A 70,266-nucleotide genomic window follows, 5' to 3' on the forward strand; every position below is an offset into this window, starting at 1 on the left:
ACTAAATTACAAAGTACCTGATGAACTCAAAATGGCGCTACCTTGTTTACATAAGAAAAGCTAATGTATTTCCTGCCGGGGAAAAGGATGTCAGACCTACATGAAATAAAAAACAACAACACCCAAATCGATTGTTACGGGGCTCGTAAAACACCAGTCACGTGCCAGTAACTTCCTATATTTCGGAATGAGGTTCACGTGAAGCATCGCATGTAGTTCACGTGTATATTGTTTTACTATCGAAACATAGTATTGTTTACTAAGACTGAAATAATCTATTTTCGTCAATATTAAGTTCCAAGCAGTATCGTTCTATCATATAGTCGACAAGACACGAATAGAAGATTATTGGCAGCGGGATATGTTTGCTATATTCGCGATCAGTTAAAGATATCGCGAAATAAAATATCCAGCGAATATAAATCCCTTGGATTATAATCTAACTGAAAACAAATATAAAGACACAAAGAACAAATATGTTTTCAGTCTGATGATGAAGATAAAACAACGATTGGCATAAAGTTTTACTTGGTTTAATTGGAATAACTGTCGAAATCGTTGACACTATTATCTAAGTTTGGACAAATGATGTTAGACTCAAAACGAAACAGTATTGTATTACAAATATAACAATAAAAATAATAGTAAATTAATTGACTTATTCAAGAGTACAATTGCTGTTTGGAAGTCTATTTCGTGTTATTCTGATATGTCGATTTGCTTACGTTGCCTATTTAAACTCTAAATATATATTGAAAATATACTACAAATTCGATTGAAGTATATAACGAAATAGCGACGTAGGGGAGCAAATCAAGGTACTTATTCCTGACAGTAAAAATGTATCAAAATCATGGCTGTTATGATCACGGCTGCAGTTCATTTACACATGCGTCCCCAGTCATATTATAGCGTGGAAGCGTGAAGTGATGTACGATTCGACTGTTCCCCCTAATGACCACCCGCGCCACAAAGGTATAGCTTATATGGATTTACTTCAATTTTTAAACAAATGCCGTTTCCTTTGACCCCAGTCGATGTGCCGTGATGGTAGCCATATTATGCCGCTTTAATGACGGGACGAGAAAGTCACCTTTTGAACATCCCGGCTTAACAGGCCGAACAGAGTCTTGGTCAATCAACCGGACACTAGCCATGTTCCTAGACTTCCAGTGAAATCGATCACTGTCTCGGATACACATTGAAACACAACATGGGAAAATGTTAAACCGAACTCCCACGTTCCAAACGGTATTTACAATAAAATCTCGATATACAAAATGTACAAAAAAAAATGTAATGCCCATTAATTAATTTGTCACATTGCTTACGGCCATTGCAATCCGTGGTCCATTTTACACGATTCTTAAGAATTCCTTTGAACGTTTTCCTCAATTGATCGCCAAACCCCTTTATAATGGCAAAATTTCTCTGGACAATTGGTGGCAGTATAACGAGGTTTTGTTGCACTGGTTTGTATACTTATTGAACTAGATTAAAAAAGTACATCATCTGTACGAAAATATTCCATAAAATCTTTTTTATCCAGACGGTGTTTGGTGATACAAACGAACTAGTCTACATTAAAATGGCAAACTGTACTGAAGAATTACAAAAGCCGTGTTCTTTGAACGGGAATAGTTTTTTTGCCCACATTGCGTACGTGATTTTTCTTGCAGACCCTTAGCAGGCCATCACGATGTTCTACAAACACTTACACGTCGCTATAAATATGCTGCAAAATGGTGTGCAGCATGATACCGACACTGTTCATATCATCAAGTGCATGATATTCTTGTGTTGTTAAGCTTGACGTCGAAGAAAAATTGTCGCTGTGGTTTCGAAACAGATCGGAAATATTCTGTATTTCAAACGCAAATTAATTAATAAACGCTATCAATTATAACTAGAAATTATTGATAACAATTTGACGGGCTTTTCACAGAAGTCTAAATATAGAATACAAAGGGAGATAACTCATATTAAGATTTCTTTCAGTTAGCTCATTTTGTACAGGTGTCTGCACATTGCACTATCGTTTCATATTAAACTTTGACCCATTTATCATATTGCATTATATATGATTACCTAATCTGAGCCCGTGCTGGCCATAAGGAACCGCAGAGGATAGTTGTACCATTTTGGTTAATATTGGCTTGATAGAATTGGAGAAGATCAATAAAAACTATACTCATAATGTAACATATCCAAACTCTCACCCCTATACTAAAACCGAAAGTTGACATTTTTGGTAAAACAACATTTAAGAAAACATTTCCTCTTGTATATTTCTTCATCATATCCGAAGATAAACTTTGTGCTTGGAAATTGTTATGTTGGTATTGGTATGGGCTGTTAACCAATAAGAGTTGGTGGCGGCCATCTTGGAATTACACAAGGAGTCACAAGCTGTAGCAGTTCTCGAGTTCAATTATTTACATTTAAAGGAAGTTGATAGTCATGTCTTTGAACAACTTTGATAGATATCTATCCTAGCTACCAACTGATCAAATATTAATATCCATGGCCATTTGGTTCTTGACAAGAAGTCATTTAAAATTGTTCACATACTGGACAGCTGTGACCTTGAATAAGGGCTATTCCAGTAAAACAACTACACCACTTCTGGTTTTATTTAAATATATTGGTACAGGCTGTTAACCAATCAGAGCTCGTGGCGGTCATGTTGGAATTTTAATTGCTCCAAAAATTAACATAAGTTCGTTAGGACCCCCAGAGGAATCCATGGACCAATTTTGGTTAATATTGCACTGGCAGAATTGGAGAAGAAGATCCTAGAATGTTTTATACAAAACAGCACATTTGAACTTTGACCCAATATTTTGAAATCAAAGGAAATATTGAAAATAGCAAATTTAACCTTGTTTCTAATAACTCTTTACGAGAAAAAAACTAGCCCCAAGTAATATCTTCAAATGATATTAGGCATAAATGCTGTATAATACAAGGTTGATCATTTATGGCGGTTTTAAGATTTTGACCTATGACGTCATGGCAGCCATATTGGATTTTTGTCGTAATTGAAAATGTTGCAATAACATCTTTAAATCATGGCATACAATATAAATGAAAGGCTTTGAACATGTCTGCTACCAATCATACCAACCAAGATTAGGACGCCAAAATTTCACGAATCTGGTGGTGAAAAGCCCTCATAATAAGAACAACACTTTCGACCCCGATGACCTACCAACTAACTTTCCACTGTGATTCTGCCTCGAAAATATTACTATTTACTTCTTGGTAACATAGAAAAAGATATTTCAATATAACCTGCATGGTTGTGTCTGAATATATCACTGAAATACTGAAATCACACTAAAGTACTGAGAGTACTGAGAAAACGTCAAAATCGCACAAAAATGAACACGGTTTTTGACTTTCATTTTTGAAATTATATTTAGAGTAGGTCAAGGTCATTCGTTTGCACAAGTTTTAAAGCCCTTTATTCAAGCATGCTTCTTGCCAAATATCGTTACCCTGAGATTCTTTATTATACAGAAAAAAAGTGGTTTGTGTATTTTTACATCACCTCTGTGACCTTGAAAATCAATCAAGGTCAATCATTTTGTCAAACTTGATAGCCAATTACCTGACCATGTTATGTATCAAATATCAAGACTCTAGACTTCGTGGAACTTTAGTAGAATTTGTTTGAAGTCGTTACCTTGAAATAGTGCATATGATATTTGACCCCTAAATAACTCAAAACTTGACATAATCAACTCAAAATGTTTTCCGTCAAAAATATGCGCATTGCTGTTGTTAACGTCATGCCTGAATATAAAGTGAATCTAGCGAACAATTTTCGAAATATTCTTGATTAGTTTATTTTTTTAAACATTTGACGTTTGTGACCTTGATAGTTGATCGAGGTCAACCATTTGTTCAAACCTAATAGCTGAACATATCAGCATCTTACATATTAAATATGAAGACCCTAGACCTCGTTGAACTTAAGAAGAAGATTTTTAAAGTTTGTTACCCAATGTAGTGCATTTGAACTTTGACCCCTATTGAAAACCGGAAGTTGACATTTTTTGTTAAAACAGTATGAACAAAAAGTTTGCTCTGGCTTATCTCTATATGATATCCAAGGATCAACCTCGTGTTTGATATCGTTAACGAAATATATTGGTATAGGCTGTTAACCAATCAGAGTTCGTGGCACCCATCTTAGAATATTAATTACTCCAAAAAGTAACAATAGTTCGTAAGGGCCCCAAGAGGAATGCATGTACCAATTGTGGTTAATATTGCGCTGGCAGAACTGGAGAAGAATATCTCCAAACCATTACATACAACCTGGAAAAAGATCTTGAGGAGAATAATGATAATAAACAAAACAAAAACAATAGGTGTTTTCACCTCTTGGAGAAAAGCCCTAACTATGACATTAAAATTTCCCCGAGGTTCGACGTCTGTAGTACCTGGAAATTATTCTGACACAGTTTGAATGATAAACTAATTTAAAGATAATTACATTTTGTAGCCAAAAGGTGTGAGTTCGTTATTTTATAAAGGTCAAATGTAAACGGAACACACACACAGGTGAATGTACCTGGTACCTTTCCCCTTTGTATGTATTATATATATATGGTTCGAAACACTTTAGACAAAATTCTTTTTACCTTCAGTACTATTGATAAGCTCTAAATGGACAAAATTAACTTATGGTCAGTAAACATGTTTGTTTATTTTGTTTTTCTGCATCGATATCAATGATACAAAAGATACATGCTATCTTTTTGCGGAGAGGCATTAACATGTTCGTTAATAATATCACATCATAACCTACTGCTGTTATGAACTATACAACAATGAAGGATCCTCGCACCACTGATTAAAGGTTATGTTTTGGAAGCAGTATAATGGCATCGGGTGGACTGCTGTGCTGGGTGCCTTCGGCATGGTATTTCAGTGAGATAGCACTATAAAGTCGGCATCACAACGAGGCAAATACATCAACATAACCTGCCTCCGACACACATACACACATGCACGCTTACACTACACACATGGAGGCACGTCCTTAAATGATATTAGCTCCTGATATGACGTTAAACAAAACACAACCAAACCAAACTGACATGACCTGAGCTTCGGTAAATCATCAAGATGAAATAAATCAACAACCGTGTTCTGAGTGTAAAATACAACTTGCTCAGACCAGGATTTGAACTTAAACGTTGAAGAACGCTGGTCTCCATTTGAACTTTTGTGCATGTTCAAAACTTTATTTTCGGACCAGCGTTCTCCACCGATCACCGACGATCACCGACGATTACCAGCAGCGTTCACCAGCGTTCACCAGCGTTCACACAACGCTTTTCTGGCGCTATACCAGCGACCGTGGACGATATCCAACGTTTCCTCAAACGTCATAGAACGCTGACCAGAGCCTTATGGTGTGACGGCCCCATAACCAACTAAACTACCAGGAAAACGGTCGCACTCTGGTTGATCTGCACTATACATGTAGTTATCCAAAAACAAAATGAAGGTGATGTTACTGTAAGTACGAAAAAACTCCACTGGAATTCTCCAGTGTTTTGCCTCTAGTGGAACAGATAAGCTTAAACACTAATTATAAGATTAAGTACAAGTTTTGCTGGAGAGTGTTCTCTCTTGAATAATTATGTGCTCCATTTGCACACATCTTGCTTCTTGACTTTCAACAAATATTGCATTTTCTATGCCGCTGATATGTCCCCCTCAGATGTCATAAGACTTTACTTGATACAAATTAGACACAAGCTTCAAAATCCTGTGTACGCTCGAGGAATACACAATGGACATTTCGCTTTTCGATGTCACAATATAAGCTGACAGACAATACATGGATGTGATTTACTGGAGAGGTGACTTTACTTTGATTTAACCTAGATTTAAAGTGTATAAATTAAAGGTCGATATTTTTTTAACTTTTTTTTCCTGTAGTGAAAATCGTGTAATCTGATTGGTCGAGACAAATTGTTCATTTTTAAACTGTCACATTCGCTTTAACATTGAGTGAATAGAAGGGTGTGTCCCTACGCTCAATCAACGTGTGACAGTGTGTCTGACAGTGCAAAATAGTGACCGCGATTAAGTGCCTACGGTTTGTTTCAGCCGCCATGTTTACTTTAGGTATAATACAAGAAATACTAGATTCATTAGAGAGTGACAGTGCCTAGGGCCAACCCTCTGGTATCACTGTCATCCCAGGCAACCTTGTGCACTGCCACACTCTAATGGATGTAGTATTTATATTTGTTACATACTTACTAATAAATATGTTGTTGTTTTTTGTATATGCGATATGACACAATTGCTCTAACCATTATCAGCCCTCGCCGTATCAAACCCCTTTTGGAAATTTTTCGTTTTTCAATATTTCAAAAGAAAAATATATCATAAGATAGTAGATCATTCCGTATTTTATTAGTAAGTATGGACCTAACAGAATAAAACATGCCTTTTTCCATATCACACCCAGACAGCGGGTGTCGTCGATGAAGTAGAAAAGTTTACCTTTCCGGAACACTTGTTCTTATTATCCTTATAGCTTTCTTAAGACTGCGTGTAAACCTTTACAATATTCATAATTTGTCCTTGTTGCTACCGTCCCAGGATGGTCGCTTTAGAATAAGTCGCTGTACCAGCCATATTGAGGGATTTCCACATGGATATAAATAATCTACTTTGATTGGCTCGCTAACATACTTTACGCGCAGTGATTGGTTACCTGCTGTCTGTGATGTCACCATTCGTAGAGGTACAAATGGGGAAATTAATTACAAATAAAATGTGATGGATAAAGTCAGAGAGATCCGCATGTTCATACAGGGTTGTTGAACACTGTTCTGCTATTCCACGCACAGCGGCGCTGTTGTTTGGTTATGGTCGGAATTTGATAAAATCAGAGAGCTCCGAATTGGCATATGTGGGGTCATACAAATACCAGAACCTGACGGAAAACCAGGACCAAGTGTGTTTCTTTCATGTTTTTAAATGCAACTACCTTAATTAATTGATACATACAATCAATTGATACATTGAATTATAAATGAATAAAAATGTATTTTAGCACAAGTTTATATAAAAAAAAAATACACATTGCATTATGATTTAAAACAAAAATCCAAAACATACCAAACATAACCGTCCTGACAATACCAGTCCTGGTTTTAGTAAAAAAGCAAAATCACAAAAGCCGTAATTTTGTCAATTTCAACAGATTTGTTTGACTTTATATATGTCAATTGGATTGGACATCAGGCTAAGCCTTAATAACAAGTAAAAACAATATTTAAAACCTACCTTTTTTTTCATTTATACATTTAGTATGGTGTTCTTGTATTTCCTACGTGAAAAAACAACATAAAATAAGCTTTAAAAGTGAGTTAATGATACTTAAAATAAATATTTGGTCCCGGTTTTCCCTACCTTGTTTAAGTAATGATTGTTTTGGACCTGGCAGGATTTGAGTCACTAAATAAAAAAATAAAAAATAAAAATTCCTATTTATGTGTAAGTATTATTATGTTCTTTTAAAGTATATAATAGAAAAGTTTCTAACTTGCACAATTACTTTAAAATTAAAAACAAATAAACATGCTGGTCCTGACAATCCGGTTCTGGTATTAGTTTGACTTGCTATCTTACGTTGTAATTGTTATTGATTCTTATATTTTAAGTAGTACTACATGTAGTCATTGGTTCATGCTATTCATGTTTCTCACTGGATAGTGATGTCCCTGCTAGGGAATTTACACTAAATCACACGTATATATTATGTAACAGGGTTTGTACAGGCATTGAAAAGACCTGTCCCTCAACTGAGGAATAATCCTGCAGTTATGCGACGCAACCTTGTTCACAACATGTGTATGAGAGAAACACCACAGTACCACCTGACCAACAGGTTAACAGTTGTTCGCTCGTGGACGCACTGACCACCAACTAATATATATTTTAAATAAATTCTCAGCATAACTACGCGAGCTTCTACATACCAATCTTTCTCAAACTTTACTATAACTGCTTACTAATGAATAATGCTGTTGGTATCCCTCTTAGCTTTATGGAAAGCTAATACTTGTTCCGTTGATTTAAATTTCTAATCACGGTTTTGGTCTCTCTTTGGGATTGGGATTTCAGAAAGAAAACTTCGAAAATTTTGTTGAATTAATCCTCTATAAATTGAAGCGGGTCAATATTTGAATCAAACGTAATGTACGGTTCTGTAGCAGCTCATTGAGAGTATAGGTGTCATTGACGGACGTACTACGCAAGTACATAGACACACGACGTAACACCATTGACCGAGCATCTCAAAATTGTTTGGTCGTGGTTGCCTTTATTATGTACGTTTTGAGTTGGTTACAGAATGACGACATAGAATGCCCTGAATAGTTATACACACAGTTAAGTCACGATTATCTGAAAAAATGACTTCGACAGTGAGTTACGTACAGGCTGTAAGCGTTACGTAATAATCGTTGTGTTTTTAGTTCCTGGTATCTTTCTATTGATTTCATGGTGCACGGCGGTTAGAGTCAAGTAAGAATCGCTTCTAGTTATACGATACTAGTAGTCTGATACATTCACCAAATTCTAACTCATTATTTTTTTCGGTAAGTGGAACTTTATTCAAAAAATTATGATTATGAAATACACATAATTAGGTTCGTTTAACCAGTATAAAGAAAACCGATGAATAGAATAAACGTCTTTTGACGCGTTAACTGATAATCAGTAAGGCACTGCATGTGAGAAATATTTATTTATTATTATTTACTTTTGTTAAGGTTAATATGTTGTTAAATGGACTTGAGAAAGTGACATTAACTGAGACGAAGTCGCGGTCAATATCACTTTTTTTATGTTCATAAAACCACATATTCACCGTTTCAGAAGTCCTTAGTTGAGACTATAGATGCTAAATGAAGTTTTAATCAATAAAGAAGATGGACAAAATTTTGCAACTGTATCTTGCTCTCTGTCCACAGTATATGTTCACAGCTACGTATGTATTGCCAGCAGCATGCGCTTGCTGTCATAGTGTTACGCCGCCAAGCGACTTAGTGACTTTTCCGGAAAATTCATTTCCATCATTACATTCCAGTTTTTAGTCGCGCCAAAAACGTGTGCAAAACGTAACAGAAACGTTCGACGGACGGCAGAGTCTGCGAGGAAATGAGTTGTTTTCCTCCTCGTCTTTTAAGTGATCATTTATGTCTGGGACGTATAAAGACAACAAGGGCGGATCCAGCATTTTATAAAAGGGGGGGGGGGTCCAATTTCATGCCAAAGGTCATGTAAGGGCCGAAGGCCGGATCCACGGGGAGAGCACGAGAGGGGGGCGNGGGGGGGCAATCCTAGATGACCGGAGATGGCTTTTAAGCACTTTTGAGAACAAAATGCAAAATGAGGATACTTGTTCATTACATACAAACATCAATATCTTGCCAATTATTTTCCATTCAACATTAAAGTTGGGTCATTATTTGGCAAAACACCCGATGTCACCCATTGGACTTTTGTATATTAAAGGAATTTAAATAGTTATACAATACTCAAGTAAATACGACAGGTCAGCAATATAATTATTATCAAAGAAAAAAGATACAAGTGTGGACGCAATTTATCTTCAAAAAACAGTTACATGTAAACGTACATGTATATAAGCCGTTGCATGCGAGGATGTATGTCAATATATATGTATTGGAGAGGAAAGTAAAGTGTCAGATCAAGTAACTACAAACATCGCAATAGGACTTCACCACAACAATTTACTCGTCTCCAATTGTTATGTACCAGTCGCTGGTAGAGTATGCAGCCAGCAAACATTTTTCTGCTGTGTCTCTGAATGAAGGCCTGACACACTTTGTCTAAGTCAATGTCGATGTCATGGTTCATGTTCATGAGTACCAGTCCTGTCAGTCTATTTTCTCCCATCCTGTTCTTCAAGTAAGTCTTTAGCCGTCGCAGACATGAAATTATCTCTCTGCCTCGCAACTGCCCACAGGTAGGATACACCCAATTCTTAGCAGCGTGTTGAGATTGGGGAACACATCTTCGTCAGCATTGTCCAGGCAATCCACAAGGTTGAGCGATGAGGCAGACTCCATTGGCATTTTGGTATTCCAAAACCGCTGCCATTCCTTTATCTCCGCTCTGAGAGTTGGTGGATTTGGCAAGTCTTCTTCACAGAATTTGAGGTTTTCAACAACCTTCTGGACATCCTCCGTCTTTGTGATGTTCGGTGGTAGAAGAGCGAGGATCTCTACACCCTTTCTGGTTTTCGGGGTGAATCGGTTTGCGAATTCCGAAGATAGATGGTCGCAGAATGGAATTGCCACGTTGCGCAAAAAATACTCACTTGGAGTCGTGCTAGGGGCGTTGAGTCGATGAAGTTGTCGTGCTGATTTTGGTGCTCTTGGAGCGGAGATGGGAATGCCGACAAGTGTTGCCAATCGGGTGGCATCCTCAAACCAGACACTGAATTTTGAAGCTTAGATTCAATTGGTCTTACATACTCTAGTGCATTCTTTGTCACGAGAAATGCGATTATTGTCTGTGAAGAGCACATACTGGCCAATAACCCCTACGCCTTCGTCCTTGTTTCTTGATCCCAGCTGCCGGTCCAGGTGTCCATGTAAACGTCTGGATATCCAGATGGGTCCAGTATTGCTTCTAGACATTCACATAAGTATCCATACATGTCGTAAATGTGTCGAAGCATGTATGTCTCTCCACCAACCGGGTCTTGCACAGCCCAACAAGCTTCTTCTTGCGGGTGATTGGCGCCATGTTGTCAAGAATTCTCTCGAGGAACCTCTGTCATTTCGGAGACAAATCACAGAACAGAAACACGGCGTTCAGAGTGTCTATCATATTCCAGATGGCGGGTCGTTTACATGCACTAGCAATGCTGAGAATGAGGACGTGGCTGTTACAGTGAACATATAACGCGCGCGGGGAAAGTTGTCAGATCCGTGCCTGGACACCCATCTTCGCCGAGGACATGCAAGCTTCGCCATCGTAGCTCTGGCCCCTAGCCTGGGATATGTCAATGTGATTTTTTTCTGAGACACTCGATGATAGCATGTGCTATTGATTCCCAAGTCGCCCTCTCTAGATAAACGAAAACGCCCTACCCGAGTTTAACTGTAATGTTAATTTTATTCGCAGCCGTCTGAAGTTATTTAACAATTTCTAGCTATTGTATAGCTTTAAAACAGTAATGATTCAAGAAATAGTAAGAATTGTCATGAAATACATTTTAAAAGTGAAGTAAATACCTGATAATCCAGACAACACTCGTGACGTCACAGATAAGTCTCGTGATTATGACATCACAGAGGTCATTCAGTTCAAACACCCCCTCCCCCGCCATAGAACCACCCCAAACGGCTTCCCCCCCCCCCCCCCCAAACGTGCCCCCATCATAGAACAGCATATACTACTAAGAGTGATTTATAAAAGTTGTGGAAAAAACGTTTCAAATAGAAAATAATACTTATTTTTTTAATGTCGGAACTTTTGGTTCAGTAATCAAGATTATACTGCAATTATACACAAAAAATATGTGAAGAACTGTAAATTTGAACATAAACCCATTTGTATAGGATATCATTAAGCTTTCTCTGATTGCACCGGTACCGTACACTCAGAGAACATGTCGGGTATTACGATTTCTGCCTTTCATCACCTAGTAATTCGTACATAGATAGATCTTGACGCACGGATCACAAGGTCTGTACAGGAATAAAGAGTGATTAATTCTCAAAGAAGAAAAATGAAACAAGCAAACAAAATCATGACAAAATTCAATATGGCACTAACGAGGGGTTAATAGGAAGTATTGTGATGATTCTCTGGCTATTTCTAGCAGTGGCGTCACTAAGATTGTAAGACAGACTGAGGCAGGTACAAAAACACATTACTGTGGCTTTACAACACGCGGATGTTCACCTGCATTGGGTCTAAAATCATAATTGCTGTGTCTAAATTGCAAAGACTGCAGAAACACCGCTGAAGGTCAAGGTCGAAAGGAATCGCCATTTTTCTTGCCTCGGGGTTATTCATTAATGACGAACAAAAATTGTGAGCAGACGAATATAAAAGTGAAAAGATCAATGTCATTCATGACAAGCTCGTCATTGATAGCCTACGCTCGCAATGCAAAAGGCGACCCAAATCACGCATAATTCCTATGAAACGCATTTACAAATATCAATATTAATTATTGGTAAAACCGTAGTTTTAGATATTAGATATAAGAAAATGAGAAAAAGAAGCATAATTGTAGATTTTAAAAATATTTTGAATAAAATTGATTGAATGAACGACGCATTTAATACTGACCAAGCTTTGAGAAAATGGGTTTTATATTTGCTATGGTGGTATTCCATACCCAGGGGCACCACACATGGAGCGAAGTCTTGCTGACTGATTGGCAGCCACATTGTATGGCCATGTGTGCACGAATAATCTCGTGTAAATTTGAAGAAAAAAATACTACATCGTCAACAAAATAGAGAAATAGGAATTCAAATCAAAACGAAGAGATAGCAAAGTAGAAGGAAAGAACCCACTAAAAGCCTTTTGCGGAACTGATTTGAAATTACTAATACCGTTCCCAAATTTTGAATGCGTCCTTTCGTTCTGTATACCCTTCGCGTGACAAAGCATTCACTACTTGTCGGCTAGTAAAATAAATAAGGGTAAAAAGGTGGAAATCAAGATAAAATTCGATTGTTTCTGTGTATTTAATTGACCCGTCTTAAGCATTTCTTTTTAGTACAACCGGAATTCAATGTCTGGTATATTGACGTCATAATGAAAGTCAAAATAGTCAAAATGTTTTGTAACAATTTGCATTGAAAATTACCGGATATTCATTTCTGATATATTGTCGTTATATAAAGAGGTCAATACAAGCTAGGCTGGACTGTCTGTCGTTGTTTTTTTCTACTCTTCAACAAGCTTCCCTTCGAATGATTGACTGACATGTATGACTCTAGGGAGTATCAGTACAAGATGGCGCCTGGCAATTTTCGCGCAAAACTCTAATATCTCTTTCTAACGAACGCCCCTACCTAATTCAAAGCAAATTCGTTATTTCTGCAAAACCATTGTTTTTGTGATCATGCTTGTTATGTATTTACTGTTTCATTCATGAATGCTTGTTTCAAACGGCTCACCCGTTACCTTAGCATCATATCAACAATGAGAACATGGTCCCGTTAATTGACAAAGCAATGTAAGAAACCATTAACTTTTAAATAAAACGTTTTCAAACTGATTCACATATGTTTACCATGCTAAATACCTCTTATTAGTGTCCAATAAGTCATCTTCTTCATGTTGCCAATTTAAACAAGACGCGATTTAATGGGGTTTTACGTAGAAGCCCAAATACATTGACGTGCCATAAGACTCTCACGTTGCGTCATTTTCACATTAGATTCTCTGTTTAACTGAACGCCGCATGTACAGTTTAATCGTTTTCTGCTATTATTAAGATAAGAAAATTGCCTACATTAATGGTATTAATCGTGTTCCTCAATATATGTAGCAAAGGCCCATACCTAAACAACCACTGCCGTCGCTTCTTCTATATCTGAACAGAACATCTCCTACTTTAACTGAAGTGAATAGAAAGTATTGTACTGATTGGTCAGTTACAAAAGTGAAATTTTCACACTATGAAAATATCACTTTTGATCTTTATCATCTATATACAAAAATGTACAAAACTATACTACTTTATACCACCTGCTGGTATCATGATAAACTCATTATCATTGGTTGTCAGTATGAGAAAAAAATAATTTCTACGTAGTTTTAAGGTTCATTGTATTCCTACGCACAAAACTTCGATATGTTTACGTTTGTCATTGGCGATCGTTGACCATTGAGCTTAGAAGTCATTTGGAAAACATGGTGTTTAGTTCAGTTTAGATGATACATAGTTTACCATACAGTATTTTCAACACTGCAAATACAGTGTGATAATCTATAATTATGAAAGATATAATTTTTATCAAGTTGATAGCAAATTTAAAAAAAAAAAGGTCATTGTGTTCAAAGAGATATCAATATAATTTCACCCGATGAATAACATGTTTCAAACATGTGTGTATCACACACATGCCACCTCTCCTTTCAACGAATTAGATATGGTTTTCAGTGAGAAATTTGTACTTTTATATTCCACCTCAATAATTGACTAGCCTTTATTGATGTCCACTCAAAGACGTGATTCCCTTGGTGGGAAGTACCGATTTTCTAGACACACGCGGTGATGTACCTTTCGATTCATACCATTATGCTCCACCCACTCCCCGGTGATAACCGCTTAAAGAGAATGTCATACGCATAGTCTGTAGCGATCCGATGATTTTATCTGATTGCCTATGAAATCAAGGCTATCATATTAATTGTTTTCATGTCATTCACAGTGGATTGTTTAGGTAATCATCACTATTATATAACACAGAAACGAACCCAAAGTCGATGACATCATATATGTTGGCAACAATAGACAGGAAGATGGCAAAGCATTTTCGGATTTATTTCAGTCAAACGATGGAAATTCAGGGTTCGCTCTGTCGGGAGCCAAAGTAGCCATTGGCTACTTTTATTTTGTATTGGCTACTAAAAATACGATTATACTACTAAGTTGACTTCTAAGTTTTTTTTTTAAATGGGGAAATCTGTATCTTTGTCCTAGAAAACGATCTGTCTACTCCCATGTGTATTGTGGCTGACACTGATTGCGTATTGTATTGTATTGTATTGTTTATTCAACTTGAAGCCTTACGGCTCATAAGCATATATAGCAACGTATAATTGATACATCAATGATATGAAATACCAAATAATTATAACATCATGAATGAGGCATAATCTTGTACATCGCATGTATAAATGGACAGTATAATTTTTTAATTATTATAAAGTACAAGATAAATAAATTATCGAAAGATGGACAGCTCTTATAAAATTACCTCACCTAATTATAAGTGTACTGTGGCTATCGGAAAACAGATGAAGTGACAACATTTCTTAATAACCGGGGCTCAACAAAGAGTATGTTAATTATAAAAACAAAAAAAAGGCATACAATTTGTATACAGTGATGTAGTGATCAGGGGATGGACAAAACAATATGTGTTAACCTGGAAATAAACAAGTACTCAAATGTTAGTGTGATAAAAAACACAATAACCTGAGGTGGGAATCTAGACCGTTCTAACCAACTTGATTGTGTAAACATAATCAGGGCCGTCACAGATCAGCGCGCACTGTACGACTGCGAGCCAACTATGCTTTTGTGTAAATTGTAAAGTCAATTATCAAGCTTCAGATGACAACAGGTGTTATAATCCGTGTACATGTAAAGGTTATTGTATAGTTTTCGAGTAACAAGGGATTTATTACGTCCCGAGTGATGAGAAATCATGCAATAACTGGCTTATAATTATAATCTTGTGTCAGTATCAACCCCCGGTACAAGTCGAAAACAACGTAACAGTTAGATCCATGTGGTCCAGTCTTATATGAAATACAGTCGAACAGCCGACTGCCATATCAAATTGTTTCGTCCTTTCATGTCACTTCTGGTTTCCTGTCTAATTCGACATTCAGTTACTGCAGCTTCAAATTCCAGAAAATGTGGAACCTTGAAATTTAGCGGCTCTCCACTTCGAGCTAGGCCTAGTTAAAAGATGGCTGCCGTAGACTCGCAGCTGAGCCAGCGCACAACGCCTAGACATTATTCTTCCGCGATGACGCATCAGAAAATTTGATATCTTATGAATTCATCAAGAAAAAATAAAAATGACATATAAAACATGTTTTGTGTGTTGTTTCGATATCAATTGGCTATATTTAACTATCAACGTACATCATCATTCTATATAAGGTTCCTTCAATAACGAACTATATCTTTTACATTACGTCAATACTTAGACTTGCACAAGCTCCAGAACCTGGGACAAACTATCAGAATGGACATCACAAGTTCCAATTATTGAGAAAAAAACACGTTGATTGAAATATAAAGTTTGAATCTTGCTTTGGTCGATTTCATGGGGTGATGAAATTTGTTTCATGACCAACTCAATTCATCCCCCCATGAAATCGACCAAAGCAAGATTCAATCTTTAAGTAAAATAGTAGTTTTGCTGTTGAACAATTAATATTTCACGAGGATGGCAAAAATCTATATTTATCACAAGTGCGATGCATGAGTAAAAACATTGGTTTATTCTGCTTCTTAAGCAATCATGTTTTAGCAAATGTTGTCGTAGTCCTATAACACACATTGCTATTGATGACAAACTTAAACTAATCATTCTTTATAACGACATTTTGATAGAGTATTTACGCTTAATTTTGTTATTTCGAACAGTTCTTTGAACAGCAAATCAAGTCTTGACAACAATGAAATTGAAGACGTCACGATAGAGACTGATGACGTTAAAATAGCAAATGTTGTTATAGTCTCGCAACAACATTTGCCTTCTCAATGCGGAGATAGAGATAGACCGGGATTGGAACACTGGACTTCAGATTGTAATATAACAACGCTCTAACCGATTGAGCTACCTGGTCAAGGAAAGTGCCCTTGCCAAATAGATCAAAACGGGCGGTAAGGGAAGGTTACTGTATTCATGGAAAAACACTGTACAATGGGAAAGTGATTCTTAGCTGACTCAATGTTTAAATTCACTCCCTGATGGGGTTTTTAAACATTGCTGTTTAATCTTTTTCAAATATTGAGAAAGTATTAGGAAAGAACAGACCTGCTGTGTCCTACTGCAACCATGGAAACGCTAACGAACTTTGTATATTCTTATAACTTCCCCTTTCTTATCGGCGATTTCTTCATACGTACTAGTCTCCAAAGGATATGAGCTTTAACAAGAAGGTGAAGCCCCGGACAAAACTCAATGGAAATGAATGGTTACACAGGCTGGCGCCATCAGTATGGCAAATACAGACGGTAATGACAACAAGCGTACACGGTTAATTAAACACACGGAGAGAGAGTACTAGCCAGCACACACGAATCAGCGCTAGTGAATTTTGGTGTTACATTGTAGGTCAATTAAAATCTGCAAGATAAAAACTTGTTTCAAAACACGAATAACTGGGGAAAATATAACATTTAGGTACGATGCCCTCTAATTTTCGTTTCTTTTTTAATTCACAAAAAAACCCTCAAATGTTTGGCATTTGTAAAGGACATTTTTAGTCAGCTGTACATAGTCCAGTGATATTATATATTTATTTCTAACTCGTAAATATTTTATACCTTAGCGTTAAAACGCTGTATCGGTCATTTGTCTGAAAAAGGGTACAGAGTGCATTATTGTCGATGACGCAAAAGACGTTTTTCTCTTGTTATTTATTGTTTGACCATCCAAACGTGAAACATAACCTTTTCACTCGCTGTATTGTATGAGGATGTACATACATTATTATACTCATTACAATTCAAATATGTTTATTGGAAAAAAAAGTTTAAAATAAACTTTTTGCAAAAAGACTCTTGAAAGAATACGGAATACAAATAGAATGGTTGTAAAATAGCATGTCTCTCCATGAGAACAATAGCTATATGACCCATACCGGTCGTGTCAGTTTCGTTGAAAGATTGGCATCATACTCACTCTCCTTTATCCCTATCTACTTAGGAATAAATAGCGTTAAGTACTCTCCCCTAGGATACGGGGTCAACCTATCCCGTCAAAGATACAGCTCTGTTTCCTCTCACAGACAAATTGATTTTATTATTGTAATCTCCGAGACCACCAACTGCAAAACGTCACTGCCTTTACCGACAGCAAATGTAAAGCAATATAATGCTGGCTAAAGTGTACAGTGTCATGGTAAAGTAATGAATATACAAAAAAAAAATGTTCACAGGTTACTTTGACTTATCCTCAGGCTTCCTTATTATGACGTCATTTCCGAGTGTCAGCAAATCGGATCTGACCTCTGCATAGAGCTGACAAGTTATTGGCCTGGATCTCTGACAATTAGAATGAGGTGTAATTCACAACGGGGTCGTATCGGGATTTAATTTGATTCCTGAATCCTGGATAGAAACCGAATATCTTCTGTTGGCTGATTGGTGACGATGGCAGTGTGCTGTTTTCTATTTCATTTAACCTCGCAATGTGATTCAATTACCGAATTCTCGTTTGATCCTGAAACTGAAGATAAAGACATCCAATCTCTGGTGTATGATAAGTAGACATACAACAGACCTCTCAAGTTTTAACATTTTTAGATTTCGTGTTTTCATTATCAATATTCATGTATCTTCATTTTGTATATCGCGGTTTCTAGCTCTCCAAATGCATTCCGCGGACAACACTAAAATAAATATGCAAAAGGTACGAAATGGCAATGTACAATTACAAGTAACAAAGTGGTGACATCTTAATGTGTAAAGATAAATGTGTGAGGACAAAACCAGCGTAAGCAGAAAGTTGGCAACAAATGTACCGAAACTAATTTCAGCCTAAATAGAGTATTTAACTGTATAAAAAAAACTAGTGGAAAAGAGAAAACTGGTAATTAAATATATAAAGACATAACCAATCGGAAACAAAGAAACTGCCAACTATATTAATAGCTGGAATAAAATCAAAGGGTATCACTGCGACCATATTTATTCTAAATGAAAAAATAGTGAAATAATATTATCTCGAAAAATAAGCAGAACGCTAGATAATATGGAAGTGAGTATCACAGACAGGAACGTGTGACCACATCCATTAAGAGACCATCTTAGTTAAGAAACCACTTTTCATAGTCTCCATTGTTGTGATTTCATTGCATATTAAACCTGTGTTAAAATACCACCTGCATTAAGAGACCATCATTAAAGTAATATTCCCACTTGTAGTGATTTCATTGCTTCACGTAGCTGAAAGAGACCACTTTCAATGTCCCCAATTGTAGTTGAGTGAGATATTGAAGATAGTTTAGCCTTTTCACTTTGTCGCGGAGACGAAGCGAAAAAAACCGCTCTGTATTGTCTAAAATGGCTCTTTGTCCTTTTCGCATTTCAAGTAAAAGCGAAAATGGTCAATTAATTTTACAAAACGGCGCTCTGTCACCGCGACAAAGCCAAAGGGCAAGAAAGAAAAAGTAGCCCTAACAAACCGCCATAAGATATAATGAACGGATCCCAAGCCTGTATAAGAAGAATAATAGTTTTACAAGATTGCATGTTCATATGTAATGCTAAATGTGGAAGTCTCTGTACAGCTTTCATAGATGAACATTAATAAAACAAAATGGTCTGCTACACCCATTGTTATTAACAGGATCAGTATAGTTTCTATTTCCATGCTTTTACTACAATATTTCAATTGTAAGCGCCATTTTCTACCATGTGTCTTCGCTTGACTTTGACGTATGTGTTAGCTGTTACATGTAACACTCATCAACTAAACCGTCAACGCCTACACACGTCGGGTTAGTCCTATTTATAAATCAGTATAGTAGTTTCGTATTTTAGAAATCAGCTAATAAATAACAAAGGCTTGATCAACTATGCTTGGATCAGTATAATTTACAGCCAAGTAATTACTTTTGGTGAACATATCTTACATTGTCGTAAGAGTAATTACTTCGTGACGAAATACCATCTGCATCTGTCGTCATCCACCGGTACCCCCAACACCTATTTGTCGACACGTAGGCACGGCTGTCAAACTTTAAGCAATGAAGACTGATCACAATCAGAGGCAATTTTAACGCTCCTGGCTTATCGTGTGTAACGCATGGAAAAATAATTTCGATACAACAAAGACTTTCAATACATTGTTCTCAAAATCAATTGATATCATTCATCTGTATTTAACAACAGCAATGTATATAGATAATACATGCTGTATAACCGTTCATATAAACCTCAGTAATTTCATTTATTACATACTTACTAATAAATACGTTTTTTTTGTATATGCGATACGACACAATTGATCTTACCCATATCAGCCCTCGCCGCATCACACCCCAAAAGCCGTATCAGCCCCCGCCGTATCAAACCCCAAAACCCTTATCAGCCCGCAAAACTCGTATCACACCCATTTTTGAAATTTTTCGTTTTTCAATATTTAAAAAGAAAAATAGATCATAAGATAGTAGCTTTTATAAGTAAGTATGTACTAAACAGAATAAAAACATGCCTTTTTCCATATCACACCAAACACAACCCTCAACCAATATATATATTCTCTATGTCTACCGTTTATGTATATTATCACGCCTTATAATGTGCAACTATCTTCCAAAGGTTTGACTTTTTGGGGGTCGGGGTAGGGGGATGGGGTAGGGTAGGGGTAGTAGAGGGGTACGTATCCTAGCAACTGATAAGGTCAAATGAAAACTATTTTAAGGGATTATGGGCAAATACATGGCCCTATGAAAGTATCATCTTACTGAATTGTCATACTTATAAACAGCCCTGGTTTGTCTCGGTCAATGCCAAGATTAACCTTGGCCGTCTCGGCTACTTAAGATCGGAGTTCTATCAATATGATCGGACTATAGCGCCTTCAGTCAAGATATAACCTGTAAATGTCTGTCGAGAGCGAAGCAGGATATGTGTAGGCTACATGTATGTCCAGACTGTAGACACAATGGTCCGACCATATGGACAGAACTTCGATCTCCGGTGATAGGGCGTAAGCTCAACACCCACCGAGGCCTTAAATGAAATAGTGCAAAGCAAGGCAAAAGCCAGAAAAATCGCAAAATTTTCAAATTGATGAAGTAGATTGATTCTTGTTGCATTTGGGTCCCCAAGTATAGAGCATGGATGAATACAATCAATTCACCATTGGGTGCCTCATAGGTCGCCTCCTTAGTGATCATGCATTGGGTAACAGCAAGTATGTTCTTTTCTAAATCCCTGATCTGCAGGGGGATTCAGTCCACGGACGTTAATATCTGTATAGAATAATAGTTGAACTGGTTTCACCGTCATTGTGGTTATTACATTTCAAAATCAGAGTTTAGTGTAATAATGATATAAGTTTACATTTGTAAAATATATATGGCTTCAGTACGTTCCTTCATACATTTATTTATTATTTAAGACTTAGCCAGCTTAATAATTAGCTAAAACATTTTTTTATTTTATTTTTTATTATTTTTTGTTATTTCTTTCACAAAAATAATTGTTGTCTTTAGCAAGAGACATGGGATACTAAAGTGTCAAGTAGTAAAGCTACTTTTCTACTTGTATTTATCCCTTGAATTTTCTTTCACGTCGTTGCACACGTGAATCTATATGTTTACTTTCCTTCCCAAAAACCGATGAGGTCAGCAAACCCGGGGTATGCTTTTAGCTATGTGCAAATTATCGGAGCTCAGAACCATGTCATCAGACGATAAAAAGACGGTATCAGCTATGGTGTCATACTTTAACTGTAATCTTTTAGAAATAAAATCGACATATATATATGTATATGTTACCATGACATACTTCCCCAACGAACTTATCTAATTCCGTGGTTCGCCTTTGTAGAATACTTCGCCTTGGTGCCACCATCTATCAAGGAGCTGAACAGTGATTATCTAAAACCTGGAACACTTAACAAAGCATTGTAAAAAAAAGCAAGAGAATATCGACAAATAGAACTAGCTGTTATATAGATATGGTTTATCCGCAATGACTAGTAAATTGCATTAAGTAATTATAATTCTGGTACATGTTTGTTTATGTCCACGTGTCTTTGGATTGCATTCAGGCCCCACATTGTGGGGTAGTTAACAACCTCAGTCTGAGTAGTATATTGGTATATTAGCACCTATAACTGTTCGACAATTATCATTAAATGTGTAATAATTAAGGCCAAATGCCAGGTATTGCCAAATTACCCGTTATGAAACCAAAGCATAGTTATAATGAAGGGGGAATAAAGTGGTCCTTTATGCTGCAACGAAGCGGCTATACTTTGATCGCTTTCCTCACTAAAGTTATGGCATAAAGGTAAACCCGAAATATTGCAGGGGCTATTATATTAGTTACAGCATCATGTGAAAAGAATTTGCCGTTTCCCAAAATGTATTGGTATTTTTATCTGGGGCTAGTTACCGAAATTTTACGGAAATGTATGAAAATGTTGTCAGATAAAACATCAATTAATTTTTCTTTTATGGTGTCAAATTTCATGTTAGTGGCGCTATATTTAGATGCAGGAAAATGCAATGAAGCAACAGAAATGGATGTGGTCACCCTAGCAAATCGGGATACTGTTGGCAGGATAAAGTACCCCATACAAAGTATGCAGCGGTTACATTATAATCCTGATTACATCATGATTTACATGGGCGATTATCATCGAACAAAACTGCCATGGACAACGCGTAATGGAAAAATGGTTTCCATATTGTGAAACCTAGTAAAAATCTTTACACCAAGTTTCCGCTTTCGGTTAAGTTCCACAGTTGTGGAAACCTGACCATTGGATAGAACAAAATAAAAGATATGAAATCAATACAATCTAGAGAATCTGTGTTTTGAGCATTCATTTTGCTTTAAAAGCCTTCGTTTATTATTTGTCACAATTCATTTACCACTGGTTAAAGTTAAACAACTTTTGTGAAACCTGGGCCGATTTCCATCTACGTAATGCTTTGGTTGGTTGGTTGTCAATGTTTTAACGTCCTATCAACAGCTAAGAACATGTTAGGACGTGCCCCCGTGTGTGTTGTGTATGCATGCATTTGTGTATGTGCGACGGGGACAGGGTATGTTGGTGTACTCGCCTGCTTGTGATAGTGTAAATCTGATGCCGACTTCATATATATAGTGCTTTCTCACTGAAATGCCATGCCGAAGGCATCCAGCAGAGAACTATACCAGGTCACCTTATACTGACAACGGGTAAACCCAGCTGTTGCAATTACCCTGAATGTTGAACCGTATTGCTATGGGTGGAAACCTAAGATGAAGGTGAGTAATATCGATATTCCTTAAAATAGATAAATGGGACAAAGAGGTAATTACAATTGTGTAGATCATAAAGTAGTTCAAGTTTAAGGAATAGTTTCCTATTTGAGGAAGTAATGAGCAAAACTATTCCTTAATTAACAGTTTTTATGTGTGTGTTAATGGTTCCTAATTATTTTACAACACCATGTCTCATTACTTTGTCTTGTTAGCAGAAAGTGTTTGCATAACCTCGCCCACATATTTTGTTGTCGGACTCATGGAAACATATCACCATCAATGCCAAAGTTTTGCGATGATAACTCCAGTTAACGAGAACAATTGTTATTGACTAAATATATGTGTCGATTGTACATATGGTAGTATCTACAATGAATATGTTTTTGATGGTGTTTGGATAATTATAATTTTTATGTATACATTGTTCATGTATGCACTTATGAGTGGAAAAAAAATTATCGAACTTATTTGCATTCAAGTACTGTGAAATATTTTTTGTGGAGCCCGGATTTCGTGGTTTCCCGACAAAACGCCGTTTCCTTTACAAATATTTGTTATTTAAAAATCACTGTCTCATTAGAGGAAAAACACTTGAAAATTTCATGCAGAAAAAGCAAAATTTATAAAATCTTTTACCTGTAGCTTAGCGAGATCGGGTTATCTCAGTCGAGGGTTAATATTCTGTAACAAAATCCCAACCGAGGCGTAAGCCGAGTTTGGGATGTTACAGAATCTTAGCCCGAGACTGAGATAAAACCCGATCTCGCTTAGTTACAGGTAAAAAAAAATCTCGCACCTTTTAGTCTGAAAAGAACTATTCAATTTTTCTGAAAACTACAAGTATTCCGCATTGGGACTCAAATGATAATAATATCTTCACTACTAAAGCTACATTTAAATGCTTCTGCGTAAAAATGTAGTCTGTCCTTACATGATTACAACGTATTTCACAGTGCAGATTATATTTTAACTACAACATCAAATATCTAACAACATCAGAACTGTACATGTAACGACAAAACAGAACACTTATAATGCAAGTTGTGAATTTCAAGCAGTTAACGCGCGGATGAATACATCGCAGTGTAAGGATTCCACGAAATCTCACGTAAAGGTACAAGACAGATCGAATGAGATTGAACAATCTAGCATGGGGTATGACGTGGGATACCTCTGTCTGAGATGCGAGAAAAGCATGATCAAGAAGCTCGGATGGTTAGAGAGTTGGTTTTGTAATTGGAGGTTTAGGGTGCGAGTCCTGGTACGGCCCGATTAATTAAACTGAACATTGAGGTCCAAACTCATACTTAGGTTTTTGGCAGTGGTACAAGGATCCTTAATTGTAGATTCCTTTCAGCTAGCGCTAGTCAATTGGCTTAATTTAACAACCCACCCACTTCGTACATTTTACCTGCCGCTCAGTGACAGAAAGGTTGATTTAATTGACCTGATTGCTTTCATGTTTATTGATTACGTACAAATCACGTGACCAACCAAGCGCTTGACTTCCTAGGCATAGCAAGCTAATGACCAATATGTTTCTACCCGTCGATATCGCCGGTACTCTCCTAGCTCTCGCACAGCTTCTGAATCAGCAACCTACACCGTGAATTACTCTTTCGTATCAGACAATGTGTAGTCAATATCATAACTACACTCGGTTTTATAACGGGTAATTAGGCAATTAAAAAAAAGATTGTACATGTAGTTGCAAGGGATCTTTTTTTTATTGTAGCATCGTGTAAATCTTATCTGGAAATAAAGAAGTTTTACATAGCGCTGTAATACTGTGTACCAGTTTCGCTGCAGTTTGATGTCCTCGTTTTCGCCTTATAACTGGGCGTTTTAATAAGACAGCGTATATCAGTACAAAACATAACATTGTAAGTACATGAAAAGAGGCGAAAATAAAGCTGGGCGAATATTTAACTGGGCGAACATTTTCCGATATATATTTATATAAATACATACGCGAAATGGCACTACTTGTATTTGAGCATGTTGTGCATTTATATCAATGAAAAATCCATCACCATTGTACGAGTGGTAGGTTAAATATATCGTCCATGTTTATTTACAATTTACGGAGATAAAATAAACATACTTAGCACCCGATTACGTGTGGCTTAAGTTGATAAGGGAGTATGTTTTTTTCTTTTGCCATTTTTTTTTCCTGATAACAAATATTAGATAACACCCGACAGTGACTCTGCATACAACACACAGGTGAAAATACGTTTGTTTTGACGCGTGGTCAATAGACGCGTTAGGAAACATTTTCGAAGAAGACGTCTTCATATGAAACAGAATTACACATTTTTCTCATAACTGTCCAGCTTGATAAGTCAGTAATTATTATGTAAATATGGCAAGCTTACCTAACATTGATTAAAGGGGCAATGTAAATAGTGTAGTCATCAGTTTATTTAAGATATCTTATATAAAAGTCTTAACTAGATACCTCATTAAAGATATAAGATGTCTGATAGAAAATAAATCCGATATTTTATATAAAAAATGTATACATGAAACCTTATATAAAATGTAAATTCACATATCTATTCCCAAAGTTTTAAGGTGCGGTCACCTGTGTGTGCGATGCGTTCATCTCACTTAGAAAGAAATCAAGATATGTTATATAATGCATAACATACGTATCTAATATGTATGTGTTATATAACATGTATATCACTTATATCTGTATTTATAAGCTATTTCATGTACTTATTTTATTTTATGAAATACAGAATCGACATTCCTCCTTGAATAAACACTAAATTGGCTTACTATATGCAAATACTACGTTACATATCCATAACATTTTGAACTAAGATTTCACTTTAAACTTTTGTCCTATTAGTATGTTATTCCTCAAGCAAATTTGGGTTGATGTACTGTCGCATTGGTCTTACACACCCTGTTTACATTTGTTGAATCGTGGGGCAAAGTCTGATCAATTAAGTCATGCAACATTGACAATTTACGTCATAACCGATACAGAGGCGATATCAGTTAGACCCATTGATTTAGCTGGACTACTTACAACCACTAAGGAGGGAGATCCCCCTCATTACAAGTTCCGCTACTGTCAAATGCCGCAATCAAGACGGCCGGCTGAATCAACTGGGATTTACCATCCAACCAATCAGCGACGCCCAATCCTACCCAGGTAGGAGCGCTGAGCTTGCTTGTTATGTAGCAGCTGTGTATAGCAAGCGGCGCGAGACAATTTGCATGTGAGTTACGTCGCTTAGGTGTGCTCTAATAGGATAAAAAGGTGCTTGCGCGAGACTTGTCTGTCAATAAGTTACGGGACTGCTAGAGAGAGACCCATACACACGGAATGGACATGTCAACGTTGAGAACAGCCTACACCATGTGTAACGTTCTACTGGTAATACTGGGAGTAACGCTGTTATCACAAGGTAAGTTTTTAGGATATCCACTTCTACTGACCCGGGAAACTTTAACTTTGAATTTAATTCTTTGCAGTGAAAATTGTCTTAAACAACTTCAAAGCAATCTAGCTTGAGGTGTTGCTAAGTTGCTGAATGCTAAGTTGCTTGATTGAGAATTACTTTAACTACGTGTGGAATCTGAAAAGTTATTAATATGTTAAAGCATATGCTCCACGTACTATTTGAATTATTTTACTGCAAAACTGTGAAACTAAAAAGTGAATATTTAAAAAGACTGCGACTTGTATATGTAACATCTGGTACGAATAGGGGGAAATTTCATAACTAGTTATAAGCAATCTTCGCTCTAGGAAAACGGATATGTATGTGATTAAATACTCACTTGCCCTTTTAAATATGTTTTCGCTGATTTTACATTTCGAATATTTTTGAAATTTCAAAGGAAAATATTAACTTTACTTGTTTTCTTTCAAGAAAGAATACCTAACACTACTCATGGAAACTTAAAAGGTTTACTGTGTTGAAAACATGATCTGTACGCTCTGTTTAAATTATAACACTGCCCATTTCTGAAACAACATTTTTCCTGAAATGACCGTAAAATAGTTCCTGCGTTTAATTACTTGTTAGGGGGTTTGTAAAATCTTTAAGGTTAGGTATGAACTTAACTTGTTATACTTGGTATATATTTCGTGTGTGTTACCAGTAAGTCATAGGGGTTTTTTAAGCATTTTTGTGTGGTATTTTCGTTTACAAGGAAATTCTTTAGAAGCCAAATGTCTTAAGGCAGTGAGTACTGCCGTCTGTTTTGTATCTTCACCTAAGAAGAGTTCCAATTCGGTCGGCATATTTCTGACATTGAATTACTTGCTCATTTACATAGCAAACAGTTATATTCGAAAGAAATATGGTTTAGATTAATTACCTTTTCACACATAGCGTCTCTATCGTTAGGATCGATCACTCAGTTTTGCCATTATATGGAAGGAAGATGCTACCGGTCATTACATTTGATACCACAGTACTTTTATATTACATTGGTGGGAATAAAATTCAGTATATTAAAACTTCCTAAAAGGATCCACAACCAATTATTGTCTTTGTACGAATACAAAAGAAATAGCATTAATTAAGCAGCCAAATACCTTTTCAATGCCGCCATAGAAAAATAGGTTGAGAGACGCTTTCGGTTAAGTCCACACATTTTCTCCGATTTCGCAATACTATGAACAGAGATTTGTGCAATGGGCTCATGGAATAGCTTGAAATTATATAACCTAGAGAATTAATCCATAAGTACCCAAGGGTAATACATCATGTATCAATGAAATTTATTTAAATATCTGTTTCTGCTGTATGGATTTACTCGTTAATGACATTTGTCTAACGTGTCCGAGACAACGACTTCAGCACTTATTAAATCTGTTTAATATCCATCGATCATAACATTTAGGGCCATTGGAATTGTCCATGTAGTGTGTCTGATAGGCTAGAGAGTTAATAAGAAAATCTGGAAAGATGTCTGATTCGATTTCTAAAACTTGACGTATTTTGTGACGACTGAAAAAAGAGAAATTAAATATTCTCAAGAATATGTCTTAAGACCATTATAATAGCGAGCAATGTTTATTTTTGGCACGTTTTAGAATTCATATCATCCCGAACGAAAAATAACTGTTAGAATAAGTGATTTATATTAAACATTACGTATCTGTCTCTGCAGTTTTAAATTGAATTTTACATGCTTCCTTGAGATATTGTCAAGTAAAACCCATTAAACGGACGGAAACCTTCTGATATGTTGAAGGTCGTGTACCTTCGTCCTTTATATGAGACCTAAAACATATTCTATCATGAAGATCAAGGTTATTGGGGATATAAAATCGTGATATTATCCATGTTAACTATCTATTTAGCAAGAGCAAACATTTATTAGTTTGGAGGAATGAAAATCAATCATTAAGCTAAACCATAAAAATGAGTCATACAGCCGTTGCCTCCTCCTTGGACTCATCGGTGACGCTAAGGTCCAAACATTCGGCAATCAAATGTTCTAAACGACTGTTGAAACAGAGGTGCAGGTAAAATCCTTTATTTAAGAAATACAAAATTTAGAGGAACACAGCGTTTTTCGAATTTAATAATCATTGAAGTGTGTATATTTCGAACCATGCCACTACACACAGGTGATAACTGGTCATCAAGGTTACAGCAAACCTAAACAGGATATACCACCTTGTATCTTGACAAATAAACATAACACACACACAGAGGTGAATGCACCAGTGAAATCTAGAAATACATGAGGTATGCAAAAAGTGGATTACACTGTATGTTGCAAGTGTTTTATCCCGCTCAGACTCATCGTTGATGCCATATGCCAAATCGTTTTCTTTCCTTCAAAAAGGTAGAGATTAACATAAAACTAGATGTTGTATAGTCTTTTCAATTTCAATTTATAAAGGTTGGACAATTGAAATTATTTTTAAGTCTATTTATTACGAACCAACACTTATCGTGTTTAAACTGGTGAAAATAGGAAAAATATTACAATCGACATTAGCAGATTATCATCACCAGAAATAAGTAGTAGGGCAGCACCTCCTAACCATTTGATGCGTCTATGTGGAGAGCAAAGCAAGCATTCACTGCATCGTATGGTCATATCGCTCATTTAGGAATCCTCAGTAGTACTGATTGTCACAAGAGTACGAATCGCACCCTGAAATGTTGTGTAGCATATGTAGAATATAGTAAAACGGCAAAGTGCTTTTACAACGTAACAAATTGTAATTTGGCTAAAACAGAGAACAAACAACACAAAATCATTGAAACCCTGCTAGGGCCTTTACGGTATCATAACTTGTACTATTTTATGATATGTTGTATATATGTTCTTTCGCGAATTGCAAACTTTCATGGTTTTCTGGCACTCTTGATCTTGAGCTGTTGTTTCGTTAACATAGTCACTGTTCTTAATTTTATGGTAGCACTGCAGGAAAACACCCAAAAGAAATGTACACCAAACGTTTCGTGTTGCGAAGTAACGCTACAAATGCTTATGATATTACTTTGAATTTATATGGAACTTAAAATGTGTGAAACAAAATATTCATCGTTATTCAGACCATACTTTTATGTTATAATTGCCCTTAAATATATTTGATCATAAGTAATAGATAAAACAAAATATCGAGCTTACTACTTTGAATTTGACCGGATTTCGTGCATTAAACAGCAAGAGCTTATCCTTTTTTAATAGCTGGTCTTATTTTCTTTGTGCCATCTTACAAAGGTCTCCGAATATTTCATTGTTTTTAGACACAAATATGTGTAGCTTGATCGCAATGTCATTTTGTTTCATAGTAAAATAGAAGAGGACACATATTGTATGTCCATCTCTAAAATGTTAAGAACTGATAACCTTGTACTTATAAAACATTGTCACAACAATACTCCGTGGTCCTGCAGTAAGCCTGAAGACTGAAGTTGTTTAAAGCCTTGCTTATCCTTTTGTACACCGTTTAACTAGTGCTGGTGGTCTTTGAATGTCGGAAAGTGGATACAAATTAATTAGCGTAAAAACAATGTAGTCTTACTTTGAATCTTCCGAACATATTGGCCACTGGTAGCAAGCCTACACCAGCGGGTTTCTGTTTTGAATTGTTGTGTTAGTCGCTAACCAACCGCCGCAATAGCATTAGTTACATCTAACTAAATATTGTTGTCTGTGGGTTTTTGTTGATCGGGATGTAGCGTTAGATTAGGGCACAGCACAGCACAGCTTGATTGATGTGATAATTCTCTATTAAGGATCATGTCGATCCATTTTGTCACTGTGTTTGTCTTTCCATTCGTCTATCTGTTTGTCCGTCTATAAACCGGTGGTTTCGTTTATCAGGGTTCTGTTGAGATGTTTTTTCAAACACACTGTGCGTGTAAAAAGTATTTCAATATCAAAATCTTCCCGTTGTCCGTAAGTTGCCCGCTATTATGCTTATCTTCTATTGGAAATCCTTTGTATTTATGAACCTTTGGTTGAAAGCGTGTTCTTTACATTAGCCTCTTTCCATAACATTTATACTCTTTTCTGAACTAATTTGGTGTTTAAAGAAGCCTGTGTTCAACAGGCTTCTTTGACAATAATTAAATCTGTAGTGAAACGGCACATATTAATTATCTCTTAGAATTAATGCTTTTTCATTAATTATCATGATTCCCAAATCAAGATAATTTCACAATTAATGAATATTAAAAGGAAAGCTTACGAGATATTTTTATTGTATAACTATTAGTGCTGTTTCTGTGTCCCCTGTGTATAATTTAATGATAATCTCGCCATGCATATAGTCTGAATGCCTGTCGGTGTTATTAACTGCGACAGATTTTAATTGTAAATAGGATAACGGTCGCAATTAGCTTCGTGCTTAAGGGAATTTCCCGTAAGCTCAATAAGTAGAGCGTCGGACTGGGAAATGGGAGCAGCGGATTCGATTCCTGTTTGAATCAGACAACAGTCTTTCCCTCAACAGAAATATAGGGTTATCTGATAGTACCGGGTGTATGTTTCACCAAACACCGGCAGGTATCTATTGCATGGAACACATAGGTTAACGCATCTTCGCTAGCCAAGTGTTCGCTTCGTATACACTCCACTTACCCTTGGCGGATATAGCCGTGTTTTCATAAACCCCTCCACTGCCACCTAGCAGATATACCGAGTTATCGCTCTTCTCCCAATTTTGTTTTAACCAATCAGAATGACCGTTACATACAACTCCATCGGCGTGTTGACAAAACCACGTGTATGTCGAGGCGGAGTATAAATGACAGAGCAATATGTAAACAATCCAAAGGCAGCACACATATTTTCCCAGTTCATCAATTGCATGTGGCACGCAGTCAATGATTTCCACCAACTGATTTAGAACTCCAAAAGTTTCCCCAAAGATCGTGCGCCTATTTTTTGGGGGCAAAACACTCTGACATAAACGAAAACGTGCTTCCGTAAAGGGCATCGCCATTACTGTTTTCCTTCGTCAACAGCGCTATATAAGACGCGATTTCATTGGATTCGAGCGATTGGCACCGCACGAAAATTTGAAGGCTCGGTAAACATGGCTATATCCGCCAAGGGTAAGTGGAGTGTATACGAAGCGAACACGTGACTAGCGAAGAGGAGGTCAACGTTGTTCTCAGATACGTTTTGGTGCTGTTTCAGTTTTTATCTTAATAGGTATGTATATTATTATGTGACGTAAGGGATTATAATGGGGGATGCGGTGTGTTGTATAAAATTGATGATTGAAGTTAAAGGCAATACATTCACTGTACATATAATGCTGTGCATCGGCGTGTCATCAATATGCAGACTATGAAAATAGGTTTTCTACTTGTTTACAAACTTGTCAAGTATGATAAACAATTATTTAGCGTTCGAATCTGATTCGTGTAAATTAATACTGAAGGCACTGGTTTATGATTAAAACATTAAGCATGTCTAATGTATTTTAAGAATTTTAAAGCAATGAAGGTGACCCCGTGTTAAACAGTGTTGGTGCTTCAGAACTTCGAAATCACTTTAAACTGTGGTAAATAGTTGATAGACTTCTATGACGTCACAAAGAAAAACACTCACGAACAAGAGTGCATCAAGCTTTCTAATTGGTTAATGTATTCCTTTGATTTATCTTCTATATTTTCATTGAATTAATTAGAAAAAAATGTATTATTTTTCAATAGAATAACAAATAATTTTGATATTTCTCACTGCAATGAAACACAACACTTTCATTTAGGGATCTCTGTCCCACTTTACTGTAGTTTTTCGTATAAACAGCAACCTCCTCTGATCATCTGTCTGAATATAACTGTAGCAAAGTTAGGCCAGGACACTTCCGTTCATCAGGTAGCTCAATTGTTTAGAGCGATATCATAACAATCCGAAGTCCAGTGTTCGAATCCTGGACCAACCCCGCTGATTTTTTTTCCACTCAGATAAAATTACTCAATATTTGGTTTTTGATTATAATAACACTTACAAAGCACTGACATCGCAGTCGGTATATGCTAAAGCCACTTTAGATTACACTTACTTTGTTGAGCAAACTATAAAATGTACTTAAAAATCAAGAGATTACTCAAGTGTTTCCAAAACAGCAATTGAAATTCAAAATCTTCAGAAAATAAGGGCAGAGGAATATCAACGAAAGGTAAGATTTATATAGGAACCCTATGAAATGTACTGGAGAATGAGACCAGATGTTCCGGAAGGCTAAGCGTCAACTGTTTCATCGATTATACGGCATATTGTCGATGAAAAGGTGTTAAACTCAGTCAGTTGACCGGCTATAGGGTTTAAAACTCTGTAGTCAGTGATTAGGGTTAGGACTTTGTTGTCAGTTTATAAGAGGTAAAGACTCAGACAGTTGTTCATGTATGAAAGTTAGATTCAATGCATTGATCCTTGTGGAGTGCTTTTGAATGTGCGAAATAAGTAAATATTGATATTTTTTGTTAACAACAATTAAAGGAAATTGCTAGCATAGTGCATAAAAATCATAAACGACCTTTCAGCTTTATTTGCAAATATTGAATATATAGATTAAATTTTATTGGTAAAAGTTACTGAAAATATAAAACTGCATTTTAATTTCGTTAATTTTACTCAGATGCTGTACACCCTCCCGCAGTCCAAGGCTAGAATATTAATTTTAGCATAATCAATTTGTATTATAATATGACAAAGCTAAAATCTAGTATGTACGGTTTTGTTTATTCAAAATTCTGTATCCTCTCCTCCCCTTGAAGCATGCTTGATTAAAAAAAAAATCTTCAAACAACTGGTCATATTGGCAGAAGCATATATAGCCTTAAAATGGAAGCGTAGTCAAAAAGGTATGTAATTATGGAACCTAATAAGTGGTAGGTATACTTATATCTTGCATTCTTTCAAATGTACATCCATCTATTGTTTAACTACTCTCTGCCACCTGCTCCTGTAAGCTTAATGCATTTTTTTAAAGGTTTAAAACCTTTAAAACCAGATATATTCTAATGGGACAGGTATATAAGACCCCACAGATGGCCCCCTGTTTGGGCCGCCAGTCAAAAACTTCTTTTCTAATTTGGTCGACAGCCGTTAATTGCTTACATTTGTTTTGTTAATTGGTTCGTTCAAGCATGAAGGGAAATGCTTCATTATTTCAGTGATGATACGACAGAGCGATAACAGCCTTATCGTAGCATAATGAAAGTCTATTTTTTATTTAACCACTTTTACTGCAATATAAATGCTGAAAAGTGGTCAACATGGATGCATTTTATAGATCATAAGATTAGATTTTTAGATATTATTTTCGCTTTCTTTTATGTTCAAAAGCAGAAATGATTGCTTATCAGATGTAATTTGCCCAATAACCATAAAACTTGTTAATTCATATATTGATATATTTAACATATATACGATCCGCTTCTTTTTCCCGATTTGTATTTTATGATTCGCTATTATTGTAGAGATCCATACTCACTTCCGGTCTGTACTGTTTAAATGCTCTCGTTTTGTTCTTTTTCTGATAATGGATGCATTCATATTTAGAAAACTATCAATATTATTGTATTTCTTCACAATGTATGGTGTCAATTTGTGTTGAAGAAATTATCGTAAAGGAGGTGAACTTAGGCAACTAATGATAGCAAATACTTGTCCATTTTGCGTTATTTATGTTTGACAAAAATCAGTATTGTAAACTCGGTTATCAGCTCTTGTTTTAATAGTCAGGGTAACGTATTGATCTATAGTTAGTCATTTGGCCTTTACAAAAACTCTTTCATGCTGGCTTTTGGAAATTTCTATTGAGAGTTTGTATCAAAATGTGTTTGAAAACAACAGGAATATAGCATCAAAATATGTAATTCCAAAAATTATTTCACGTATTGTTTTTTCTTTACTTGAGTTTACGATGTCATGTGACACGTATTCAATTAAATTGTGAACCATCAATTAACTATGTTCTCATTGTCTCCTTATTTCTAAAGCCTTTGTAGACAATGGCTAATGTTTCCTTCATTGAAGGTATGGCAAAGGGACCTCAACTTAAGGGAGAAAACAATCTTGCCGCCCAATCATTGGTTAAGGTTTGAATAAAGTTGGAAATTCAAGAATCTTTCATCGAGATTTGATATTTCTGTATAATTACATTGTACTTGTAAGATGAGAATAACATCGTTAGTTTTTCCCTATAGTTCTACACACACAAAACACACAAAAACTGCTTTCTATAACTTCCGTACATCTGTGATATAAAATAGTGACATAATGGAAATGTTTTTATTCAATGTTTATTTTGTCTGTAACGGAAAAAATCACTCGCGGCTAAAATCGTAGACACAAAGCTGAAAGAATGAAGAAAAAAACTATGTCGCGTCAAAAGCTGTCGCCACTACCTATCATTAAAGTTGTGCAGTTGCGTTGTGTCCACATCTTATGAGCTATCGAGACATTTGGGAAATCATTGTAGATTCTCAGACAATACATTGATGAAGGAAGAAGTGTGGGACACATTGACAGCATACAAAGCTCTCCCTCAATCCTATAATCGATTTGTAACATGTATACACTTCATTATAAACAATAATGCAGACCGTCTGACAGAGATATCCAGGCACCGTAGGAGATTGTGTGAAATGTAGCGGTTATTAATTATCTGACGTGAACTGTATATTGACGTAATATCGTAACTTAAATTTTCATATACAATGAAGTATTTTTTATCGAAACAATGAAACGATTTAAAGTTCCGGAATTCACAAGCTGACCAGGTCATGTGTTTCGTAGTATTTGAAGGAAACAGGTTTTATGGACATTGTGATTTACAGAGCATATTGTATAAGTGGTATATATATATGTTCTTCAGCGTAATTATGATCGATTATCAAGTACATTTAAGGACTAACCAGGGTTTTTAGGGGTTATACGGTATGTACCGAAAAAATGTATGTATTTGCATAAATCCGAAAAGTGCATTCATTTTTTCCGTATATACCGTGAAACCCCTGAAACACTCCTGGTTATTCGTTGATTTAAAATGACAGACAATTCTTTTAGTTCTTAGTTTATTGATATGAGTTCATTTCTGATAAAAGCAAAATAATTTTGTACAAAGCACAACATCGCGCTGTAATTTCATCGCAACTTCAACCAGTAGGAAGTAAGAAGTAAAATACAACGAAAATATTGCAGGATACGAAGTCATCATGTTTTGTGTTGTGTTGCATTTTTTCTCAGTTTATACGATAAACTGGGGTTAAAGCCAACGATTATCATAGCAGGACAAATTATGGACGTAACAATACAATCTTCTGTAATATATAATGTTTTTTTATATATGTGATTTCATGGCGTTTCCCTTCGTTCATGTGATATCTTCCTATTTTTTGTTGTTTTGTTTTACCCTACTATGTCTACGCGCAGGTGTGTGTTTACTCTTGTTGCCCGTGTGCTTTGATGCAGTGTTAGGGCTCGTCCTTGTGTGATGTCGCTGTGATATATTTGTTCTCCTTTCGTTTTGCTATGGTACAATTTGCCCTGGAGTGTTAACGCAGTGGTTTATTTGGTTTGTGTCAGGTTTAACGTCCTTGAGACACCTTAAGTCATATGAAGGCAGGTGTCTAAGCAGAAATTGCCGAAAAGAACAAGATGAGAAGAAAAAACTACAAAAACATAAATCCCACAATTTGCGGAGGGAAAGTAGATCATTTGTTGTTTTCCAGATTCCACAAAACAGAAAACGAATATAGGTTTTGTTTTATATTGTTTAACGTCCTATTTAGCGTGCATGTGTGTATGTGTGCCGGAGGAGACAGGGTATGTTGGTGTACTTGCCTCCTTGTGATAACGCGGATCTGATGCCGACTTTATAGTGCTATCTTACTGAAATACCATGCCGAAGGCAAGCAGCACAGCATTCCGCCTGGTCACATTGTCCTGACAACGGGTAAACTAGTTGTTGCCATTACCCTAAATGCTGGACGTTAGGCAGGCAATAACAACTACCATTTTTAAGGACTCTGGACCTGTGAGCCAGCTACTGTTTCCTTGTTTGTTGTCGTATCGGGTAATTTGTTGTATTAAACCTATATCTGGCTCTTATTTTATATGATATAATGTTCGAAAAAATATTCCAGTATGTTTTACAACTCAGAGATATTTAAAAACGATGAAATTGATGTGTCATTGCATAAAACAATAGTAATATAATGAAATATAACTCATAAGAGCTCTTCTACAATCAAATAAAATCTGCAACCCTTTTAGTTCTTTTTTATCTGCTGCAATCAACTAATGTATCACTATAAGTGATAAAGATATTTATTACACCATTTTGCCTCCATTTCTTTTTCAGCTGACGACGATAACATTTACTAAAAGCAATCAGACATTCCAAGTCTACTGAATGGTGCTCTGTGTAGTTATTTTTGCTCAAAACATAATTTATTATTGACAAAGCTGTTGATGTACTGGGTTATCATGTGGGTGTTATTTTAATGTTACCAAACGCGTTTTATTGTTACAAACATTCCCCTAGCATCAACGGGGTTTTTAATTTTAAGCGAGCCTTTCATAGAAAATGCGATAAGCATAATTGAAGGCAAAGACCTTTACAGATGATAGGTTTGCAATGAGGATATCTATTTTGTAAACGCGTCAATATTTTTCCTTGTTTACGTTCTTTTATTTTAGAACGTAAACAAGTTCAGTACGCTCTAAATGACCTCTTATCACTCAATAATGTGTCTATTATCACCCTTCGTTATGATTACAGGAAGTGTTGATTTTGAAATTTTCATCAGATAACGATGCGTTCCCTCTCCCTGTTATTTTAACAGTGGTAAATGACCACATTAGTAAAAGGGCGATAATCGACCATTACATTACGGAACAAATGATATTGACATGCTTTATTCATCCATCTTTACAAAATGTTAATTGAGATACGCTTTTCGACTGATTTAAGAATATTAAGAATATAACACTTTGGTCCATGCAGGCCTAGAGTAAGAATCAGCCTGTTTACACCGCATAGTATCGTTAAATGAGTGATGTGGCCAAGTCCAGTTCTCCCCTGCGAACAGGGGGCTAACTGTTGTGTCTACTGCTTAGATATATTAAATAATCTTAATCGAACCAGTTGGTTACATGGCAATACTTGGGATTTTTATTTGTTCTCCGCTTGCAGGCACTGTTTAAATTTGTTTAGAAAAATTGGGTTCATTCTTATGCCAGATAACATATACACGTTTTCTGGTGTACTGTAGTAGGGGGTCAATCAACTGCTGCGTTCGTCAACTCACTACAGCCACGATAGCTAAGCTCATGTTCAGAAGAAAAACAACATGCCGATGCACGTTGAGCTAACATGTCATTATGGCCGCTATAATTGGTGTCAAATATTTATTGATGAAAAAATATGGCCCTTTGTGCAGTGTTATAAGCCTCCTCCTCCTGCCTTCTCTTGTTCTTCTTCCTCTTCTCTTTTTTGATTTCTTCTTCCTCTTTCTCTTATCTTTAATTCCTTTTTCTACGTTTCTACGACGTATCAAACATAACGTTGACCCAACATTTATTTTTAGCCCTTGTGTGACTTTAATGTTGCAATCGACCATGATTAAGATATCAAAACAGCTATAAAAAGTGTTTCTAATCATTAATACTACATAAGTTTGTCTATAGCCGGATATAAAGCATTGTAAGACTATCAACACACAAGGATAACATTAGAACTGAAAATCCAGAAGAATAGATAGCATCATGAACTGCGGACACCTTATAACAAAATGAAAAGATATGACGAATACTAAGAAAACAAACGAAATCAGATGCCATTGGGGTCACAATTACACCTCCTACACATGTGAAAGTATAATGGAATCTTTGTTAATTTTCTATATAATACACAAACGGTATTCATCAATAATGAAACAAGCTTCATCAACTAATATTAATAGCTTGTGTTGGTCCGGATGGAATATCTCATGAGGTTTTCTAAAACAGGAAACCGGAGTACCATGACAACACCCACATGGACAGCCATGAGAACCATTCCCTTTTTTAAAGTCGATCGGGGAATCGTAACCCGATCGTCTTGGTCAAAGGCGAGTACGCTATCCTCTGCCGCGGGACCAACATTTTCCCTGTATATTAAGGTTGATTATAAGAGGGCTATTCAATACATTCTGTCTCACTAGTATCAGAAATCACGTGTACGAAGTTTATAGTTTTAACTTTCAATTACAATCCTTCGAAATATCCCCCTTAGCAGAAACGCACTTTCGCAATCGCGCTATCAATGACGTAAACGCTACGCGGTAGTATCCCCTAGGTACACTAGCAAACCACTGAAAAATTGCTTTACCAAGATAACTATTCTCAGAAACAGTTCAAAACATTGTTCTTTGTTATTGCTTTTACATCAGCAATGTTATTCGTTGATGCTCTCACAACTGGCAACCCTGTCCGCGTGTCTTCTTTGTTCTCTTTCTCAACTTTACCATTCCTCGCCCACCTAAAAACAGTTCTCAATGTGACGGCGGAGGTGCCTTTATGCTGCACAACTCTGCATTTATCTGCTTTGTCGGTATCTGTAAAGCACACCGTGTTTTGATATAGGAACTTATTTCAAATTTAGTATCAACTTTCATTTTAGCATTCGAAAGTACTAGTCACCAGTGCACACCATTCAACAATATATAACTTTTTCAATTCTTGTCGGATGATGTCGAAATTGTGCATGTTCATTAAATGTTTTTGCAGTTTGCTAAGTTACTAAATAGAGAATAATATAGACAAATTGTGCTTTACTGTATTTCAGATTGTCCCATCATTTTTGACTTATAAAGAAAGTGATCAAAATAGACAAGTTTCTATCCACTACACTATTTGTTTGTCCCTTCCCATCGTACGGGAGATTTGTGGTGACAAAATGTATTGAATGACCATTGTACCTTCTGGGTTGTTAATTAAACAACTGTGGTTAGGTTGATCATTAAGCATACTTTTTTCAAATAGAAACAAAAACTAGGTAATGGACTAGGTGTATAGTTCTTTCTATTTCTTTTACTTGTAAATTATGGTTATAGACATTGTGTTCCGATTTGTCAATTTATGCATTGAATATCATTTTCGATCTCCAACTTTAACGTCATCTGTAATATAAAATGTCTATACCAACATAAACGTTCTGTAACGATCATGATATTTCGTCTTAAAAACGTTGTAAATTAAAAAATAAGATGGCAATATTCACCCACACCAGCGTTATAGACGGCTTGTACTTTCAAACAGCGAAAGGATGCGTTTTATGCAACTAGAACTCATTACAAATTATGAAGAACCTGTTCACAACCAAAAATCGTCATTAATACAATTAAACAAATATAATGACGCGCTTGCTTCTTCAATACGGACACTCCGACGCTCGTCGTCTGTTTAAAGACTTGCAACGGTAAAAATCTGACAGATACGATGATAGATGGACCTGTTTGATACCAGCTACATCCGGGCGAAACATGGGTTACATCCGGGCCAGCTCCGCATTAGACTATGATAAATTAGTATTAAATGTTTTAGGCTTCAAATTAATTGACAAAGTTTACGAGGATCATATTTCTCAAAATGCACACCTTAATGATTCTATTTGTTACCACAGCTGTATTAGGAAGGGCTTTTTTCAAAAACATTATTATTATTATTTAACGGTTGTGTACACAGTGCTTTCTAAAGTACATGTATCAATTGTTATTTGTTTTATTTACAGTTTTTTCAGGTATTGTTTTGACACAAACATTAAAATGATGTTGCCATTTCTATGCAACTGAAAACAAAATTGGTGATGTTTTCCTTTTATTGTTTTCGGTCTAAACATCATAAATCGTGCAACTGCACATATCTGTGCTTAGTATGTGATAAAGAGAATATCGAACTTGTTTCCATATCATATTATTATCTCTGAAACAAGCTGAAGCTCGTTTCATTAATATAGTCATATGCATTGGAAACGAGTTTAAAATCCCTCAATTTATTACATTTCTAACTATACTTATGTTTAACAAAGTGACCATACGCGCATTCTTAGCAGTGTGACGAATCTCTGAAACATAAAACAAAAATAGCTGGAAGTTTAATGACAAAACCATTTTAAGAATACTAAAGAAGCGAGACGCCTTAGGCACGTTTCGTACGTATCCCTTGTTTAACCGACTGGCTAATTAGTCAGTCGTGTATTCAAACAACTACATTGCCATGATACAAACTGACTTTTATTATATTTGTACAAATATAGATACATTGTTTTAGGACCAATCGCATCAAAGGTGTGTACTTCGGAGAGTCAACACGTTGTCTAGGAATAGTAGATTTGTCGTTAAGATGTCTTTGCTGCTGCTGTAAGGGACTCTAGTATAGCCTTGGGGCAAAACAACAGTTTCGTACCTCAAATAAGCATACGACGTGTCACACTTTGGAATTTGATCGTTAAATGGTGGGATTTATTATCTGCTTATTTGGGGTCTGACGTCACTTTTTCATACCTTAATTTGTGTTTGTTATAGCTGTGGGACAACCTTGAGAGTAATATATAGATATACACCGCCTCACCTTGTGAAATAGGCGGCACTCTGCCGTCTAGCTAGATTTACTGTCAAATATTTTTTTCAAAAAGAGGCGTTTTAGTAAGATGATAGCTGTATTTGTCCTCAAAAAGATCCATATAGTGATTCAATAATTCCTATGGAAATGTGTTCTTCGAAATGAATACCAATCATAGGTCAGGATTTACACTTATGTCTTACATGTGAAACTCGGACCATCCAATCATAGGTCAGGATTTACACTTATGCCTTACATGTTAAACTTAGACCATCCCATAATAGGTAAGGATTTACACTTATGTCTTACATGTGAAACTTAGACCATCCCATCATAGGTCAGGATTTACACTTATGTCTTACATGTGAAACTTAGACCATCCGATCATAGGTCAGGATTTACACTTATGTCTGACATGAGAAACTTAGACCATCCCATCATAGGTCAGGATTTACACTTATATCTGACATGTGAAACTGTGAAACATCCCTTTTTTGTCAAACATCCATTTTAAAATGAACATCTAAGCTATATAAGTTCGAATACTTAAGCAAGACCGGAAAAGTAACACATTAGACAAAGGTTCAACGTCAATTCGGATTACCTCTTTCACATAAAACATAACAGCACTTCAAAAACATAACTGCCTACAAAACAGCAATACGAATTTGAAGTCAACGAAATTATGGAAAATATGAACAAAGGAAAGAGAGTTTTGGAAATTACAGGCTGAGTAAGACCGAGTGTTGAGGAAGGGAATGGGCCCTTTGCTTCATTGACGACACCTACTTTGTAAAACAAAAACTAATACAGATAATGCTACGACTTCAAAGTGAGAAGTGGGGTAGTGACAGCGAACCAACATGTCACACTAATGAGCATAAAAACGTCGAACTTCATATCGGACCAGGATATGTTATATTCCCAGATTTGCGACAATAATCTTAGCAACTTCGCATCTCTCGAAAAATCTGTATGTTGTTCGTAGACAACTATAACGGAAATAATGATATTCGGAGCAAACCATTTGGTACTTTATCAACTGCGACATGTAAACACCAGATATTGTGGTATAAGGGATACGAGTGTCAAAAAAGGGAAATTAAAAAAATCGAAATATCCACACTTATCGCATAGCTTAGTTGTAAGTCAAAATGGTAAGAGGCCGATGAAGAAAAGTTTGCAGTGTCCTTGATTTCAAGTTCAGGAGGGTATGTGCAATCCACATGGTCAACAGAGTTCTTGATACATAAAAGGATGCTGCTGTCGCTATATCTGAAATTGAAATTGAACACTGCATATGCTATTAAGAGAAATGTTCGCCTTGATGCGTCATTTCGGGGATTACCATTACCATTTTACTGCATCAACTACGTTGATTGACAATGTTACTCCAAAATATATTTTCACGGGAGTTCGTTATTATGTATATTTCTCATACAGCGGTAGTGTTTAAGTTGATGTATTATCAGACGAACTCAATTACACTACATATGCTATATACAGTGACAATGGTTCTCCTTTCATGTATCCTCAGGCGATTTCCATTATACTGTTTGCAGATTGTGTTTCCCCAATATCCTGATGTAAACCCTATAAGGCCAATCGACTACCACAAGAGATACCCCTTAGTCATAATTACTGCGATTCCAAACTGATTATAATTAGCGTTTATGTGGAAAATTCGGACGAGCTCTCCATCACCGACAATATAAACGGCGTGAATCAATAGGTGACGTATCGTAGCCTACCCTTATACTAACTACAATTGGTTCCATTAAGGCAGTCGAGTCCTCGGAGGAGACATACTATACATTTCATACATAGAATGTGAAGTTTGTATGGACAGTATCAGCATTGATGAGATTGATGTATGAATAACAACGTTCTATCGGATATAAAATATATTTCTAATAACTAACATTGTGATTAAGACTTATTTACAAGGACCACCTTTCTAAAAATATGATTTAGATTTATCGGAAACAGATGTGTAATTACTATTGTGACTTGAGTTTACCGAAATTAATACAAAACTTTAGCAAACTGACTTTGACTTACCGAAAAAAACTATATATCATTGTGATTTAGACTAAATGAACAAAGGAAAGATATAAAAAAATTTTATATGACTTATCACACAATTTGTCACATTGTGATTTAGATTTAACAAAACAACTTTTTACTAGCAGTGTGATTTAGTCTTACCGAAAACAAAGTCCTTACCAGGCATTGTGATAAAACTTACTAAAACAAATAATTACTTATAATGTAATTTATTCTTACCGAAAGTAAATGCTATTTAGATTTACAGAAAACAACGAATTACTAACATTGTGATCTACATTTACCAAAAACAACTTAATACTAACATTGTGATTAAAAATTGCTTTTAACAATTAAATACTTACATAATGTTTCGACTAACCAAAAACATATTAATAACCTTTAGATGATTTCGAATACAACCGCCTACACAATGAGACCAAGACTGACCAAACATTGTTTAACTAGCATTGCCATTCAGGCTTCAGAAAGAGTAACCACACAATAAGATCATTATTTGGAATTGCCAAAGGGCCACCACATATATGATATTTTAAAACAGACTGCCTAAAACAACAACAAAACTAACATTTGTATTGCATCCTATCGAAAATAACTGATTGACGAAATGTATTCATCAACAGAGCAATGTTGAATATGTGATTTTTTGAAAGTAATTTACCATGACGTCAACATTTGGCGGCAAAACAAAAACTCCTTTGATATCGAAATCGAAAATCAAGCTATCAATACTTTGTGAGTCTCTCTAGTATTCTGACAGCTGTGTTCGTATTCGTTTGTAAATAGAATTTATGAGACCATTGATTTCTCGTTTTAGCTTTTTGTTCCATTTTTCTGCCAAAGGACCCGCCATTTATGTAACTAACTTCGCAAATTTTGACTTTGTCGCATACAACGGTATAGCTTATCAAACTGGTGATCAATGGGTAGTGGGACGGACTAATTAGGCGGAGTTTTGTTTCGGGAAAGGTTTGATTCAGTATATCATAACTATGCATTTGTTCTATTATTTCAGGAAAAATAAATTATTAAACGTATGTTTAATAATGAATCGTACAGTAAAGAAATGCTACTAAACGATAAAACGGGGATAACTATGGTTCGTGACGAAAGGTGAACGTAAGACACGCTAATGTGCACATTTAACATTTGGTTATAAAAGGACCCTGTGCCGTTTATATAATTTGCAGTTACGGTGTGCCAAACATGATTTACACTGCGCCATACAGCTGTTCCGTCACTCAAGGTCTCAATGGTGATACTAGGGGCTAATAAAATAAAAATTAAATGTGTCACATCTACTATTTAAACAGAAAGATAGGTGCGTAAAACACCTTAATCATGAAAATCAAAGATAAAAAGAGTGCATGTTGATTTCAAATTAATAATGAGTTAAGTGTGAATATTTTGCTAACCATGACATTGCTCAAAGGGGATGAATGTGGTCATCAACGTTATGGCAAACCTCGGGGACTAAAAATCCATGAGTAGAGTCTGCAACCTTGTATCTTGAAAGATGAAAGTAGGAAACGCGCAAGAAAGATTGATTGACAAAAACCCATTATTAAGCTGTAAGGTGGTTGAACGAATTGTTGGTGGGAGTATATGATTAGGAATTACAAAAAAAAGTGGTGTAATGACACCCGCCGAGACACAGAGTAACAAAGGGAGTTCTATAAAAGGTCAATGTGAATAGAAATGGGATAATAAAACCCACCATATCGAATATGAAACAGCCACCGACCAGCTTAAATATACTCTTGTGACTTGGAAACCACACATCTTTGTCCACCTGTCGTACGAGCGTCCCGTTACGACCTAATTATGTCATGTTCCGTGTTGCACGCGGCGAGGTCGCAATGATTATCACATTTGCAATTAATTAACCTAATTAATTTAATCGTGAATTGATCGACCAAATATTAACAAAAGCGTGGTTTTTTTTTCATGTCACGTGATAGGATTTATATGGTCAGAAGGAACAGCCATCAATAGCTGTGGGGTAGTAGAGAGTATTCAAGAGATAAAAGTAAATTTTATCATGGTGGTCAGAAAGGCTAGTTCATGGTGCTTGATCTACCACCGAGTCAGAACGACCTTTATCTGCGCTATCTGCGCTATCATTCTAATTTGGACCTCTGAGATAAGTGTCCCTTAGCTATTACTGTGTAAATAGAATGAACAGACATCGGGTAGGATTTGCCTGTGTGCTGAGTCAGAACAATGGACATATCCGCAAATATGACTATGCATATGCAGAATGACCATCTCCTTAACTTTGACTGTACAGTCGACTAGAGGGAAAACTATAAGCTATGCATCAGCTATTGGCCATAATGGCCACGCTGTAGGCTTTGAAGGTGAAGAACCACCAAAGATCATCCTCGAAATTCACGACAAAAATGAGGCACGCAATAAGCTATTTATGGTTTCAGGAAAAAAAACACTCTGACCAATCGTTATGCTAGCGCGTGATTCTTTGATTCAGCGAAAGATCTGTTTGTTTCATCCACAAAATGGCCCAAAAAAAGTGCTCTATCTGTCATGACATATGCCAGAGGGTCAAACAACGTAACTTTTGGAATTATAAAGATGTCGTAGAATATGGATCAATATGAAGTTAAACACGCCACATGCAACATATACTGGACCATACAAGGTCTGGTTCTATAGAAACCATAGATGAAATATCTTTATTATTATATCTGGACCAAGACATGTTATCTTATTGGTGGTGTGTGTGTGTTTTCTGGCACACGAATTGTTACCCCCATATTTTCAGTAACAAAGCCATTTTACATGTTATGGTTCTGACATGGCTCAACTCCTAGGGTAGGATCCAAACAGACGCAATGTAGGCTGGGACTGTATTTGGTTTCAACGAACATCTCAAAGGCTTTGAATATGCGCATAACAATAATTACGATCCATTGGGCTTTGCATATGAAGCCAACATGGACACATTCTTGCGTAAGACTACATATTAACCTATCCTAAGCTATAATCATGTAAAGAGCCATAACGGTACACACCTGGGATATGGATGAATTTATCTGGCCATAAAGACCATCTGCAAGGCTTTGTGTTTTATGGGATAGATATATTGGACCAGAACTGTAATAGTTTATGCAATTACTTTGTAATATGTCAGAGAAGCAAACTCAAGGTAATATCTGTGAACGTGGCCTAGCGGGACATCTTCCAAGGAGTGACTCTATACCAGGCCTACAAGACAAGGTCCCAGATTGTGATTATGTTTGGGGCCAAAAAGGCCAATCTTGCCCACGATGGAGAACTATCAATAATAATGGTGGGACTTATTAATCAAACAACCACTGTCTCGTTTGTCGTCCAGACGTCATTATTCCGACCAGACACGCTCGCCGCGAATCTGACCGTTGTCTTTCAATATCTGCGATGCAAGTTCAACCAAATTTCAATTTCCATTCGAGGTCTTCTTGTTTTTTCATAGTCTCCATTGTAATTAATACCAATGACACTGATTCTCAAAGTGTGATCGGTTTTAGAAACACATTTATGTGAATGCGCTTCGGTTCGAATATGTGTGTTTCCCTGGGGAATCCTGTTCAATTTAGTGCCTACAGCCTATTTGGTAGTGAGTGGCTATCTATCATTGAGTGCCGGTCGTGCCATAGACTCGTGATCTACACTCCAAGTACGACGTTATTGTCTCGTAGTGTCTCGCGTTGTTTCACGTCTGATTCATCATTGCCCTATGTCTAACATGCCCATTGTGCATTGAGTTACAATCGATGGATTATGCGGAGAACAAAATCAAAATGTATCGGATGCTTGGTTCTAATTAGTAGTCTTCGTAGGTAAAAACATACCTGGCGCAAATTGATTATGCAACCTAGATGGTAGCTTTTAATGTTGCAAAGGATAGTGAGTTAGTATTCAAGTTAATAATCATCTTGACCCAGTATGTTGACACAGTGCCAGTTGTTTTTTTCAATTTAATAGAAACATTAGTTATCCATCTATCAGCCTAGACTATTATATATCGATCTGGGATAATGTTTTATCATGATTTCTATGAAAATGAAATATTATTAAACATTTATCGTCAATAAAGTCTGGATTTACGTTTAGGACTGGTAATACAAAATGTACGTTTTCAATTAGCACAAGGTGAAATTATGAATAGCATATGAATCCCTACAACATTTGAAAGGCCTTACAATTACAATTTAAATATGTTTTATAAGATGTAAAGAATATGACCTAGGCCGAGAATCCCCTTTAAGCCTTATCATATAATAGTATGTGCAGTAAACTAGAGTTGCAGAGCAGTGCGTTACGAAGTACTAGCAGTTTGACAAATTAAACCTGTAAGAAATCCAAATAATTTTTTGATCATTTTAAAGTACAATGTGATCAACTCCGACCTATCAAGGTGTTTTATCAGTTCTCTACTTTCAATTTGTTTGTGGTTTACGTGCTATTAACAGCTATGGTCATTTAAAGACGTGCCAGGTTTTGGTAGCGGAGGGAAGCCGGAGTTCCCGGAGAAAAAAACACCGACCTATGGGCAGTATCTGGCGACTGCCCTACATAAGTCTCGAACCAGCGACCCAGTGGTGGAGGGCTAGTGGTAGCAGAAGGTCAAATGCCTTAACCACTTGGCCACTGTGGCCCCTCTCCGCTTTCAATATATTTTTCTAAACACCTTAACGCTTCCATTAATACTTATCATGGCAATTAATTTATATTTATATATTTTTATTGTATTTTCTTCCAAATATGTTATATAATATCTTAAAATGATATTAACATTTATTACCTTATTTGTCAAGACGACCTGTGATGTATGACCAATAATGTATCTTGTTTTAATTTATCCCGGACGAGCAGCATAATTGTGATGCGTCTTTGTCAAACAGTGTGTAATAAAACAAATTACAGTCCAACGGAATCATTTATCAAGAGTAATGCAGATCCTCTCGACATTTACTGGGTACTTGTCCAAATTACATCCATCACACTAGTAATAATTATTATCAATCTGTATCTTCGGCAGCTGTTCTGTATATATATATGAATCCTGTTGCAACACGTGAATGATTGTATTATCATACTGATGTTGGGTGACTGTTGTTGATACGAACGTGTTCTAGGAATCCATCCTAGCGGACATCCAACCTTTGTTTCTCACAGCCAATGATGAACTACAGTGTACTGCATTCTGTTCTTTCTAACCCCATTTATTGGCCTGCTGTGACACACAGCTATGGGCCCCCATCAACTACTACGCAAGACCTCTTAAAGAATCTTTAAGTAAATTGGCTGAACAATAACATTGTAAGATTTGTGTTCTTTAATGGAACATTAGGCGCTCAGACAAATAGGTCGACGTCAGCATACTGATTGTGACTAATGAATACCTGGGTATGGACGCAGTTGTAAAGAGGATAGTTTTCTTGTTTATTGTCCTTATTGCACTCCTGTAAGTTAAAAGAACAAAACATTTCGAGTAGATTATTAATAGTCATTAAAAGGCATTTTTTTCAAGAGGAAAAGGGTAGAGAATGTTTTTGTCGTGTCTGCTTCAAAATGAACGATAATGCAAATAGCTTGTGGTACTTTAGGACAAGTACACTTCTACAAATAGGCAACTGAAATTAAAACAATTGACACAATAATTAACACTAATAAGGCAGCCATCTATCTTTAATTATTCTTGTATAATTTGGAAATGTATTAAACGCTGACATCCGATGATGTTCTACTCCTCACATAGTAAAAACTATAATACGAAGCGACGTCAAAAAAAGTATAAACTAGGAATTTCAACTCGGTATGAAAAAAATAGGGGAACAATAACAATAACAACAACAAAAGACATCATGAACCCTTACAAATATTTGATTGAAAATCAGTCTTAATTTGTCTAAAAATAACTTTGCAATTTGAGCGTATAACACCTACGAAATATCAAATTTCATTATGGAGCACACATATTCAACACTTGAATTTTTGTGTAAGATATTTTTTTTCAAGATCCCAGAAAAATGTTCCTAGGGAAGGTAGTCGACTGTTGATTAACACAGGCATGTTCTAAGTATTGACACAGGCGTTCCCGCATGTGATGCATATCATTTATTTCACCTGAAATATCTATTTCTCAAGTTACATGTGGGTGTCCGGCTGTGATAAGCGTTGTTCTACCTCACACACGACATGATTCTTATTCTACATGGAGGACGGAAGTCATGTCAACGCGTTGCGCACGCACTTTTATTTATTAGATGCACGTGACTCTGTTTATATTTATGAGACACATGTAATCGGTTTGATAGCAACGGATTCCTGACAAAATAAATCAGTTAACTTTATCAATGCTTTTAAGCGTGGTTTTAAAATTGACGATAACGCATAACAAAGATTTATTGATCAAAATGATTTGTGTCAATTTCATTATCATTAAATATGGCAAAAGGAACAAATTGAAAATGAAACAAAATTAGATTTAATCAATTTCGAGTTTATTTATATTAGCAATAATTAGCTTGAGTGGAAAAAAAGTCAGATAGCTACAATAGCATCTCTCCCAGTGGAAAGGTTGTCAAATCAAACATACAGTAAATGCAGTGTGGTGACATGCAAATTTGATGACTCAAGAAACTGATAAACGAGTGTAGTAAAGGTATAACAGCATAACGGTAAATAATCGACTTTCTGATGCTTGCACTTGTGGAAATACAATTCACTTTCGATTTTGGGGATGGTACCGTAAACTTTCTACTCGGGAGCCTCGAAGCTTACTCTAAAGGAATAAGAGATACTCAATCTCACCTCGAAATATGAGGTTTTCTGTCTAACTCAATATTGAAGAATGATACGTTTCTTTCTGCTTATATTCCTGCCATACCTTATCTGAAATTTACCAAAAAAGGAATTTTAATGAAAGATAATTTCTACACAAACTACTTTGTCAGAAAATGACGTCATTTGCATAAGAAGTCGTCATTCTATTACTTTCATTGTGAAGTCATAATGATGATTGTATAATGTTCACGTTCAACCAAACAGACAGCGATATCCAAACCGGGAAAATGTAGTTTTGGGTGGGAGAGGTATACTACCTTTTTGCATTTCACTTTCTATATCACTGATAGATGTGTAACAAGAAAGAAAATAGTGTGTTTCCGCCGGGAAAGCTCTACTTCTAAGCTAAAGGGAAATTCCCTGAAGCTCGAAGCGACAAGGCGACCTTAAACTATGTACAATTAAAACCTGCCACAATACAACTATTCTGGTAATTCGAATCGTTTAGAGAAATAATAATGCAGCAATGCAGTGAACATCATATGTATATCATTATCAAACCTTTACACTTCAGCAAAGTATTAAAAAATGGTATGCTGACAGTTTAAAAAAATTGTCAAAGTACTATTTATCGCATTAACAAAACGTTACAATCTAGCTAAGTCTTCAAGGCCATACGTTATTGTTCAATCAAAATATTAAAATTAATTAGCAGTCAAACTAAGTAATGAAAAAAAGTTGTTTTGAATAAAGAAATGTATTATAAGGAATACTTTAAGCATAACAAAACATTTACAGTCAAATTAAGTAGCATAGGTTATTTGATTACAGACCATGGGAGTAGTAAATAAACATCTATAGGTTTACAGACCATAGGAGTAGTAAATAAACATCTATAGGTTTACAGACCACAGGAGTAGTAAATAAACATCTATAGGTTTACAGACCATAGGGGTAGTAAATAAACATCTATAGGTTTACAGACCATAGGAGTAGTAAATAAACATCTATAGGTTTACAGACCATAGTAGTAGTAAATAAACATCTATAGGTTTACAGACCATAGGAGTAGTAAATAAACATCTATAGGTTTACAGAACATAGGAGTAGTAAATACACATCTATAGGTTTACAGACCATAGTAGTAGTAAATAAACAGCTATAGGTTTACAGACCATAGGAGTAGTAAATAAACATCTATAGGTTTACAGACCATAGGAGTAGTAAATAAACATCTATAGGTTTTCTTTACAGTTCAGTATGTTCTGTCAGAAATACTTATATAAAGAATTAATGCAACTTAACAATCCGGTAGAGTATTAAAAGAAATAAGTTTTTAAGTCCAGTAAAGTCATAAACGTGAGGAATCTTTCTGTAAAATTTGGTAAGATATATCTATTATTCTGTGTAGTGTTTAGTGTTTTTCTTGAATATTAAGTAAGAGTTATTATTCAAAGTTGTGATTTTTTTTAAAGTACCCTTTGATTGAGATAATAAGCATATTGAAGTTCTTGTATACATTTTGAACGCAAAAGTTTGCTTGAATGCACTCTCTTGTCAAGATACAGTTTCTCTGAACCTCTGTTTAGAACAGGTGTTTACCAGCAGTGTTGTAAAAGTATACCACGCGGAAACAATGACACCATGAGTATATAAAGCCCTATGTTGGTCAAAGACCTGCTGATATTTTGTGTACGTGACTTGGACATGACAATTCAGTCAGGGTCATCAACATATTTTGATTATTACTGTTTTGTAAAAAATCTTATTTTACGGATACGTCCTTGTACGTATCCGTAAAAAAGATTTCTTACAAAACAGTAATAATTAAATAAGCCGCGGTCTAAAACCAAGATATAAAGGAATAGGTAACATACGTTTAGGTTTTCCTTAATATTTTGTAATAAATCATGGAAATGGTAAACAATGTCCCTGTAATACTTGCTAGGATATTTATACATTGTTGAAATATTTCATTTTCGTATCTCTATTCCCAAGGATAGACATTTCATGAACACTTTGCTTTTGTCGGCGTGGTTCTGGTGTCAAAACAGGTGATAATTTCCTGTACTAGAATGAGATAGTATGGGCTCCATACGTCAAGACGGATGACGGTTCTTAGGTACGGTTTTAAGTACCTTCTGGATGCGGATATTATATGGGAGCGTGGGACTTCCCGATATATCAAAATATATCGATGGGCCTGACTGAATTGTCATGTCCATGTCACGTGCACAAAATATCAGCAGGTCGTTGACCAACATAGGGCTTTATATACTCATGGTGTCATTGTTTCCGCGAGGTATATTTTTACATTACTGCTGGTACACACCTGATCTAAACAGAGGTTCAGGGAAACTGAATACTGATTAGAGAGTGCATTCAAGCAAACGTTTGCGTTCAAAATGTTCGGTATCACACCGACTGGCATGTTCTGGAACGTGACATCATTTCGATATAATACGTGATGTCAATGAATTAACATTCTGATCAGCCAAAAAGGGAAAAAGAAATCTACCGCTGAAACCGAGAGACGAAATTTTTAAAACAATCTTGATGTGAAACTTTTCCAAATCCTTTTGATTTTAAGGTACACCTTTGGGATACAATACTTTTCCCACTCTCACTGGTAAAGTACGGGAACCAGAAAACCTACTATATTCATTGTTGCATTCGCAATGGCATTGTCGTTTTTATTTTCAAATTCACTGAACAGAGAGGTGTTAAAAGAGCCAGAGACTATGAAGATGAGTTGAATAAGACAATTTTACCTAGGAGTGTGAAATTTGGACTCAGAACCTCATCAGAGCCTCAGTTCTGGCCCATATTTCACCACCCTAAGGTAGAATAGCCCTCTCACTCACACAAACATATGATAGATTCAATAAGTATTCCGCTGAGTATATTGGCTTTGAAATTACTCTCCACTTTTCCTACAAAAAACCCGTTTAGACAACCTGCGCGTCGATCAGCCATATTCCCTTTAATTAGGATGTTTATTGATAAACTATGTACCTACTGGCACGGTCGTGTAAAAGCGGTAATGGACACTAGCTGTTGGTTTTGGGCTGATAAACAGACAGAAACTGTCCTATCCATCAGCGCTAACCTAACGGCTCGAGACGATTGTTAAAATATTCTGTTTCATAACAGTTTGTCAATAGCGAATTAATCAATAGTGTGGCTATTAGTTTCGGTCATCCTAGAGCAATAATTGTAAGTTACCACTTAGTTTTATAGGGGTACTAACTGCTGGGATGAGTCCAATACACAGACGCAAGCAATCACATCCATCAGCACTTACCTTATAGCAGTGGCTGGCGTGTCCTTCACTCTACGCCGCCGTGAGCGTATTAAACGACTTGATGGTCCGTAGACTAGCTAAACAAACCCTATTCAAGCTACCGTTGGTCTTTCTAATTATAAATCTGATGTGTTTTGTTAGCTTATTGACGGGTGCAACCTGATCTTAGCTTTTCAAACCGGATAATTGGTTACAAATGAGACTAAAATCGATCTTTATTTACTTTTGGGCTGTTAGAGTATAACTTTGTATACATTGAAAATATGAGTACATCTGTATGCATTACGTAGCAGAGCGTGCCGTCATTTAGGAATGAATACATATAAGATAAATGAAGTCAGAGTCAAATTACATAAAAGAATGAGCGCAGTTTAAAAGGTTCCAGCAACAGAATAGCACCCTATGTGTCGTTATCTAGTTAAAGACTGAGTATTGTAGCAGCTTCGTCGATTCGAATATCTTGGTTTAAGTTGAGATATAATCAGTATATGTAATAACCTCTTACGAGTAGCAAATATCATCTGAGGGAAAGGTAGTTTATGAGTGTAAATACATGTTACTGATACACAGATGTTGGTTAAGCCGGACACATTCATATGATTTAAAACTAGTCGTAAAATCTGTATGAAAACAGGAATCGTCGATTTCACGTTTTAAATTCAAAACTATCTATCAAATATTCCTCTCATTAGCTCGAATGTGCTATGCCGTAAACAAAATCGTTCAAGGCAGTATCCAATTCTGACGAATCAGGACCATTTTTTTCCAACAAAGTAATTCAGCAGATACCTTATTTAGGCACTTGGTGATAAGGCTTGCAAACCATATAATTCTATCAATAATTGGATACTTATAGTGTTAACGGGGCGGTTACCCAACCCCCCGGTGTACAATATACAGTCAGAAGATACTCTTTACGGGCAGTGTGAGCCTGCACCGAGACATTATTAGCTGAGTGGGCGAATAGAGATTTGCGTCGTAAAACACGTATTGCCTAATTACGATAAGACAAATATTTATTCTTGCTAGTTAAAATGTCAATGCCTGTCACTTCCTTGCAAATTACCGTAAAATAGATGATTTGATGGGGAAACAGTTGAACACACAAGTACTTAATATGTTATCACTCATAAATATAGCGACATCTGGTGTCAGAGAAAGACATCTGTACCGCTAATGTTGGTACAATTTCAAGTTCTTAAAAAATACTGTGCTTTTAGGTGAGTTGATTACCAAACATAAAATGAAGCTTTGTAGTATGAATTTCAGATGCATAGACAGTAAATCTTGGCTTTCAGGTCATGGATGTTGCTCTTTATAGCATTTCTTTTATTATACGCAATTTCGATAAGAATCGGTTGTTTAAAGGTAAAACAAAGAGTATTACACTTACCATTACACACTGCATCAAAAAGGGTCCCTATAAACGTAGAATGAAAAGTAATCAATTATAGATCCTCTCCTTATATTTTCGTTTTAGCTTCTTTGTGAAAAGAATACGCGATAAATTGCAAAACATCAATCATTTTACTACTTTCCCTGAGCGGATACCTATACCAGAAATTAGATAATTAAGATAAATTAGACACTAGAAATACGGAAAGGAAGCATCAATTAAATATTTAATAGGTCGCTGCAGCTGAAATCAATGTTTGATGTACCAATGTGTTCATTTCGTGCAATTAGTTATACCTTATTATTTCTTAGTGGTTATATGAGATACTACGTGCCTTAATTTCATTTTCAATACGGCATCCCAGGCTTATTTACATTTAGACAGTAAGCCGGCAATGACATATTGTCAAGTCCTTCTTGTTTTGGCTTGAAAGAATATAATGTGATACAGGTTTTTGGAATTTTTCCCTTTATCAACTTATTGCAATAATAAAATGTCATTTGATGTTTACCAGTAAATCCCGACGGGGAAAAAGTGGCCCACGCCTCGAACCCCAGGCATATTTCGACATACGTTTGAATGTACGAAATGCAAGGCCTTTTTCAAATCAGGCTTGTTATTGAGATTTTAAGGTTTCATAAAATATACAATATTTGGATTAAACCAAACTTTATTCATATGCTTCTATGTTACAGGTACCATCGGTCTACCATTGCATACAGAAGAGCAAGGACCACTTCTTTCGCTACTGACAGGGAAACAACACCCAGATATTTATGATAGACTCCTGGAAAATTATATGAAAACATTAGAAACACGGGACGAGCCTTACAGTGGAGAGTATGTAGTGCCAGATAAACGTCTACGACAGGGCTGGAACATAGCCTATGGAAAACGACGATCCAACAAGTGGAGCATTGCTTATGGCAAGCGAGATCATGCCTCTCCGCTCGAGTCTGAAGGTATCTTCTCAGATGAGGTGATTCCATTGGTTAGGTCGTATCCAGAGATGTCAAAACGTCAACAGGGTTGGCACATAGCATATGGCTGAGTTGAAAACTCACATTAAGAATTTAAAAGAGAACGAACGAACGATCGATAGCGAGAATGGAACTGATCAATTTAATGCTCATATGTGCAATATTTATATAAGAAATACTTATACAAGAAACTTATAGAATGATGATGTTACCTCATGACCATGTTTTAATATTATTTTCACAAAAGTAAACAAATATTTTTGATGGATTATTATGGATATTTATGCAAACATATCAGCTTATTTACTTCAGTCTATAACGTATTTTAAACAAGAAATATTTGGAGGAGCACATTCGCATGTTTAGTGATATAAAGACATCAAATGTATCTATAACAATACAACTTGTATACTGTACGTGAACCTTCCATGGTGAGCAAACCTTAAACCATACACATTTCTAAGGAGCAGTGTAGCACTCGCCTGTCGAACTTATAAAAGTGGTGCCGTAGGGTGGATATTCTAAATATATTACCCACTTCCCGTATATGAAAGATGACTTCCGAACAGGGCAGTAAAACAATTGCATTATAGATAGCTAGACACCGTTGGACACTACGTTAGTCCGTGCTATTTATTAAAGAATAACGAAATTTGGATTTTATTTCATTATGTTTTTACAACAATTTGCTTTAGTTCCTGTATATACTAGATATATATAATTTACTAACTGTATTGCATCATTCTTGGTTATCTGTCAAATCAATTATTTTCACATTGAAATAGTATTTTATTAATCATCATTTTTTATTATATATTCTACATACTTTTGTTTTTCTTCTTAAATATAAACATGTAAATTATGAAATGAGATTAAAAGATTCTATTTGACTGATTTATCTATTTTCTTTTGTTTTCTTTTTTTATATTTCTGATCAAATACTATTTCTTTCAGTGAATTTTATCGAGATGGTGTAAGCGTCGCTGTATCAGTTTATTACGCATTAAGGTGTACGGAGTGGTACACTCTTCCTTAGAACAATTGTTGAACAACATATCGCATATTGCAAGATATCATGTAGTCTATTTCTGTAAAAAGTCAAATTATGATATTTGATTTCAAAACAAGTCAAAGCTTACTTTTTTTAGCTTTAGACCCACATTTTCTCAATATTTAAAACGAATGTAATAAAGCATTAAAAGCGATAAGGTAACATAGTGACATTGTTTCGTATTTTCGGATTCCACGTTACCAATGAAACCGCAGGAGAATCGGTTGTACTTAACATTTAATTCTTCCATGTTGTTTATGCCAAACAATACTTTTTCAACAAACGTCCATACACATTTTACGTATAATACATATAATAGATATATTACCAAGCTTATTATACATGAAACTGATTGTTTATTTCTGAACTCTAAAGCAACGCACTAAATTAGAATGCTCAGTCTTTCCATTTGTTAACTGTTGATTGTGAAAAAGTTAGGACTTTCAACAAATTTGTCAGGGCCTTAGTAAAAGATATGTACCTGATCTACTTTTATTTTCACATCTTGCATATTGCAATGACAATGAAGTTTGTTGAAATTACAAGAGTGAGTTTGATACAAGGATATATTAGATGTGAAATATGCTTATATCATACCACTGTTTTGAATAACATCACCCATTATCTCAATTATGCTGTACTACAGATTACGCTATTTAAACTAACAACAAAAGTTTCACATTTTGCCCAATATTACAACTCATGTGTATATATTGTTGAAATGTTCAAGCTGTTGGTTTCTATTCTATTTCTCTGTGCTTTCAAAACATCTTACTGACATTTATACTTTATATACCTCCCTTTAAATGACGTTGTACTGTTTGACCTCTTATGTTGGTCAAACATCAGGTTTATGTTTTCTATAAAGCTCTGTTTCAATTACTTTTAACCTTTTTTGATATAAAATCATGTTGTTCAAAACATTAGGATTGTCTACAAATACTTGATTGATGTTTAACTTTATTTGAGTATTCTACCCTTGATATTAAAATCGAGACTCTATTCCTAGTTATCTTTTCGGAGAAACAAGCCTTATTTCCATACATATATATATAGTGACTATATCAACTACTGTATATCGGCTATAAGTACGTGTAACATGTAATCTCAGATTAAAATGACCTGTCGTGTCGACCTCCAATCACCATTTTGAGAACATTCAGCGAACACTTTCATGTTATCGGTGAAAGAGTTATGATGTATCGGTACACGTATGTTATGCTCGTTACACCTGAACAATGAAGAGGAAGGTGTATCTGCAATTTATGCAATCACCTGAAATGACTACTCCACGCAAATGTCCACAGAACTGGTCAGTTTGGTCTGACTATACCCGACTAATAAAACAACCGTGGAAATACCATTCTTGATACTATTCTAATTATTTTTATCTCTATATGTTGACCTTTCAAACGATGTGTTACTCTACGTTGTATATGTATAGCAGAGCCTGTCTTTTAACGCTGTTCAGAGACGTATGATTCTATGGTGTTAAAGTATTGTGTTTAAATCATTCCAGGTGGTGTGAACCAGTGAATACCAGTGCATGAAGAACGTTTTCAGTGTCGTTATGCTGCATGCCACCCCGAAGGATTCTCTACCTCCTCCCCGGTGCATGCTAAGACTGGTGGTGTTATCACCTGTCATGGATGACATTCTCTTTCTGTGGACGTCTTCAATATCTAGCTTCACTTGGGAACAAAACTCTGCATGTCATGTTTTTCGCAGCTAAAACCTATGTACTGTCTCCTGTGATCTCCCTTTACTAGGAAGGCCGACTCCTTTCGCTCAGGGTCTCACAAGTCAATTGCTGTTTTACAAACCTATACTGAACTACTCGGAATTTCCAAAACCTGAAGTCAACATATCCTCCGAGTGGTTAATCTTCAATATATATATATTATAGTAATATATATTTATAAGCGATGTCGTCTTCATTTCTTTGTTTCATTCTTTAAATAAGAATTTTGCTGTTCTTGCCAATTGGCAATGTACTTGAAATTCTGTCTTCAATTTTGAATGAATTGTGTATACAAACAATACTTCCAGGCATTGTTCTACATTATCTGTGCATGCTTTTCTCTTGATCTGATTGATAAATATTTTCAAACCATCCATGGCATGTATCTTTTTCTCTACCGCATGATAAAACTTCTGATCTTTTAACTTTTCGATATGTATGTTGTTTTTCAATTCGACGCCATTAACGTTGCATTCTATCGATGGAATTTCTTCAACTAATAACTGAGTTGTTTTCCAAAGATGCTAAAAAAACCCTCTTTGATACAAACTTTATATCAAGATAAGTATTAATTAACAAAAAAAGCATGTAATTTTGTGCTATTCCATAGTGTAGGTGATCTCTTCCGGTTCTCATAGGCTTGTCCATTAAGTGGTAAACCTGAAATGTCTCTGTCGAGGAGAGATTCGAATAAATATCTTTCCATATAAGAAGAGTTGTTGATTTTTTTTAAAAGAAATCAAATTTTTAAATGTTAAAGCTAAATGTTGTTATCATGAAAGAATATCCATGTCTTAACTTAAGACTGTCAACATAAAGTACTATATCGCAAAAAATTGTCCAACGCCGTCAAATTTGCCAAATGATCTACGTGTTTTTGTCCAAATGTTTCTGCTAGTGGTCAATCTAGGTACTACTGAGTATATAAGTCCTTTGCCTATAACCGATTCAGTATCGAATGAAAATTGATAGGACACCACTGTTATACAAACACTTTCACGTTCCAGATTTTAACATTATAGAAAGGAAATTATACCCCTCCCTCGTATGATATCAGTAGTGTAACAGATAGATACACCCGAGAGGACGATGAATTGAACTAGAAGTCATTTATAAATAAAGAGTACATTCCTATTCATATCCACTAGGGATAATATTATCCATATTGACTTATGCGAGTCGTATGATTCTAAATACATTGGCTTCAGATGCCCTTATAAACATTCAGATATCTTTGTTTTCAGACCCCTTGAATATGAATTTAAATGATGAAAATACTAACTATTCGTCTATATATATACCCGATACTTTCCACCGTGCTTAATAACTATTAGTATCGTTAAATTATTATCACTGGACACGTGAACGAAACACCAACACACACACAACAGAGCACTTGTGTAAATAAATTGATACTGTGAGCCATGCAAAGAAATTAAACACGCGTCTTAAATATAATGACAGTACATAACGATAAAATCGTTAGGGAAAACTAAAGTTGTTGCCAAATGTAAAAATTGATTGTTTTGTTTTAGTTTTTTAAAAACATCTTCCTTTTTTCCAAATGGGAAAAAACCAAATTTCGATAGAGCAAAGAAACACTGTTTCAGACTGATTTCAATATTGGTTGGTCCTTTTGATTGCTAAATGTGCCTGAAGTACAAACAAAAACAAGCATAGATAAACAAAAGAATACGGGAAAAAATATTTTTTCCCAAATATAGTTGACTTTTACAAGGTTATTTGGATACAGCGAGACTCTTTGACTTCATAAAGGATCCGAACAAGAAAGGGTATGCAACGGGTATTGATAATCTGTCCATCACAGTGTCTCGGATCTAGACAACTTCCCTGGACTCCAGCTATTACTGCTGAGGCAAGCTGTGATCAGCGGCGATAACCACCTCACACTGTAAGTCATTACGGCGTGTCCGGCTTGTCTTACGTCAATCTGTCCTACGTCATTGCCAGCCATATACATTCATTGGTTCGAACTGTTACTCGGAAAGGGAGTGTGGGAGTCATTCACATTAATGTCAGTCATATAACACCAGTGTTCAGCAATCTAATTGAGCAGTGGAAACAGGATGCCTGCCACAACAATAAAACTGCCAGGTGCATGCGTATGGTTTGCGATCACGACACCATGTGTCAAATGAAACAAATATTGGCGTGAACTACCCAACAATGACCAGTGTAAATGTCTCACCTAGCGGATATTGGCCAGACCGTAGCAAAAAAATATTCAATATACGTAATGGTGGAGAACGGACAGTCATAGCGTACATTTAGATAATTAGACGAATTATTTGATGAACTGTACTTATTGCTAAGAACATTATATCAGATGTAGCATCTTGGCCATATCATTATAGAACTTATAGCTGCCATATATAGTAGACGACGGAACCTAAACAGACTTAAGTTCAGTGTATTTCAGTCACTTTAAACACACACGCAATTTTATAAGCGGCAGTCAGGAAGAAAGGTAACACCATAAAATCTAAAGAAAAAAGTGTCATTTGAAAAAAAACTACTTAAGGGTGAACAAAACTTTATTTCAATTCGCAATCGATAAAACTAGGGCTGAAAATGAACAAAAGAAAGAATTGCAGGGAGACCCTTCAAAAAATGTATATGACCAGGTGTTCCAGAAAGATAAGCGGATTTCATAATAAAATAACCATGGGAAACAATTAAATGTATAGGAAGGTATAACAAAAAAGTATGTGTTAAAACGAATGAGACTGCCGACACGGGCTGACCGTGTTTATTGATGAGAAAAACATCAATCAGTTTCGCTTTGAGATGATGGGAAGCAAGATAAATTGTAAACGTGTTTGATGTCAACTAAGACTGGCTATAGATACCACCATAAACACGGAAAACGATCATTTAACCTCCCGCAATACAATAGAGCTTGACCTTATACAAAAATAGTGTTATAACCAGGCCGCAGTCAGTCCATGTCAATGCACTTTTAATGACCACGTGACCATGGCTAACAGAATGGCCCTTACTGCAATATGGTGTAGTTAACTCTAGGATGTTTATATAAAGTTATTGGGTTTTATTCTTGACATCACATTTTTACGAGTTGATCCAATCGCAAGGTAGTCGTTAAACATTACATGAAATTTGCTGACGACATTTACGCTGTACGCCAAAGAAACAACTATCTATGTCAATTTATCATGACAGTAGGAATAGAAAGTTAGGACAGGTTAGTCAGTACCTGTTAGTACCTCAGGTCCTGCTCCTCTCGAGGCAATGCTATACTGGAACAGGACTTGAGGGACTAACAGGGAACTGTCCCAGTATAGCATTGCCTCGAGAGTAGCAGAACCTGAGGGACTAACAGGTAACTGTCCCAGTATAGCATTGCCTCGAGAGGAACAGGACCAATGCTACACTGGGACAGTTACCTGTTAGTACCTCAGGTTCTGCTACTCTCGAGGCAATGCTATACTGGGACAGTTACCTGTTAGTACCTCAGGTCCTGCTCCTCTCGAGGCAATGCTATACTGGAACAGGACTTGAGGGACTAACAGGGAACTGTCCCAGTATAGCATTGCCTCGAGAGTAGCAGAACCTGAGCTACTAACAGTTAACTGTCCCAGTGTAGCATTGGTCCTGTTCCTCTGGAGGCAATGCTATACTGGGCAGTTACCTGTTAGTACATGAGGTCCTGCTCCTCTCGAGGCAATGCTATACTGGAACAGGACTTGAGGAACTAACAGGTAACTGTCCCAGTATAGCATTGCCTCGAGAGTAGCAGAACCTGAGCTACTAACAGTTAACTGTCCCAGTGTAGCATTGGTCCTGTTCCTCTGGAGGCAATGCTATACTGGGCAGTTACCTGTTAGTACATGAGGTCCTGCTCCTCTCGAGGCAATGCTATACTGGGATAGTTACCTGTTAGTATCTCAGGTCCTGCTCCTCTCGAGGCAATGATATACTGGTACTGTTACCTGTTCGTACCGCAGGTCCTGTTCCTCTCGAGGCAATGCTATACTGGGCCAGTTACCTGTTAGTACCTCAGGTCCTGCTCCTCTAGAGGCAATGCTATACTGGGACAGTTACCTGTTAATACCTCAGGTCCTGCTCCTCTCGAAGCAATGATATACTGGGACAGTTACCTGTTGTACCTCATGTCCTGCTCCTCTCGAGGCAATCCTATACTGGGACAGTTACCTGTTAATACCTCAGGTCCTGCTCCTCTCGAAGCAATGATATACTGGGACAGTTACCTGTTGTACCTCATGTCCTGCTCCTCTCGAGGCAATCCTATACTGGGACAGTTACCTGTTAATACCTCAGGTCCTGCTCCTCTCGAGGCAATGATATACTGGGACTGTTACCTGTTCGTACCGCAGGTCCTGTTCCTCTCGAGGCAATGCTATACTGGGACAGTTACCTGTTATTACCTCAGGTCCTGCTCCTCTCGAGGCAATGCTATACTGGGATAGTTACCTGTTAGTATCTCAGGTCCTGTTCCAGTATAGCATTGCCTCGAGAGGAGCAGGACCTGATGTACTAACAGGTAACTGTCCCAGTGTAGCATTGGTCCTGTCCCTCTCGAGGCAATGCTATACTGGGACTCTTACCTGTTAGTACCTCAGCTCCTGTTCCTCTCGAGGCGCAATGCTATACTGGGACAGTTACCTGTTAGCACCTCAGGTCCTGTCCCTCTCGAGGCAATGCTATACTGGGACTCTTACCTGTTAGTACCTCAGGTCCTGTCCCGCTCGAGGCAATGCTATACTGGGACTCTTACCTGTTAGTACCTCAGGTCCTGTCCCGCTCGAGGCAATGCTATACTGGGACTCTTACCTGTTAGTACCTCAGGTCCTGTCCCTCTCGAGGCAATGCTATACTGGGACTCTTACCTGTTAGTACCTCAGGTCCTGTTCCTCTCGAGGCGCAATGCTATACTGGGACAGTTACCTGTTAGTACCTCAGGTCCTGCTCCTCTCGAGGCAATGCTATACTGGGACAGTTACCTGTTATTACCTCAGGTCCTGTCCCTCTCGACGCAATGCTATACTGGGACAGTTCCTTCAGTAGCAGTGTTAACAATGACGGTGAAAAATCGGTTGACTTGAATGTAAGCCGACATCAAGATGTTGAATCAGTGCGAGCTAAAAGTTAGAATTGGTTTATTTCTAAAATATTGGATATTTTCTGACAAAAGATACTAAAAATCCCTATATTTTCGAGAGGAATTATTTTGCGTTATTTCACGATTTTTAGTCGTCTTCCATACGTTATTATTTTCAGTGTTAAATTAACACTTCAAACCGAATTCAAAACATCATAATTAAAATCTGCAAGCCATAGTTCGTGAAATACAGAGCAAGCAAAAATACAATTATTTACAGTAAATATGAAAATATGAACATTTTAAACAACGATATTATTTAAGTTCTACGAGTAATCAAAATATGCTTGTACGACATCAATTGCTGCAGCTAACAATGTTATTTTCTATTTTAAGAAAATGACCCAATTACTCATAAAACGAAAACTATGTTATTTGATTGAAAATTATAATTTAAAATTCGGTGACATTATCATAATTAAATTACATGCCTCTGATGTCAAAATCCCATAGAATAGCAATTAAGATTCAAGATAAAAGGATTTAAATAAGCAATGCACTACATTTTCTACAAAATGTAAGTTTGCACGTGTTCATCGCGTGCAATGGATACTGGTTTTTTGTTCTGACTACAGGGTTTTAATTGCAAAGCAACATATCCCTCTCTTTGTTTGTCATGATTTCTGCCAATTTATTCGTTGCCTTTTGGATACATATCTCCCTCGTCACATCATCGGATAGGCATGACTGGCGAAAGTGCATTGAGATAACCACAACTCTCTCCTATGTACACAATGTACTGGCTATTATGTTAAGTCTCCCATTACCTAATAACTTAGAGCTTCCAAGCTGGTATCAGGACAGGTTTTGATTCATTGTAACAGCATTATGTGTTGATTTATGGTCGACAGTTGATAACAATATTATAGGGCTGATCTAGAGTCGCCAGTTCCTGCCTATCAAGCGTAACATTCTCTTGCTGAAACTAGATAAGTATGACAGTCTATACAAGGACGCGAAACGATCCGAAATACATCATTATTGATTTGTTTTTCTCTGAATGATAACATACCCTGATAACTGTCGCTTTCGATAGAAAGGATCCGAAAATATCCTCTATACGATTTTAATTGAAAACCACAGATTACTCAAATTATGATCATTTAACCATTAAATTGACGTAGAACACCCACAGGTGAGTGAACTTTTAAAATTTGTTAATAATTACAGAATACCAAACTGAATAATATTGTACAATATACAACTATTTTGTCCTTCAAGGATTCATCTGATGTATAAATTGGATCAAGATTTGAACATGACTATCTATATATTAAGTTCTAATGAATATTTGGTGCACATCACTGCACGTCGTTATTCTACCCACGTGTATTTAAAAGGCTAATGTCATACAATCGCATTCCCTAATGCTATTAGATCTAGAATTAGATCTTGTTACTGGTCAACAAAGCGTGTTATACTAAAGCATTGGAAACACAAACAACAAGAAAATGCTAATTTATTGTTTTATTTTCCAAGCCTTACAGTTTCTATTTTCAATAAAATGTTTAAATCCTGATACAATTAGAGTATCTGAAGAATCGTCGTGTATTTTGAATAAACGATATTCATATCAAAAAATATTTCCACCTTTTTAGCTGAGCAAATTCCTCAGAAATGACTTTTCATACTGGCATGACTATAACTTTAAAAATGATTTCTGTTCTGAAAATATGAATAGAAAGATTAAACAACAAAAATAAATCAGCAATTGTTCTGAGAGTAAATCAAATGGAGCCAAACCGGAAATCGAACCTTTGACCATTGGTCACATTACAGTAATTCTAACCAATTGACCTATTTGACCAGCATAAATTCCCCGGCGAAAAGCCACTACAATTATATTATTTAAAAAAAAAAAAGGAATTAAATAATGAATTAGTAATACTTAACTTTTATAAAGCACAATATTTAACTTGAAAAGTACTCATAAGTACATGAGTAGTAATCATTTATTCTCGTTATCGTGCGTAAAATCGTGTGGGAAAAGGATGTAATTTACAGAACGTCTGCAAGTAAGGGTCAGAAGTACAGTCGTGAATAGGTGAGTTTTAACAATCTTCTAAAATTTGGCATGGGTTTATGACTTTCTGGTAGAAGATGACATACTATTCCGTAAGTGGCAGTCTTTCCAAAGCACCGGTTACCATTGATCAAAGTACGAGATTCAAAACTATTTCAGGAAAGTAAATACCACGACATCTTAAGAAAAACAATGTACAAATTGACAAAATAAAGGAAAGAATACTGTAGTTAGAACAAACTGTTCTTTGAACTAGAAATATATTTAACTAGTTGAATATAATGACTTGCAAGTTCATAAAAAAACATCATTCAGGATGAAAACAAATAAATAACGCCCACTGACTTATCTTAAGATAATATGTCCGGTTCTTAAGTCGCAAGTAGTCCCTCGAGATTGTTGCTGATTTCTTAGTCCACACTGACCCGGGTAAATTTACACAGATAGAAACTGAACCGTACAGCGTAAATGTCTTCGGCAAATTTCATGCAATGTTTAACGACCAAATGGGATTGGAATCAAGTCTTAAAAGTGTGCTGCACCATCTAAGTGGTCTATTACCTGTCTAGACAATTAACAGTAAAGAAAAAAGGTCTTCTTTAACTAAGTCTTAATGGCTTACCTGTTATATAGAGAGCCTATAAATATCCTAGTTAGACCACGAGGTACACTTACATATTGAAGGAAGAAATGGTTTGTTAGCCGTGGTCCTGTGGTCTTCCAATCCGAAGTGTAGAGACATCAAGTGATTGCTCCCTGGTTATAAAACTAATTTTGTATAAGGTTAAGCTTTATTGTGTAGTGGGATGTTAAATGATCGTTTTCCATGTTTATGGTGGTATCTTCAGTCAGTCTTTGCTGAAAGCAAAGTTGTTTACAATTTATCTTGCTTCTCATCATCTAAAAAAGATACTGAATGTTGTTTTTGTTATCTATATGCAATCTATGGTCGGTGCTTTATTTTTCAGGACAAGCATTGGCTGTTATATACCTTCCTGCACAGTGATTTCTATTCACAGTGCTTATTTAACTATTAACAACACTTACCGTTCTGAAACGTCTGGTCTTTTTTTACATTGCATGACCCTATTCGTAACAGGTATGCGCGCAATAACGGCCAAATTATGCGCAATAACGGCCAATTTATATATGTTACTGGTCAATTTACGTGTTTAAACATGGCGTTAGAAACACGAAGAAAAAGAGAAAAATCTTATCATAATCTTGAAGTTGTTATTTTAACATATAGTATTACAGTAGCATAAGGTACTCAGGAATATTAACCCCCGAAATCATTAGAGCATATGCAAAATAACCGTATGTTTTGATAAAACGGTTCGCCTATCTAAATTTTAGTACTTATCAACAGACCAAATTGAGCACCCTTTTTCTATGACAATATACATTATACATATACATTGTATCAACATCCAACTGCTACCAAACCCACTGCCATTATACATCCAAAACGATATTAATAATGAAATAATACTATACGATATTTACAAAGTGTCATTTTAAATTTGCAAAATAACTCTAAGGCACTTTATTGTACCTGAATAGTTATCGTTTTAGGATTACAAAGCACTATAAATATATATATAATGCACATAATCTAACACTTTATATGTAATATGCAGGCCGTTTTATCTCCCGTTGTATGTAAATACGATAACCGGTATTTACAGGAGGACGTCTGCACTGAAAAGATTAACTTGCAGGCGTAAGCAGGTTATATTGAACTTCCATTCTGTTTTTGCTAAGGGTTTTGCGTTTCTGGTAACAGATATCAAATTACAAAGTGGTAACTTCCTTTCCGAAATACCGGTAAAAGTGACGACTGATAAAGGGTTGAAAGCGTCTGGAAATAATGAGGTTTTTTTTCTATTTAATGCCATACAGTGTTTTGTATTTGTACATCAAAATTGTGTACCGTGACCTGTACCACACGGGCAGCTTATGCCATGAATAAAGCTTTGGTGTAATTTGCTCTCTCTCTCTCTCTCTCTCTCTCTCTCTCTCTCTCTCTCTCTCTCTCTCTCTCTCTCTTTTCTTTCTTTGGAGTACAATTGACCAGGCGTGCTGCATAATTATGTGCCCCCTGCATACGACTAGTTACTGTATCGGGTATATCAAACAGCAATACATTACCATAGGTCAAGCGATAAGTTACAAGTGAATGCATTTGCAGTCTTACATAATATAAAGTCATAGCTGTGCCGGATGTATGTAATGTTCCTGATATGGTAGAAGCAGTCATTTACATTCACTTATTTCTCTATGTTCAATGAACTATTGAAATGGATTCCTAGTTTGTTTCAGCCGGGTCTTTATTGATTTTTTTGTGACTAGGGAGCCTTCATTTGCTGACATTTGGGATAAAAGGCGATTAGTGCTGTCTTTTTTTCTGATTAACTTAAGCATTTTGGCGTTCAAATAGAGTGAAAGTTACTATCTAGTATTTGTCTGAAATTGGACAGGATACTGCAATGAAATCTTTCCGCAAGAGTATGATTTGTATGTGTTTAAATTGTGGTTTATTTACAATAAATATATAAGTTTATATGAAAAACATGTTATATTTCAAAGATATTATTTTTAAAAACGTTTGTAAAACTTAAAGTAATACCACAGTGTTAACATACAAAGACAAAATTGGAACTCGACAGCGATACAAAAGATAACAACAAAAAGTTAAGAGGCATCAAATCCCCTGTATGCATGTTTCTGCATCACAGGTGACGCTCTCAAAATCATATCCATATACATAACAGTGTGAATGATTTATAATACATTGGTCCTTCAGGACTGTAAAAGAAAGCCATTAGGACGACTTACTGTATACCAGGAAACGTTCGCCCAGCCAACTTTCGACTTTCATTTCTAAAATTCCTATTTGCCCAGTGTTAACCTCGTCTTTCTTAATTAAGTGCTATGTTTAATATGCTACAAACCAAAACTTGATTTTATGATAAAATCGTCCTTATAGGGGAGGGAGAAGATCGCGAAGGTTTGTCTATATGCTGTATCTGGAAACTTCTTCCTGAAATTCAACGGATAAAACTTTCCACGTTAGACTATGCTGTATGATTTAGATTGGATGTATTATCAAAAGTAGTAAGGGTAAAAATTCTGCTGTAGCAAACCTGGTTGGCTTCATTAAGGACTCAACATTCCTTACAATTCATATCAATGTTTGTCTCTTTTGATTCTGACAGCCGGAGTCGAATCAGATTAATGTGTTACCAATGAACAAAGGCAATAATTGCAATACCAATTGAAACACCTGTATTTCTTTTTTCATAATCTTTAACCAAAGTGTCCTTCATTATAAACGTCCCATTCTTCGTCCGAAGAGTCGCCATAAATATTATTGTAGTTTACGTTGTACGGTTCATCGTCATTTTCATCGTTGTTGTCTGCCTTTCGACGCCGACGTGGTTGATTAACATGTCTATGTTTCTGTTTCACAAACATCAGGGCGATGAAGATGACTGTATCAAAGACGAAACTGAGGCAAACAAACTTCATATGGTACAGCCAGTCACCTGTAACGGTGATACAATATATGTATATTAGATGTCTATGATATCAATATAAAGATGTAGCAATGTACATAAACAAATCTTTTCAATCAATCAAATCAATATATGCAGTAAAGTACACCACGGTCTGTCTAGTTTTTACTATATCATATCAATAGATAAACAGAGATGTACATCGATATATATGTATATCAATGTATATACAGATACATATGTATATCAATGTATGTGTGCAAATACATCAGTTCAGTATATTAATAGTGATATACATCACATTCGCACTGCGAATTCGTACTTTAATATTGACGTCAGGTTTTACAGACAATCAGTTATGCGTTCCGTAAGAGACATAATTTAACATTCAAATGTATATTTATATGTTATTATTTTTATTATTAAATGAGTTCAATCTCGGTATGATAACTGATTTAAATCCACTTTGGCTTTTTTATATTCATTTGACATTTATTAAAATTTTCTCATTGTTGTGAAGTCAATAAAAAACACTTACTTATTCTGAAACACGCATATATATATTGATTTAATGCCATTCAGTATATTGTATAGACAATACATCCTCTCTGACAGAGAATACGCGCAGCGCTTGCAGCGCCTTAGTTTCACATCTTTCCTATAGAAAGTGTACCAGGAATATTTCAAATATTTCTATTTCACAATTTGGTTTGGTTTGATTTATATATAAAACACAGCTGGTATCCACTTGATGGATGCTTAACAGAAAATAAGGTTGCATCAATACATTCAATATGAATAAAACCGTTTTGAATTCCTCATAAAAGACCTACGACATCTTAGATGAAGTTAGTACGCTCTGATTTGCTAAACAAAAAGTACAATTCTATTGTAAATGCCTTTAATAGCTGCGGGATACCACAGACGCCTGGAAGAAGTCAAAGACACCTGATAGAAGCCATACAAAGCTTTATACGTTTTAAAGACCGTTCAAGGAGACAACAGGCAGTTGTTACGAGTCATAGACGGCAAATAACAGAAAGAGGTCATGCTTAAATAGTTGTGTATGAGCCTCTAATGAGCCTTTTATTATACCAGTGTAGAGGTATATGAATCTGTCAGCACATCACAATGAGGTAAAAGTTGGAATTTTTATGTTTCGTTACAAAACATG

The 70,266-nt window shown here is 36.0% G+C and overlaps 1 protein-coding gene across 2 annotated transcripts; it reads left to right on the forward strand.

Moving 5' to 3' along the window:
- The first annotated feature begins 26,198 nt into the window (after positions 1–26,198).
- On the forward strand, positions 26,199–59,097 carry LOC110445110. Of its 2 annotated transcripts, none has more exons than XM_021489512.1 (3): positions 26,199–26,424; positions 55,314–55,597; positions 58,169–59,097. In XM_021489512.1, the coding sequence occupies exons 1-3, from the start codon at positions 26,343–26,345 to the stop codon at positions 58,175–58,177; spliced, it is 375 nt and encodes a 124-aa protein (XP_021345187.1). In that variant the 5' UTR covers positions 26,199–26,342; the 3' UTR covers positions 58,178–59,097. The 2 variants fall into 2 exon arrangements, with proteins under 2 accessions (XP_021345187.1, XP_021345188.1); XM_021489513.1 differs by having other exon boundaries at positions 55,314–55,580.
- Positions 59,098–70,266: the final 11,169 nt, after the last annotated feature.

The sequence above is a fragment of the Mizuhopecten yessoensis genome, unplaced genomic scaffold, assembly GCF_002113885.1.
Source record: "Mizuhopecten yessoensis strain PY_sf001 unplaced genomic scaffold, ASM211388v2 scaffold8653.2, whole genome shotgun sequence".
Taxonomy (NCBI): Eukaryota; Metazoa; Mollusca; class Bivalvia; order Pectinida; family Pectinidae; genus Mizuhopecten; species Mizuhopecten yessoensis.

What these genes read in the sequence shown, in the direction of transcription:
- LOC110445110 (XM_021489512.1), top strand. Translation starts at nt 26,343, where the DNA reads ATGGACATGTCAACGTTGAGAACAGCCTACACCATGTGTAACGTTCTA. An exon ending in AGTAACGCTGTTATCACAAG is followed by an intron (nt 26,425 to 55,313) that starts GTAAGTTTTTAG and finishes TCTATGTTACAG; the next exon opens with GTACCATCGGTCTACCATTG.